The 72,089-nt window shown below is 36.6% G+C and overlaps 3 protein-coding genes and 1 pseudogene across 4 annotated transcripts; 1 reads left to right on the forward strand and 3 right to left on the reverse strand.

The window, feature by feature from the left end:
- Positions 1–1,086: 1,086 nt before the first annotated feature.
- On the forward strand, positions 1,087–1,602 carry LOC127799717 (uncharacterized). The gene has a single exon (XM_052333940.1). The coding sequence runs from the start codon at positions 1,087–1,089 to the stop codon at positions 1,600–1,602; it is 516 nt and encodes a 171-aa protein (XP_052189900.1).
- Positions 1,603–18,113: 16,511 nt separating this feature from the next.
- Positions 18,114–20,081, reverse strand: LOC127799941 (psbP domain-containing protein 4, chloroplastic). 2 transcript variants are annotated; one of them, XM_052334243.1, is made up of 5 exons: positions 19,597–20,081; positions 19,061–19,164; positions 18,813–18,924; positions 18,454–18,681; positions 18,114–18,368 (listed from the first exon to the last, which is right to left on the reverse strand). In XM_052334243.1, exons 1-5 carry the CDS (start codon positions 19,907–19,909, stop codon positions 18,304–18,306), a joined length of 822 nt encoding a protein of 273 aa, XP_052190203.1. In that variant the 5' UTR covers positions 19,910–20,081; the 3' UTR covers positions 18,114–18,303. The 2 variants fall into 2 exon arrangements, with proteins under 2 accessions (XP_052190203.1, XP_052190204.1); XM_052334244.1 differs by having other exon boundaries at positions 19,061–19,168.
- A 211-nt stretch (positions 20,082–20,292) lies between these two features.
- Positions 20,293–34,063, reverse strand: LOC127799940 (probable beta-1,4-xylosyltransferase IRX10). Its single transcript, XM_052334241.1, has 8 exons — positions 33,666–34,063; positions 33,281–33,427; positions 32,544–32,608; positions 32,162–32,231; positions 22,213–22,431; positions 21,213–21,356; positions 20,985–21,120; positions 20,293–20,908 (listed from the first exon to the last, which is right to left on the reverse strand). Exons 1-8 carry the CDS (start codon positions 34,029–34,031, stop codon positions 20,679–20,681), a joined length of 1,377 nt encoding a protein of 458 aa, XP_052190201.1. The 5' UTR covers positions 34,032–34,063; the 3' UTR covers positions 20,293–20,678.
- On the reverse strand, positions 22,352–29,512 carry LOC127799082 (uncharacterized; annotated as a pseudogene).
- Positions 34,064–72,089: the final 38,026 nt, after the last annotated feature.

Here is a 72,089-nt window from a genome sequence, read left to right on the forward strand (position 1 = left end):
CCGCCCGCTAGCCGGTTAGCGGGACTGCCGTGCCTGCGGCGGGCTTCGCCCGCCCCAACCCCATAGTTAGCAGCTAGGTGTTTTATTTGAAAACCATTCTTGGAGGTTAAATTATTTGCAATTAGATTATCTTTGTGATATGTTGCATGAAAATAATTAGTAAAAGGATGGAACCACCTTAGGATTAAACAAGACCACATTTAATATTTATTTGATGTGATGTTTAATCAATTATATGGTCACTTAGGAATAATGAATAGAAAAGCATGTAACTCATTTATTGTGCTTTTTCAACTGTGATCATATGTGGAGTTAATTCATGAAAACGTTTTATTAAACCAAATGATGAAATTAGTTTACAGGTTTACCTTCTCAAAGGATTTATCCCTTGGTATAGAAAGTAAACGTAGACTTAGATATTTCATCATGAGGTTTAAATTTGGGTTAATTAATCAAAAGAAAAATTAACTTATGGTTTACTCTCTCAAAGTTTTTTTTTATCCTTGGATTAGAGAGTCTTTCAAGTTTAGATATTTTTCTAAATATTAATGGAATCCAAAAGAAAAAACGTTTTTAGTCAAAACCCTTATTTTAAAAGATTAAGTGGGAGAGGGGTTCCAACGACCCCATGGCTTCCTCCACACCTTTAATTAGAGATCGTGGATACCCTCGTGTCATTTTGAGCATGACCCCCTATAGGATGGGTATTCCATAAGGATTTAGATTTAATGGTAAAGGTATAACTAAAACCTAGGATATGTGTTGTTATCGGTCGGCCTATCGTTGGAGGTAATAATGCAAGATTATCCGTAGGGAATGTGAGATAGTGGCCGCCCTATCGACGGAATTATTCTCTAGATCATTTCCTATTCAGGAAGTTTAGTTTGTGGTGGTTATACACTTAACTTAGAGAATTATCAACCTCCCTATCGGAGCTCTGTTAGTTCTTCTAAGAGCCAAATGACATATTATTGATAATAGTTTAAGGGAAATCTATTTTCAAGACATAATATGAGCTTATGTGCAAAATATTTGTTTTATATGTGCCTTGTCTAAACGTCTTATTTTTCCATAAATTGTACAGGAATGTCAGGTGGAGGTTCTTTCAGTCCCCTTACTATGATCCTCGAGGATTCTAAGCTAGATGGGGGTAATTATGTTGACTGGAAGAGGAAGTTGAACATAGTACTCACAGCTGAAAGGTACAAGTATGTTCTGACTGACCCCTGTCCTGTAATTGGGAGAGACTCCACTGACGAGGAGCGCCAGGCAGAGGCAGAATGGAAGAATGCTGACGAGATGGCACGATGCTACATGTTGGCTTCCATGTCCGATGTGCTTCAATCGAAGCATGAGCATATGCCCACTGCTTATGATATTGATCTGTCGTTGCGCACCATGTTCGCTGATAAGAGCCGGCCCGCGAGGCAGGAAGCTCTTAAGGTGATTATGACTACCAGGATGGCTGAGGGGGCATCAGTTCGAGAGCACATGCTCAAGATGATTGCTTACTTCGAGGAAGCTGAGGTTCTGGGAGCGACGATAGATGCTGAGAGTCAGGTAGACATGGTCTTAGAGACTTTGCCAGATTCATACTCGTAGTTCAAATTGAACTATAACATGAATAAGTTAGAGATGAATCTAGTGGAGCTCATGAAAGAGGTCCAGGCGGCAGAGAAGATCATGAAGCCTACCTCGAAGGCTCTAGCTATTCATTCTGCATCTTCTCCTAGAGTTGGCCCTAAAGCCAAGAACTTCAAGAAGAAGAAGGGTCAGAACAAAGCAGGGGGTAAGCCCAGAACGCCCGGAGCTAGTCAGGCCGATGCCAAGCCCAAAGGCAAGTGCTTCAAATGTGGGCAAAAAAGACACTGGAAAAAGGATTGTCCTGCCCTCAAGATGAAAGCAACCGGTATTGTTCTTTACTTAGAATCCATCAGTTTGGTAGGATCTTCATCCTCTTGGATAGTTGATTCAGGAGCCACTGATCATGTCTGTAACTCTTTGCAGGGGTTCAGAAAGACAAGGACTCTACTTGAAGGACAGCATGGAATGCTGGTAGCTAGTGGAGCTCGAGTATGGGCTGAAGCAGTGGGAGTTTTGCATTTGTTTTTTGATTCTAATAGGATTTTAATTCTGAAAGATGTTTTATACGTTCCTGCTTTGAGACAGAATTTAATTTCAATTTCTAAATTGATTTCTTATGGTTATTCTGTTTCGTTCCATTCTGGTGTCACCATCAGTAGAAATGGACAGGTTATTTGTTCAGGCAACATATTTGGGAATCTTTATTATATTAATCCTATTAAAAGTCAAATAAACAACTCTGAGACTGAACCAGTTAATAAGAAGAGAACATTATCATCTAATGACTCTTATCTATGGCACTTAAGATTAGGGCACATTAATCCTAATCGGATTCAGAGGCTAATCCATGATGGGCCCTTGGGCTCATTGAGATTGGAAGAATGGCCTCAGTGTGAATCATGCCTAATAGGCAAAATGACCAAAAGGCCATTTACTCAGAAGGTAGGTAGAGCCAAAAACATATTAGAGTTAGTTCATAGTGATGTTTGTGGTCCAATGACTACACCTGCTAGAGGAGGTTACGAGTACTTCATCACATTTACGGATGACCACACTCGTTTTGGTTATATTCATCTGATGAGGCGCAAGTCTGATTCTTTTGATAAATTCAAAGAGTTTAAGGCTGAAGTGGAGCGTCAAACAGGTAAATTGATCAAACTTTTGAGGTCAGACCGTGGTGGAGAGTACCTTCTTGGAGAGTTTAAGGACTACTTAGTACATCACGATATAGTTTCTCAATTGACTGCGCCTAGGACCCCCCAGCAGAATGGAGTCAGTGAGAGAAGGAACAGGACTCTAATGGAGATGGTAAGAAGCATGATGAGCCATGCATCTCTTCCTATTTCCTTTTGGGGATATGCCTTAGAAACGGCGGCATACATTCTGAACTTGGTACCCTCCAAGTCTGTACCTAGGACACCCTATGAGATGTGGACGGGACGAAAGCCTAGCCTAAATCATCTCAAGATATGGGGTTGTCCAGCTTATGTATTGACTAAGAGGAGTAAGTTGGAACCAAGGTCAGAATTATGCTACTTCATAGGATATCCAAAAGGCACTCGTGGTGGATATTTCTATTATCCTAAGGAGCAGAAAGTACTAATCAGTACTCATGCTAGATACTTGGAGGATGATCAGAGTATGTCCACTAAGGGTTCAAGCAGAGTAGAACTAGATGAGAAGTTGTCTTCTGAACAAACTTCAGGTACATCTAGTGTCCCAATTGAGGAACCAAAAGAGACACAACCGAGTGTTTCTATACGCACGGAGCCTGGTCGTAGTGGGAGGGAAACTAAAGTTCCTGATGGATGGACAGGAGAAGCTTTCTAGCTAGTCTCTGACAATCAGGAACAAGATCCTACTAGATACGAGGAGGCTGTCCTTGATGTCGATGTAGACAAGTGGCGCCTTGCAATGGATGCTGAGATTGAGTCTATGCATCTCAATCAGGTTTGGGATCTTGTAGCTACACCTGAAGGGGTAAAACCCATAGGGTGTAAGTGGGTATACAAGAGGAAAATGGGAGCGGATGGAAAGGTGCAAACCTTTAAAGCAAGGTTGGTTGCAAAAGGATTTACTCAGAAAGAAGGGATCGATTATGAGGAAACCTTTTCACCAGTAGCCATGCTTAAATCCATTCGCATACTCCTTGCCATAGCATGTCATTATGACTATGAGATATGGCAAATGGATGTTAAGACGGCCTTTCTTAATGGCCATCTTAGTGAAGACATCTATATGTCCCAACCAGAAGGCTATGTTGTGAAAGGCCAAGATCACATGGTCTGCAAGCTTAAGAAATCCATTTATGGACTTAAGCAGGCATCAAGGGCATGGAACAAACGTTTTGATGAGTCTATAAAATCTTATAGATTTATTCCAAACGTAGATGAACCATGCGTGTATAAGAAAACAAATGGTGAAAAGGTGTCTTTTCTGGTGTTATATGTTGATGACATTCTCATCATAGGAAATGATGTAGGGATGTTATCATCAGTAAAGATTTGGCTATCAAGTCAATTTAGCATGAAAGATATGGGAGAAGCTAGTTACATTCTCAGTATAAAGCTTCTTAGAGATAGGAAGCAGAGAATGTTAGGTTTATCCCAATCTTCTTATATTGACAAGATATTGGTCAGGTTCAGTATGGATCAGTGTAAAGGGGCATTAATTCCTTTTAGACACGGATTGGGCTTATCTTCCAGGGACTGTCCCAAGACAGAGGAAGAAAAGGCGCGCATGAGTAGGATTCCTTATGCTTCAGCTGTAGGAAGTCTCATGTATGCCATGCTGTGTACCAGGCCAGATATCTGCTTTGCTGTAGGCATGATAAGAAGATTTCAGTCAAATCCAGGGGAAGCACATTGGCAAGCTGTAAAGCATATACTCAAGTACCTTAAGGCTACTAAGGATTATATGCTAGTCTACAGAGCTGATGACTTAGTTCCAGTAGGCTACACAGACTCAGATTTCCAGGCTGATAAGGATGAAAGAAAATCCACTAGTGGATATGTTTTCACCTTGTCTGGAGGAGCTATTTCATGGCGAAGTATCAAGTAATCTTGTATTGCTGATTCCACCATGGAAGCTGAGTATGTAGCAGCATCAGAGGCGTCCAAGGAAGCAGTATGGCTCCGAAAGTTCCTTATAGAACTAGGAGTTGTACCGCATGTGGAAAAGCCTATTATACTTTATTGTGACAACACCGGAGCAGTGTCACAATGCAAAGAACCAAGGAACCACAGAAAGGGCAAGCATATTGAGAGGAAGTACCACCTCATTCGGGAGTTCATCCAGAAGAATGAGATAGTGGTGGACCAGATATCTACATCAAACAATCTAGCGGATCCTTTCACCAAGCCTTTGGCAGAGAAGGTCTTTCGAAGACACTTAGATGTCATAGGGGTGGGAACTTATGGATTTTCATAGTCTTTGAGTGCAAGTGGGAGATTGTTGGAAATGTATGCCCTAAAGACACGTTTTGTTTAATTTATGGTAATGATGTTTCTTTTAGTCAGTTTGTGGCACATATATTATTTGCATTTAATTGTTGGAAAAGTGTCTATGCTATTAAGTAAGTGATTCATGTGATGGGTCGTTCTTCACAGTTAGGCATGAATCATGGGTACTTAATAAGCAAGAAAATATTACTCTTGATCTTTTGATAGAACTGGGCATTCTATCATGATAAGATCATTGTACAATAGATCCTAATGGAGGATGGCTTGCCTTAGCCAGTAAACAGTCCGTTTACTTTAATTGTACAAGCGCATTTGGAATGCGTAGAGTGGACCTGTGGTAGAAGCTAATGACAAAGTACTAATTATCATGGAGCTAGTCTATCACTGCTACTACGTGGACGAGTACTCTAATACTTGAGTATTAGTTGGTGGTCTAGTGAACCTAGAGTTATATTCTTAGATTCACTGTAGGTGAGATCTATCAAAGATCAATAACCTTTTGAGTTGAGAGTATGGTTTCTAATTAGCTAAGACAGACTAATACAAGATAGTTTCTGTGATTCACCCCCTTGTGATTGTCCAAGAATAATCAAATAATCCAGGGCCCTAGGAACGTGACTTAAGAGTGTGTGCTTCTAGGTAGCTCCCAGTGATAAGCAAGTACATTCGAGTAGTCACGGATTATTGGACTAGTGATCTAAGGATGGTAGAAATCATTTAGAGAGGTGTTAGTACATTATTCCTTTCTAAATGATGGGTGTTACCCAGAGGGATATTTTCGTCATTACACTAGTAGGTCAAAGACATTGCATATGCAAAATTATTCGTGGGGTCAGTGTTACCATATGGTGATAGTTGGAACACTTAGAATGACAAAATATAGCTACTAGGTAGCAGGGATATTTTGGTCATTTTAGTAGCCGTGAATAATTTGTCTTTTGGTCCCCGGGGTAGCTCGATATGACTCATGTATTATTTAATACATTTGGCTTGTTGGGTGAATTACATTGAGAGAGAATTATTTTATTCAGAATGGTCCATAATTAATTGGGCTAGAATAAAATAATAGTTCATTAGTTTTTAATTAATTAATTGGGCTAACCCAATTAGAAAATTAATTAAATGGACTTGGCCCATTAGGGTTTGGCCCACTAGGGTTTTAACCCTAGGGTTCTCCCTATATATTCTCTCCTTGGTTGTTTTTCATCCAAGTCGATTTTGACTCTTCTTCACCGAAAGAGAGGCCACGAGTTCGAGTCATACTCCGGAAGATCGAAAGAGAGCCTTCAAGTTCTGATGCGAAGGAGCCGAAAGATTGTAGGACAGCCGTCGTCTCCACCATGAGAAGAAGCTCCCGCCCATCCTCCGCCTGTCGCTTCGTTCCGTCCGGTAATCTGTAGGAAGGGTAAGTTTCCTAGATTCAAATCAATACGAGGAAAGTTTTTTATTTAAAAACGCTTCCGTTGCATGCTATGTATCCTCGACATGATCCTTCAATATCAACCTGTGATGTGACACTTGAGTGATAACACTAGGAAAATGTGCCAAGGATTAATGCCTTTGTGGCGGGGGCTGAGAGTGGACACCACCCCAGGTTCCTTTGAGCGATAACATTATTTTTGAGGTGGACGTGAATTCCCAAGATTAGTGTTGATTCTCTTGTGGCCAGAGTTGGGTTGTGTTGAGCTTATGTCTAATATCCTGAGAGCCCATAGAAGTTAGTATATATCAAGGATAGTGTAAGAAAGGAAACAACACTAGCTGGATACCTTTTGGGCTGAATGTTGGCAAAGAACTCCCAAGTTAAGCGTGCTTGACCTGGGATAATCCAGGGATGGGTGACCCCTCTGGGAAGTTCGCGTAAGCCCATCAGGATAAGTTGTTCCAGTCCTTCCTATCGCTCGAACGGGATGTTACATTATGCCAATGTGTCGATGTGGTTGTATAACCTTTAGAGAGATTTCTCTTTTCCCGTGGTATGGGTTAAACGCTGTTTGAGATTCTCTTAAGCTGGGACATGTCGGGATATGTCAGTTTGTTCATGGTCTTGCATATGCTTATGAAAATGTTTTTGGAACCTTCACTTTGATGATTCAACATCTAATTTGGACTTTGTCCCTGGGATATTTAATGTCCCAGGCGAGACACTGGAATATTCAAATGTTCCAAGTGAAAGCAACGGCGCCAAGGGAAAAGAGGTTATCGAGATGTAGTCGTTGTTTGTATAGGTGATCCTTAGCATATCATTTGACTACGTTTGAGGTGTTCAGATGTTACTTTTGAGAGATGAGTCTCTATATATTATGTTTTGAAGATATGATGTTATACAATGGTATGGTTTCCATGTTATAAATGAAGCGTTTACAGTTGTGTTACTTTTTGAGGTTTCAATCTTGCTACCACATATGTGATGATATTATCTATCTTAGCTTATTGATTATTAAGTTTGATATGCTCAGAAAGTAGAATGGAATCATTGGGGAATGATTCATGTCAAGTATATGTTCGAAAAAAAAATATTCCCAAAATTCCAGGTTAACGCGCACTTGGGAAAAGCGGGGTGTTATACATTGTATCACAAGGCTAGAAGATTAGAGAACACCCCTGTTGAAGTACTTGCTTAACCAAGAGCTTCTAGAAGTCCCCATGAAAGCTAAGAATTGAAAACTAGTGCAGCTCATTTCACAGTAATCGGGTTGTACAAGAGACGATACTCCATGCCGCTGCTAAAGTGCTTGGGGCCTGAGGAAGCGCAACAGGCCTTAAAGGAAGTTTGTGAAGGAGACTGTGGTGAACACCTTGGAGGGAAGGCGTTAGTCAAAAAAATCCTACGGGTTGGTTTCTTTTGGCAAACCTTGAGACAGGATGCAACTTGAAAAGTACAGACGTGTGACAGATGCCAGAAGCACGCCCCCTTGATAGTATGGCCTCCCTCATCCATCCAACCAATATTCCAGCCATTGCCATTCACACAATGGGGACTAGGCATACTGGGTCTGTTTCCTATAGCATCAGCTTAAAGGAAATTTCTATTAGTAGCCATGGATTACTTCATGAAGTGGATTAAAGTAGAGCCTCTAGCAACCATAACTAAGAAGGTTGAGGGGATGGTGTGGAAAGACATAATTTTCTGCTTCGGTATTCCCTGTATAGTCAACACGGACCACGACATGCAATTCAACTCTAATACCTTCAGAGCCTTTTGTCAAAGGTGGGGGATCAGTTTAAGAATGGCGTCCATAGCATACCCCCAAGCTAATAGGTAGGCTGAAGACCCATCTTGAAAAGGTAAAAGGCCAATGGGCCTACCGAACAACCAACTGAGTGCCTACTGGTGAGACACCATTCAGCTTGGTTTATGAAATAAAAGCATTAATACCTATAGAAGTGGATCTCCACTCACCTCAAGTTATGGCCTTCCAAGAGGATAAAAATTTGAATCACCTAAGAGAGAATTTGGACCTGTTAGATGAGTTAAGAAAGAAAGCAACTGTGCAATTGGCAACTTATTAGAGAAAGGTCTCCATTTATTACAACAAAAGGGTTCACCTACGTAAACTTAAAGAAGGAGATTTGATGCTCAGAAAAACAACCATCACAAATGCTCTCAGGGAGGAAGGGAAACTTAAGCCAAATTGGGAAGGGCCCTATAGAATCCAGAAGGTGTTGGGGCCAAATACATGCATACTACAGACACTACAAGGAGAGATAATGGAAAAAACTTGGAACACCATGCACCTTAAGAGGTGTTTCTTAGCCTTACCATTCATGGATTCCAGTGGAAGGGACGGAGCACGAAATGCAAGGCCAAGCCTATCACTAAAAGCATTACCCGATCTGGCCGGGGGCCGGGATTCGTTTTAAATTTTCCATTGTAATGATATCCCCCAATGAATAAAAGAATGCATCCCCTGTATTCCTGTGGAGTAGGTGAAACTATAAGCCAAATCACATAAAATCTCCACATGCCTTGACTATTTGTATGCGCTATAGAATGTGCTGCAAGTACAATGGTTTGAGGACAACCAATTCTCGAAGGTTAAGTCACCTAAAGGAAATCTGGTGCCGATGACCATGAGCTAGCCTGAGATCACCAAAAGATCTTACGCTTATGTCTGCAGGCTCACCCAGATCCCTCGTTTGAGTCCGATCTTATGCCCTTTGGCTAGACTTGACTCTTTGGTTGATCTGGCGCTTAGGCCTCCTGACAAACTCGAATGTCTGGTAGGAATCCCATGCAGAACTACTGGCCAAACCCAAATTCCCCAAGGTAGACCAGCCTTAGGAAGGCGTGGAAATAGGTGGAGCGATCATATGACAATTCTGACATGATTCAACTCATTAAGGTTGAGTCGTCCGGTCGTAATTTGGCCCCGATGACCTCGAATCGGCCCGAGATCGCCAAATGATCCAATGCCTATGCCCGCAGGCTCACTCAGATCCCTTGTTTGAGTCCAGTGCTATGCATTTTTGTTAGACCCGACTCCTTGATTAATCTGGCACCCAGGCCTCTCGCCAAACTCAAACGCCCAATAGGGATCCCGGACCAAGCTGTGGGCCAAACCCAGATTCCCTAAAGTAGACCAAGCTCGAAAGACGGACATGAAGGACCCAACAATCAGCGCGCCATGACCCATCCCGGGATTACCAAATGCCCCGATGCCTATGCTCAGGCTCACCTAGATCCCTTTATTGAGTCTGGTGCTATGCCCTCAGGCTAGACCCAACTCCTTGGTTGATCTGGCACCTAGGCCTCTCGAAAAACTCAAACTCTTGGTAAGAATCCCACGTCAAACCCTTAGCCAAATCCATTGATTGAGTCCGGTGCTATACTCCCAAGCTAGACCCGACTCCTTGGTTGATCCAGAGCCTAGGCCTCTCGACAAACTCTGATGCTCGACAAGAATCCCATGTTGGACCTTGGGACAAACCTAGATTACCTATGGTAGATGAGTTCATAAGGGGAAGGCGGGCGCCTCCAAAAAGTACACCACTTAGAAATTACATGTTTTCCCTCAAGACATCTTGCGGAGGTTTGACAATGAGGCGTCCCCCCTGATCGAAGCACCTAGAGAATGCAATGCCATAGGATAGGTTTCACGATCAAATCGGGGACGCAACGCTCATCCTAAATTCCTCATGATGAATGGTTCTTGAATATGGGTCATGAGGGAGAGCGAAAGATGTCAGATCGCAAAAGTAGTTAAAGAAAAGCCTAAATTTAAAGCATCCTAACTCTAAAACGCGTAAGTCAAATGTTCGTGCTTAAATGATTGACCTATAAAGAAGGATAATAGGTACATTCAACTCAACAAACAAACAAGTACGTAACATATTGAAAAAAGGGGGTGATCACAACATAAGCGTAAGCATAATTTACAAGAAAATCTAAACTTTATACACATAGAGATAATGGTTCAAGAGTCCAACATCCATACCAACATCAAAAAAGTTGTCATCCTATATAACCAAGATTGGATAAATCATTTACAAAGAAACTCATCAACATCAATTATCGACAGGCAAATGATCATGCGCCCTTAAATCTCTTGGAAGTGAAGCCTAAGAGGCCCTAGCACAAAGGTCTTCCTCCAAGCCTTGCTCTATTAATTGGAGTGAACCAGTCATGTTCAGCACACCCTCACCCTCTTCCCTATCAGGGATATAAGGATCCCAAGGACCTAGCAAATTGCTAAGGTCATCTTGCAAAGCTTGCTTGATGCACTCGTTAGGCCTGATATCATTTTGTTCGTATTTACACCAGTCCGAAGGAATGATGGAGGAGGTAGCATCTGCAAAGATCAGCTCCAGAAAGGATTCATTGGGCCATCAGGATTCGAAGAAGTTTCTGGCAAGATAGAAGCCATACTTAAGAGTAGTAGGAAACGTAATCATCCTTGCGATGAAAGAAATCCTCTGAGAGGCAATATTCTTTGAATGCTTTCATCACTCCCTCATTGATCTCTCTCTCTGCTTGCTCTTTTCAGCCTAGTCAGCTACTACCTTAGCCTGTGCCACCTCATGAAGTGCATTCATTACTTGCTTTTTGGTTATGGCTAGCTTTGTTTGAAGGCGCGACACTTCATTTTCCTTATCTCGAAAAGAAATCACCAACTCTTGGTGAGTTTTACTTCTACTTTCCAGCTCCGCCTTCCACTTCTCAATGTCAACCTTGGCCACCTTATAGTTAGTAAGTAAGGTCTTGTTGGTGGAATGAAGCTAATCATTCTTTGAACGAAGGGTTGAATTTTTAGAATCCAAATGGCGGATCTATCAGTAAAGGAGCTATTTTCCTTTGCCCCAATGGTTAAAATTGTGCCTCCAGTCGACGACCTCCCTAGAGAGAAATTTACGCCCCAATGGTTGAATTTGCGTCTCCAGTCGCTTAATTCTTAGCATATTCAAAGAACTTGAGCACAACAACTATTGACATCTATATGTTCAACTTCAACGATTGAAAGTGCTACAGAATTTTGTTTCTTTGAAAACCACGAAATTAATTTACTTCCCAAAAGTTGGCAAGTTTTGGAAGTACTCTTCTGGTCTACCTTACACTCGGAAAAATCTGCATCGAAATATCCTATTAAATCAAAATCATCCCTATTTCGATATCACAAACCTATATCTTTTTTTCCAATTAAATATTTAAAAATTATTTTAACAACCATTACATGAGATTCTTTGGGATTTGATTAGAAGCTTGCACATAGGCATACGCTAAACATGATATCGAGTATACTTTTTGTTAAGTAGAGTAGAAACCCTATCATACTCCTATAGAGTTTTTGGTCCACACTTATGCCTTGATCATCTTTATCACGCTTTGTGGATGTACTCATAGGTGTGCCTATTGCTTTTGCGTTTTCCATCCCAAATTTCTTTAACATTTCTTTTAAATATTTTGTTTGATTCACAAATATTCCTTAGTTTGTTTTGCTTGAAGTCCTAGAAAATATGTAAGTTCTCCCATGAGACTCACTTCAAATTCACTTTTCATTAGACATACACATACGATGCAATGTTAGTGCTCCTAGCGATCCTACGATGTCCGTGCTCACACACACATATCATATGAACCACCCGAAGTGCAAACCCGAAGCCCAATGCCAGAATGCAATCCTAAATAACAAATATTGGCAAGGGCGATCAATAGTCTCCTGCCAACGGTTGATAGCTTGTGACAGTGGGGAAAACAGTCGATAGCTTCCTCAAGCCAGTCGACAATTCCCTTCTACTGGCACCCAAATGGTCAACAACCACTGCAACCACAACCAGAAATCTACATGCAAACACACCTGAATTGCATACACAACAACCCATCACCTCTAAGAACCTATCACAACATAGTTAGGCATCATTCCATGAAGAAATATAAGGAGAGTCAAAACCTATTCAAGCTCTTGGAAGAAACACCTCAAACTTGACCCTTTAAGGAGCTTACAACTCTAAGGACCCAAAGATAGTTGAGAAATAGAAAAATCAAACCATGGAGAAGGTAAAAAGGAAGAGAAGCTTGCCTGAGATAGCCTGAGAATGAAAGAAAGGGGCTAGAAGTGCCTGATTGCAACCTCCTTCTTTCTCTTCATTTCCTTCTTCTTTCTTCTCTTCTTTCTTTCCACCGCCCTAGTAAACAACCTTTTCCTTCAATCTAATGCTTCCTCAACCCTTTTAAGGAGTTAATGGAAGCCTCCTCACATGCCAAAGCCTTCTAGAAGAGTTCCCACCGCCTTACCCACTTCACATCACCTCAACAGGGTGGCTTGGGAAGTTACACCTGTATAGTAACGGTCAACAGCCTTAGAGGGACCTGTTGTAACACCCCACTTTCCAAGCGTGTTATAACTTAGAACAATTCTGGAATAATAATTTTTTTTTTCAAATCTAATGCTAAATCATATCATTCCTCATATCCATCCCAAAATTTTCATACATTTATCTCGAAAGAGAATCATCATAACATCAAATGCGGAAGCTAGAATCGAACCTAACATCTTAACACTAATCATAAATCAGTTCTTACATCATCATTTCTCAAAATGTTCAGAATTCAAAATAGCAGAACTTAAATACATATGCTATATAACATACATTCAATTCATCATACACTTTGCTAAGTGTCATTTCAGGCCTCAATCATCCTCGTATTTGCTATAATCTCCATCTGGAACGTTTGAATATTCCAAAGGGTAAACCCCAAGTTAGATGATGAATCATCTAAGTAAGGAAACAAAACATTTAATGCACGTGTAAGAATGTAATGCACATATCATCTTTACTCTCATATTTGGGTCGACCGCACCCAACTGTTACCTGTCATTTTTACAGTCTCCCTGCCAGACCGAGGTGTATGGGTGAACCCTTGGCAAAGCAACGGCGCCAGTCCCTAATCCCAAACCCATGCAACTTATGACCGTGAATCTCATCGTGCTCATATGTATATTTCATCATCAATATATGTAAATACAAGCTACATGACATGTTCACATCAAGACATGACAACATGATAAAACTATTTACATAAAGTCAGGTTTTTGAGGTGAAACCACTTACCTCGATCGTATCTCATAATATCTTGATTCACGTGTCAGGCTTCTAATGCACAAAGTTCTGAACCTCAACATACCCTGGCCATCATATTTATTCAAGAATATTAATATTCTATTTTTTTTAATTTTCACATAATTTCTTCTATTTCCACCTATTTTTCCTCAATAAATACAAACTAAACATTTCTCAAATATTTCTCTATGACAATTCATAAAATAACTTTCCTGATTTTTTAAAATTTTTTAGAAAATTTTACTCACCTTAACTTAGCCTCTCAGGCTTCCTCGATATGTGTGTCTTACCTCAAAATACGTGTTGACTTCAAAAAATGTGCAACTCTCCAAATCCTGTAGCTAAATATTCTCCTGATTAATAAATATTCCATCAAATCAACATTTCGAATTTTTTCTATGTTTATTCCTATTTTCTAATGTTCTTTATTTTTCTCCAAAATAATTAAATACTTTCATAACGCGTTTCTCCAATTTTCCTCTGCGAAAATTCATCAAATCATGTTCCTACTTATCTGAAATTTTTCTAGAATTTTTCTAAAATTCCTATTGTTTTTCCTATTTTCCCTCAACCTCATTTCTCTTAAAATAAAAACTCCTCAATGTTTTTTTTTCCAATTTTTCTTCACAATATCTCATAAAAACCTTATTCCTATTTTATTGAATTTTTTCTGGAATTTGTTTCAATTTTATCCTATTTCTTTTCTTTTTTTCTTTTTTTTTTCTAGAAACCCTTACCTCCGCGCATAGCGCGCATGCAACCCACACGTCTTCTCCGACGAGCCTGCTCGTCGTCGGCAACTGCCCGACCTCTTTTTTCTTCTAATTTCTTCTTGCCTCTTGATTTATTTAACCTCTCGAACACGATGATATGCCTATTTCCTTGAAACGACCGACCGAGCACCCTCAAAAAGCCGATTACAGCCTCGATTCCGGTGACTTGGCTGATTTTTCGATGACCCTCGAATACCCCTCAAAACACTATGAAACTTTCCCAAAATCTCCAAAAACAACCCTCACACCCTCGAGATCAAAAGCCCCTTACCCAAGACTCTTAATTCACATCCAAACAAGAGAATTTTGAAGCTAATTTTTTTATGAAATTGGCCACTACCAAAACCCTTATTTATACCCGATTTTGAAGCTTAAATCATGCAAAAACTAGTCAAATCTAAGCTATTAGTGTTCGGTGAGGCCCTACCATGTCTCAAATCATGATAAATTTTCACGAAACCCCTACCTCGAAACCCAAATCCTTTCGACTATAACCACCGTTATTTGTCAAATCACTGTCGTGCGAGGTCATTCACGACCCCATTCTCTGCCCAATCAATTCCTCATGCCATGGGGCCCACGATAAAGTCCTTAGATGGCTGAAACAGCGCCGGCCAGCCGCTGGCCGGTGATGGCAGTGATGGTCGTAGGCCATGGCTGCTTCATCTTCTCCAACTTTCTATTTTTTTGCACTTTCACCCCCCTAATTTTCTAAGTCTCTTTTAGGTCTTTTCATGAAGCTTGTTGAGTTGCCAAAAAATTCCTCGACAATCCTTAGGACTTCCTATTTCACGCTACTCTCCGAATTTCATTTCGCCAATTTTCGGCCAAAATTCAAAAATTATACTTCGGCCCAAAACTTACGCGAAATTGTATTTGACCGCGAATTCCTTTGTGTTACCCCAAACCTTCTCCCATGTCATTTTTTATGCAAAGCCTAACTGTTTTCGGGGCCCTGCTGACTTTTCCAAGACCTCTTCACGATGATTCAGTATTCTAAGCTGCTCCGAAGCTGTACCAAAAACAGTTCTTGATTTGATTTCTCTCAGGACTAAAAATCTTATTTTAACATGCTTGCTATGGATATCTCTTTTCTTTAAAATGTGCACGTCTCGGGGTATTCCCTCCTATCGATTCGGCTATTCAACCTGAATTGAAGCTAAATTTTAGCTGTAACGAAAATTGTCTTGATTGTGATTTCTTTTAATACCATAAATCCTATCTCGGAATGCTCATCGAGACCATATCATTTTACTTAGACATCTACACTCCGGAACATTCCTTGCAGTCGGTTCGGTACTTATAATTGTAAGAATTTATACTTAAACCCCTAATTTTTTGAAAATTTCACTTATGCCCCATGCTGGCCTGGACCTACAGTGTGGCCAAAGAGACGATCGTCTCAAGGCCCAAAAATTCTGTCAATTTAGAGGGTCCATAAATCTGGGGATAAATTGACCATTTTACCCCTATTTTAAAATGATAATTTTGCCCATGTATAAAGTCTCTCATTCCCCAAAATTTGCAGAATGCCTAACATTTCTCTCTTTCTCTCTCTCTTTTCACTCTCTCAAAAACACCTATGTAAATCACTACTTTTCCTTATTATAGTTAAGGCTTGATAATTATTTTTTATTTTAACACTTTTATAATGCCACAACCAATTGGGTTTGGTTCTTGCTCAACCCTAACTCATTATATATATATATGTATGTGTGTGTATATGTATATATATATATATATTTGCTGATGTTGTTGATTTAGTGTTTGTCTAAACGCTAGGGTTAATTACAATACATAACACGTGTGCAATAGCTGACCCTTTGAGATATATTATGTGATAAGACAGACTAAATAGATAGACTATGTTGTCTATTAAAAAAAATGCTCGAACAATTTAATTATGTTAATTTGATTGATATTTTTACTTTTAAAATTGTAAAAAGAGTAGTTTTTAATAGATCATTTTGAAAAAAAATATTTTATTCTTTGATATGGTATGAATATTTTTTTTTTTTTTATGTTTTATTATAAAAAAAATAAAATTTGAATGTACGATTCGGGGACCCATTTTTATATTTCTAACTCAGGGCCCCAAAATCTCAGGTACGGTATTGGCTCCACGTTAAAATTACTTTTGAGCCATTTAAAAAATTTGGGATATTTCGCCTTCCGACAGTTTCCCGCTTCCCAACTAAACAATTGACAGTTTAAAGAAATCGATCGATAGTTCAGGCCTTCAGCAAAAATGGTCAACAGCCTTGGAAGAACCAATCGACTACTGCCTCCTGCCACCTAGCTCTTGAGCATCCTTCATGCATCACAACACCAATGCCACTATAAAACTTAGATGACACGAAAACCTAACCTTGTTAATCGGTGGTTACTTTTTTAAAATATAAGAATATATTAATCATTTTCAATACTTAACTGGTTAACTAATATAGGCAAAAATTATAATGTTACGTTAAAATGTCTCAAATATCAATAATACTATTTACATTTACTATAAAACTCAATGGTATAGTACACATTTTTCTTTTTTTGTCTCAAATTTAGCAATATGTTCCACGAATCTCGTTACTCCCTTTAAACATTCAAATTCTCCAAGTAGTTTGAATAATTCGACAGTAAATTCACTAATCTCAGGAGTCTCCTCAAAATACTCTTAAACGAGTGACGTTTTACCTTTTTGATATAAAACAAGAGACGTTTTTAATACAGAAATTAAGAGCCACATTAAGTTATAGAAAGTTTTTTTATTTTTTCAATTTTAATATTTTATTAAATAATTAAAAACTCAATTTTTGAATATTTTAACTTTATACTAAAAATTCAGAAACATCAGAAGGTATGTTTTTTTTTTTGCAATGAATGGTATTGCTTTTTTTAAAATGTAAAATGTTAAGATACATTTAATTGTAAAATTAGAGAAAAAATTACTACATATTTTCTACGACTAAATAGGCCCTAAACTCCTCATTTATATTTTTTGAACATTTTATAATTTTTTGGATTAAGAAAATAGTTTTTTATACTTCTAACATCTGAACACATTTTTTTTTTTTCAAATTCCCTATGAAAATTGAAAATTAGATAAGTCATATAAAATTGGGATAAAATATCTAAAACATATTCTTCGGGACCAAACATCAAGCTGTTTCACTAAAGAAGTCTTAGTTCGCATTAATTGGACTAGCCCATAATGATCTATTAGCATGAGAGTATAGAGAGGGCCTAACCATATGTTTATAATAATATATATCACTGTCCTCCCGTCACGTGTCTAATGGACTTCGATTCACACCAACCCTTTTATTAAATCTTATATGCGCAGTGTGATTGGGCTATAAAAATTTACAACAATATCATATAATTATCTATGTTGCAGTCAAATTTTATCATATCATAACTCTCTCAAGCTCAGCCAAGTCATGATACCCCCACCAGCCCAATTAGGAAAGAAACAAAATTTTTAGCACACATTATGTACTGCTGTCAAATCTTTATGGAGCTTCTGTTAACTGGAACAAAGCTGAGAAGAAAAGAGGATAGTGATGCTTGGATAAAGGGTTTTGAAGGGCATCTGTGCTATATGTTTGCTTTAGCTTATATCACTCCAGAAGAGATGGTAGAGGTTTCTTTAACAGTCACACTTCATTTTCCATTCAAAGGAAACAAGTTATATATGGATCCATCAGAACCATTGTTTCTTCAGTTGCTTGGACGCAGATGATAATTCTCAAGAGGAATCAATTGCAGAGGAAATTAGCCGAGAAATGTTTTGCGATTCTTGTGACAGAAAACAAGATCACATTCTTCTAAAATGAACCCCAATTGGGGCATTCATATAACATTTTGTTTTTGCAGTGTATTAATTACGCTATAGGAAGTTTGCTACCTCAATTTGGAGATCATTTGCAAAATCAAACAACCCGGAAAGAATCGGCTATCTTCTTCAAATCGTTATAGTGCCTCTTCCATTGAAGACCTGCATAAAACCCAAATGAGTCTGAATTACTCTCATTCTTGCTTGTTGATATGAAGCTCATGAGAGTGTGGAAAGAAAAGCACACCATTTGCAGTTATATTGAACAAATAAAGGCGATTCCCTGCCGCTGTTGCAGTGATAAGAGCATGAGGGGGTTCCAGCTCGAACTGGTAATATTTTCTTCCCGAGTGTTCGGTTACCTCCATACTTATCACCTTCCCTTCCACATTCTCTCCAATAACTTCTGGCCCGAATGCACTGATGACTTTCTCCGGTGGTCCAATTCGTTCTATTTTAGCATCGTCTCCAAGATCTGCTTATCGCATGAAACATATCAAACAAAAATGGAAGTGCTAATGCCAAAGTCTATAAGCTACACAAGCATCTGAGCACATTTTTTTGGTCATAAGATGGTTTAGTAGAGAGTGCAGGAAGCTAGCTCACTGTCTGCGAATCTGAGGACGGGAGCGACAATGACAAAAAGGCGGCCTTCCTTGGGACTAGCAAATCTCAAGTCAATCTCTGTTCCACCTAAATCTGCAATGGAGACAGGAACCTGTAAATGCAGAGGTTAAGAAGCAGATTAAGTTAAACTTTGCATAATCAAATTGGTGAGGGAAATCCTTTCTAGCCCCTTGAATCTGAACGTAAATTCAGTTAAGCTTGATGAACTGGGTACTTCGTTTATTTACCTCTCCCCAATCTTCAGGCACCGAGAACAAGTAAGGGATAATAGGACTCCATCCAACGCCATGCCCTCCAGACTTCTCATCTGGTCTGCGGTACGTCCTCCAACCTGTCTGAGCAATTTCCTCTTTAATAAAAAATGAACCTCTACAACAAACAAACAACGTATGGAGTCTTTATCTTATTATTATATACAGTCTGCTATGAACCTAATCGCGCCAATTATTTATATCTATTGCCTTGTTTTCTGTAAGGACTTTAAACTCATATCATACCTAAATGTCTCTCACAAAAGGGAACCTCTACTTGTATAAAACTATCAATGAAAAAGGAGAACCTGAACAGAAGAATCAGTATCTTAGCCCGTACATATCTCCGGCAGTTGTCAAGTTGGAGTACCAGAGATTTTTCTTTCTGTGTGGGATGATTGATTGAACTCATAAACTAACTTTTCTAGCTACCAGGAGGGTTACAATAAGAAAATTCTATCAGTAGGAAATATAGAGTGAAAATTAAACAAGCAAAGACTTTGCAAACTAACCTTGTTCATCTGGTTCAGAGAGACCAGGAATCCTTCCTGCCAGAGGGCCTTGTTTGATAGCTGCAGCTCCTTCCCTTGGAAAACCCAGAACAGCTGAAGAAATCAAACAAATCCCAGAAACTAGAGCTTGCCTTCTCTTCAGAAACCCAGAAGAACTCTCACTCTGCTCATCTACAAACCCGTTTTCTCTCGGAACTGCTGAAACCTTGGATTTATCAGATGAAGAATGAACCACCATATGACGATGACGAGGATTAAGTTGCTGGTGAGTTCTCCATAAGGAGCAACAGCTTGTGATCGAGGCTGTTACCATCTTCTCTTCAGAGAAGTATGGTGATTAAGTTTACAGAAGAGATTGTCTGCAACTTTCAGAGATTCCAGCTCAATAATGAACTCACACAAGTAGAGGAGAGTGAGAGCTTGCGACAAATTGGGCAAGATTTCTCTATGATGTGGACCAGCTCTTTGTAGCTGTAAGGTCCTGATGAGGATTAGTTCTATTTCTATTATATTTTTGTGGACTAGGTGCTACGACTCTCTATGACCGTGATTGGCCCATTTTCTGAGTTAAACCCGTTCTGGCTGGGGAGAGTGCCACGTGTCTGTTGAATCAATCAGGTGGGTGAGATAGTTTTGTGGAAGGGAACTCAAAAAGTAAACTTCATATCTCCTATGAGGAAAAGACCATACTAGATGAACCCCTCTCAATTTAACCTGTCTGATTAACAATATAGCTTGCAGCATCAACATATCTAAATCAGAATTCCATTACAGCCTAATCTTCGTAAACTAGATAAAACATTCAACTATCAAAAAAATAACAGCAAGCTGTACCATTTGACTGTCACAGACATTGATGAAGGGTACAATAACCATCTGGGTGTCTTTACATATCATTCAAGCAATGAGAAGAAAGAAGAATCATCTACTTAACCCTGTATTTTTAAACCTTCCTCGGCGCTTTTTTGAAATAGGAGAAGACAAGAATAGAAAGAAGATAAAATGGAAATGTTATGTGGCTCAAAAGTAATATTTGTAGTAACATCTCTGGCGAACAGAAGAGACCATCTTCCTCAGCACAATCAAGGCAAAGGCAAGGGAGGCTTCCAGTGGCTGAACTCTACCAAGTTTCTGTTCACTATAGATCCATTGTGCAGCCAGAATGTTTCGGCTGATTGGTGGAAATGCCTGACTTTCCTCTGAAGTTCCCATAGGATTCCATTAAACGCTGAGCAGGCATCTGATTCGGGCGCATAAACCCATAAGCATCTAACCCGTCTGCCATGGGCGATCATCCTCTCTATATCTTTATCTGAGAAAAAAGCAAAGCCATTAGAAATGATGCTGCAGGTTAGAAAAGAGAAATTTTATGGACCAGTAAATTTCACCTGGTATTGAGGCTAGGTACTCAAGAAGTTCAGGACCTATACGATTCCAGGGCCATTTGATAGATATCTGGGTGTAGTCCATAACATTTTGAAAAGGCAATTCCACATAATCCGATATGATCACTGGGACACACTCCTGTTCAGCAATTGTCTTATCGCAGTTAGATAATATTACTAGACTATTAATATTAATTCATGAGAGAGAGAGAGAGAGAGAGAGAGAGAGACCACAAAGAAAGACTCGAAAAAGCGAAGAGTCCATGATGACTCGCCACGTGGAGCAAGGCAAAACTTGGCATTTCGGAGATGTTCAAAATATTCTTTCTTTCCAAATTTGTCAGGGCCACTGAACTTCAACTCTGGAGATTCCAACTGTTTACAAAATCAACATCCGCATATTTGGGAGGAAATATCTTTTGAAAAAGACAGAGCGACAAAGAGAGGACAGAAAAAATATGAGAAAGGTCCTGCTCATGGAGATAGTAAGCAATGCCAAGAGTTCAATGCCCAAGAGTGGAACGCATAAAAACTTCACATACTTGCAACTCTAAGAAATAAGCCATTGAATTCATTATTTAAGAAATAAAAAAATGCTACTCAAGACAATTTTGATCATATACCATAGTTAGCATCAATAATCAAGGAGGAAAAAAGGTCCTCAAAGAAATCAACATCAATATGGACAAGAAAAGAAATTTATCAATGAACGAGCAGCTCCTGTTCTACATGTGTATAACTGATGCTCAAATAAGAGTGTCAACAATTCCATGGCCTCTTTTTGACAACACAACATCAATCCATCAAAGATAGATGGGAGCCAACATGTCACAGCTGCAGCAAATACATAACTAATGGGCAAGGATCAAACAATTCCAGCAGGTAATGTATAGTGAGTGAATTTTCCCCCTTTTCTAGCAATCTTTTTTTTTTTTGGATTTTTTTTCTTCTTTTGACAGCAACATCATGGGAATCAAACTTGATCCTTCCTTGCTGAATGCAGTCTAAGCCACAAAGATGTCGCCAAGGAAACATAATAAATTGAACATCCAGCTAATCTATTAGATGCTCAAACTACTGATAGTATTTCTGAAGCAATTAGCAGAGCTGCTATATACCATTACAAATATGAATGACAGCATGTAACTTTCGAGTTAATGCCTAAAAATCAGGAAAAATGAAAATGGATAAATCCTATGAGACAACAATGAAGTTATAGAGGAAGGCATACTCTGTCAGGGTATTGCTTTGCAAGCTCCACCAATCGAAGCCGACCAACTTTCCCTTGTGCCCGGCCTAAAAAATTTGCCAAATATTTCCTTTTAGATAGAGGCAAGGGCTGGACTAATCCATGCCCACGAATAGTCATCCCGTCATCAACATTTCCGGGAATGATAATATCTTTCCATGTATTAAATGCACTTGTGTCTCGCTTATCTGTGCGGTCACCCTGCAATAAATCAGAAGAGATACAACATCATTGAACTCAACTAAAGGTACTCAAGCTATCATCATTTTGACTGACATATATGAAACAAGGGAATTGTACACTTCAAGAAGGTAACGATGATATCATCAAATTTGAACCAATGTACAGAATGCCATCAATAGGAATCTGAAACTAGAGTAGATAGACAGTGTTATTAAAGGCATGCCTCCCACGTGGGCACAGACCAGCCAGGCACACCTAGGCCCACCAGGCCCTCACGCGCAGCCTTAGGATTAGGCACACCTGGCTTTTTTTAACTGTTTTTAGGGTTTATATTTACCGTTTGTTATTTATTTAATTTTTTACTGTTTAGGGGTTTATATTTATTGCTGTAACTTTTTTAGAAATTAACTATATCTAATAGAATTCTAGTGGGAAAAAGAAACTTTTGAGATTCAAATTCCAATTATTACTAAATACTAAATAAACAACAAATCAAAAGAAAACAAAAAACAACATAAGAGCTGACAGCCAAAAAAAAAAAAAAGAAATAAAGAAAGAAAACTGAAGAGACTTTCAAACCAAGCAACACAAGAACTAAAGAGACTCTCTTCTTCAAACAGCACAATTTCCTTCTTCAAACTTACATCATCTCCTTTCTCCAAACGGCACCAATATTTCCAGGTATGTTTGTTGTCTCCTCTTTTTATTTATTTTCTAGTTTCATTTTTCTGCTTTTCCTTTTCCATGCTTTGCTGGTATTGTGAATTTTCAGTTTACAAAAACTGTTTTTTTTTTTTTTATTTTGATTAATGAAGAATTAATGCAGAATTTCTAGTAACTCCTCTGTGTAGGTGGTGCAGAATTTTTATGCATAATTTTCCGTCTTTTGTTATGCAGAATTTTGATTCTTTTTTACGCAGAATTTTCAGTCTTTTTTTATGCAAAATTCTTGGTGACTCCTTTATGTTGATTATAAATAATTTTTATGCAGAATTTTCATTCTTTTTTATGCAAAATTTTGAGCCTTTTTATGCAAAATATTTAGGAACTCTTCTATGTTGGTTAGGTGAATTTTTTTGCAGAATTTTCAGTCTTTTTTAAGCAGAATTTTTAGTTTTATAGCTATGAATTATGATGGTCATTGATTTAATTTTATAGCTATGATGATTATGGCAGAATTTTTTCTCTATAAACTACAATGATTGTTATTCTAATTCTATTCCATTTTATATGAATTTTGCTGGAATTATAATGTCATCCAATGCTCCTAATAGTAGCTCTTGTGGTCGAATAAAAGATCCAGGATGGAAATATCACTTTAATAAATCCGAAATATATAAACTCTTTCAAATGTAATTTTTGTGGGAAAATAACTAGAGGAGCTTTTCAAGCTGAACAGCACCTTGTTAGGTTATAAGAATGTTGAAATTTATCAAAAATATCCTCCACATGTCAGAAAAGAAATTAAAGAGTACATATCAAAAAAGAAAGCGAAGAATGACATCGATGTTATACTAGATTTTTATGATATTGATACACTTGGAGATGATGATGTTGATGAAGTGGCCTTCCAAAGCCATGGTAAAATTAAAAAGCCTATGCAAGGTTCATTTGTGCTACAAAAAAGGCAAAGGAAAGCAAAAGGGCCTCTTGATTTGTTTTGTCTGCTAAACCTAAAGTGAATAATCAAAAGAATGGAAAAGGGAAGCAAACAGCAATAGAAAGTCATGTCAACAAAGAATAAGAACGCTTGTGTTTGGTTTTCTAGATGAATGTATGAAGCTGGTATACCCTTTAATGCAATCAATTATCCTAATTTTAAGCCAATGATTGAGGCTATTAGGCAAGCTGGTCTAGGCATAAAACCCCCAAGTTATCAAGAGGTCAGAATACCTTATCTTAAGAAGGAGTTGGCACACACAAATGAAATTATGAAGAGTCATAAGTAGGATTGGGCAAGATATGGATGTAGAATTATGTGTGATGGTTGGAAGGATAAGAGAGATAGGGTTTTGCTCAACTTTTTGGTAAATAGTCCAAAGGGGAGCATGTTTATTGAATCTATTGATACTTCTTTGTATGCTAAAGATGGGTTGAAACTTTTCCAATTACTTGACCGATTTGTTAAGGAAATAGGAGAAACAAATGTGGTTCATGCTATTATTGATAATGCTTTGGCTAATGTTTTAGCTAGTAAGTTTTATTAATTTACTATTTTTTTTTCTTTTAACTTTTAGTGAAGTTAATGGCTGACTTTTCCCTTTAATTCATGTCTTGTAGGAGAGTTATAAATGGCTAAGCACAAGAATTTGTATTGGACACCATGTTCTGTCCATTATTTGGACTTGATGTTAGAGGACATTTTCAAAATTCTTAGACTCAAGAACACATTTCAAAAGGCATGTTTAGTAAATGGCTACTTATATAGCTCTGCACAAGTGTTGAATATGATGAGAACCATTTACAAAGAAAAGGGAGATGCTAAGATCTAGGAAAACAAGATTTGTCACAGTTTTCCTCAGCCTTTCAAGATTTCATAAATAAAAAGCTAATTTGCGAAAGATGTTCACTTGAGAAGAATGGACTAAATCTAGATTTGAAAAGGAAACATGAGGTAAGCAAGCATCTCAAATAGTGCTACATAATTTATTTTGGAAAAATGTTCTTTATGCTTTCAAGGGTGACTGGGCCTCTTGTCAAGGCGCTTAGAGTGGTGGATAATAAGGATAAACCTGCTATGCCTTGTATTTATGAGGCTATGGATAGGGCAAAAGAGGCTATTGAAAAATCTTTTAATGAAGAAAGCAAATACAAGAAAATAGCTATTGAAAAATCTTTTGATGATGAAAGCAAATACAAGAAAATATTTGAAATCATTGATGAGGGTTGATGATGGAATAAATCCACCACTCTAAGCACCTTGAAGAGGCCCAGTTACCTTGAGAGCATAAAGAACATTTTTCCAAAATGAATCTTGTAACACTATTTGAGATGCTTGCTTACCTCGTGTTTCCTTTGCAAATCTAGATTTAGTCCACTCTTCTAAAGGGAACATTTTTCACAAATTAGATTTTTGTTTATAAAATCTTGAAGGGGTGAGGAAAGTCGTGGTAAATCTTGTTTTCCCAGGTTTTAGCATCTTTCTTTTCTTTATAAATATTCTCATCATATTCAATACCTGTGCAGAGCCATATAAGTAGCCATGACTGAACATGCCTTTTGAAATGTGTTCTTGAGTCCGGTAATTTTGAAAATGTCCTCCAACATCAAGTCCAAACAATGGACAACACATGCTTCCAATATAGATTCTTGCACTTAGCCATTAAGAACTATCTTACAAGGCATGAATTAAAGGGAAAGTCAGCCATTAAGTTCATTATAAGTTAAAAAGAAAAAATAAATAAATTAGTAAAACTTACCAACTAAAACATTAGTCGAAGTATTATTAGTAATAACTTGAACCGATTTGTTTCTCCTATTTCATCCACAAATCAATCAAGTAATTAGAAAAGTTTCAACCCATCTTTAGCATAAGAAGTATCAATAGATTCAATAAACATGCTCCCCTTTGGATTTATTTACCAAAAAGTTCAGCAAAGACCTCTCTTCCTTATCCTTCCAACCATCACACATAATTGTACATCCATATCTTGCATAATCCTCCTTATGACTCTTTATAATTTCATTTGTGTGTGCCAACAACTCCTTAAGATAAAGTACTCTGACCTCCTGAAAACTTGAGGGTTTCATGCCTATACCAGCTCGCCTAATAGCTTCAATCATTGACTTAAAACTAGGATAATTGATTGCATTAAAGGGTATACCAGCTTTATACATCCATGTAGAAAACCAAACACAAGCATTCTCTCTCAACTCTTTGTTGACATGACTTTCTATTGTTGTTTGCTTCCCTTTTGCATCCTTTTGATTATTCACTTTAGGTTTAGCATACAAAACAAATCAAGGGGCACTTTTTGCTTTTGCCTATGCCTTTTTTGTTGCACAAATGAACCTTGAATGGGCTTTTTAATTTTACCATGGCTTTGGAAGGCCACTTCATCAACATCATCATCTCCAAGTGTATCAATATCACCAAAATCTACTATAACATCAATGTCATTCTTCTATTTCTTTTTTGACATGTACTTTTTAATTTCTTCTCTGACATGTGTCACGACCCTAGGGTTTGGCTAGGGTTTAGGAAGGAAATTGGAAGAATGCAAGAGAGAAATAGAGAAGAATGGGAGGGAGAGACAGAGCAAAAATCGAGAGAAATGAGGGAAAACAAGGGAGAACAAGAGAGAGAATGAGAGGAGAGAATTATGAATTCAACATACATTTGTCTACATGCTATAGCCTATTTATAGGTTGTTCAACTGAAAGTAAAATTTAGACACAACACCCATGTGCACTTCAACGGAATCAATAGCATCTCCTAACAAACAATTGTAACTAATTACAATATTACCCCTCTAATCCCCTTGGGCCGTGACAATTCCCCTTCCTTGAAAGGTTTCTTGTACCCAAGAAACTTATTACAACCGAACCGTTGTCTCTTTATCCAGTGCCCATCTTCACCAAATGGTTTCTTCTTCGCCTTTTCTTGTTCTCATCTCATATTTCCCTTTTCTTTTGCTTTCTCTTTTCTTTTTCCTCCACAATAACAGTACTTCGGCTTGCTGCAACACCAAGTCCAGCCATCCACCTCTTCCCTATTACCATTGAAAATGGTTCCAATTGAGTTGTCATTCCTGTAACCATATCATTTCCAATCATAGAGAGAAATTCAAACTTCTCTGCAAGCAAAACATTGTCCATTACTTCCAACTCTTCTAGCTACAATGTCACATCAACTCTATCTGCTTTCTGACCTTTAAGCAAATCAACCCTTTTGGCATCTCTTGTCTTGTCTTGTGTGCCCGTGCCAATGACATACATATGAGATGTTCCAAGTAAGGTGCCCGGTGCAATCCTTTCTTCCTTCTCCTCAAGTAATTGGTAAAGAGGCTTTTCAGGCTCCTTCCTTTGATGCTTCCAGAGATCAATAACATCAAGAATCTCAAAACCAGATGGAGTGCTTGAGAGGTTGTCAACTGATTGAATGCCATCCTTCAACTCCTCTTCCTCAATCTCTTCTTCCACCTCCTCTTCTTCCTCCAAATCACCCCAATGTTTGGTCTAATCACCTGGTTCTTCCTCATAATTGGGCTAATCTTGTTGCAGAACCCCAAAAATATCACCATAGAGCGAACGACCATATTCATATTCATCACCAGGAGGTTTGCCCCAACCTCCAAGATGATAACCAAAACTACCTCCAGGGGAAATAGGAGTATTCAACTTAGGAAATTTCAAATGCGGATAAGATAGGGGTGGACCATATCTCTACAAGCTGATGAGCCATGGGGGAAGAGCACCTTTAGGCATCCCAAGAGCTTCTTTTAGTTCATGTGACAACATCCTAGGCTTCCTCTCCCCTAGCTTTACCTCAAGCTCTTTTCCTTCAAAATACCGATCACTGTGTGTTGTCAACTTAGGCCTAGTTTGATATTTGAAAAATGCATCATGAAAAACCTAATAATCAACATCCATCTTTCCCATCTTTGATTGCATCCTCTCCCGTTGTTTCTGTTTGAGTTTCTTACTATCCTCTTTTTAATATAAGCCTATCTGATTTTCTCAATCCTTGTAGCTGCAACGAAATCGGGAAGTTGAAAAGGTTGTTTCTCAATGCCTTGTTTCCCCTGATATTCCTACACCATTCCCTTCTGTTTTAGCTTATTGAATTCCTTAATGACATCCATCCTCGTCTTCTCCCCGAACCGGTTGCAGAAACCATTTACAAACTCCGGTCAACTCCATTCCACCCTTCCTCGACTCCAATTCTGAAACTAAGTGTCTACAATGTCATCCAAAAAAGCTGCAGCCATGTTCACTTTCTCCCTTTCAGCTACTCGATATCGGTAGAACACCTGTTCACATTGCCAAATCCACCACTGAGGTCTATCTCTTTCAAACGGGGGAATGTTCGTTTGTGGCCCTGGGATGGTGGAGTGATTACCGCCAACACCTTGATTCAAATTATCCCCCTCTGTCTCCGTCATCTCCTCTGCTTCCATAGGATCGTTAGGCCTTTGCCTAGATCTTGGCATCATTAGAATTGGCGCTGATGAAGCCCTAGAAGGGAAATCCGTCGGAAGGCTAGCATTAGGTTGCCAAGCAAACATGCTCAAGGCAACACTCACTTACTAAGTTAATTGTTGTCTTAATCCAGCGAACTCCTCTCTGATCCCACTAATAGTGCAATCCAAATTGATCGCATACTCAAATCAGCTCCAATTGATCCCTTTTTGAGCTTGTCGGATCCCCATCTCCAAGGTCTCCAAGCAATCATCCACTTGTTCTTAATTCTAGCGTATCCCAATTTCAATAGCATCCAATCGGAATTCCATCTGGTTCACCCCGCATTGCCTTCAATTTCGAACCTCGATTATCAACTAAGATTCGTTGGAATTCCATCAAAAATCGCCTCACAATAGTCGCCTAGGTCAAATAGCTAAGAATTCCTCCTCATTCGCCTTCGCAATTCAAATCTGAGCCAAAATTCACAGCCGTAAGACTACTACTCGTCTAAATCAAGTCAAAGATCGCCTGGTCGCCATTTGTCGAGATTGCGCCCGACTGTCCGGTCAGAATTGTTAGATTCGCCTCAAGCTCCTCTTCCTGAATTGCGCCTTCCTGACCTTGGTTCCTTCGGAATTGGATCGGAAATGTTGGTCGATATGACCTTTTGTAACTCCTCGTGCGTCAGAATCAAATTCCGAGATTCATCCGAGAGTCGGAATTGTCTGGCCAAGCCACCTTCACATTCCAAGCTGAAATTACAACCTATACTTTGATCAGAATTCCCAGCAAAGTCGCCACCCAATCACTGTCCACTTCAAGCCTACGTCCACTTCTTACCCAATCACCAACCACTGGTTGGAGGACCACCGCACTCCTTGAGCTCGCCTTGATCGAGAAGTCCTCGGAATCCAATCGCAATCGCTGTAGGCTCCGATCGCTCCAATCTGCTTCTCTTCGATGCCTTAACCTCCATCTAAAGTGTTACTCAATCAACTGCCAGCAGTTGCTGAGAATTGATCAACCAATAATCAGCTTCCTGTGATTCAATTAGCTCTATTACAGTCCTTCAAGTCGCCTCTGAAGTGAGTCCCATCCTCGCCTTCAACAACCTGACTCACCTCCAACACTACTACTTGGATTTGCCGGAAACGATGCGCAAACGACAAGCAAAGAGCTTCCGAGAACCGATAGTTCTAATACCAAATGTCACAATCCTAGGGTTTGGCTAGGGTTTAGGAAGGAAATTAGAAGAATGCGGGAGAGAAATAGAGAAGAATGGGAAGGAGAGACAAAGCATAAATCGAGAGAAATGAGGGAAAACAAGGGAGAATGAGAGAAAATGAGAAGAGAGAATTATGAATTCAACATACATTTCTCTACATGTTATAGCTTATTTATAGATTGTTCAACTGAAAGTAAAATCTAGACACAGCACCCATGTGCACTTCAACAGAATCAACAGCGTCTCCTAATAAACAATTGTAACTAATTACAATATTGCCCCTCTAATTCCCCTTGGGTTGTGACAATGTGGAAGACATTTCGGACAAATTTCAGCATTTCTATAACCTCCAACAAGGTGTTGTTTGGCTAGAAAAACACCTTCTTTAGTTATTTTCCCACACACATTACATTTGAAAGAGTTTATATATTTTGGATTTATCAAAGTGTGATATTTCCATCCTGGATCTTTTCATTGACCACAAGAGCTACTATTAGGAGCATTGGATGACATTATAATTCCTGCAAGATTCATATAAAATGGAATAGAATTAGAATAACAATCATTTTAGTTTATAGAGAAAAAAATCTGCCATAATCATCATAGCAATAAAATTAAATTAATAACCATCATAATTCATAAAAGGGTTATAAAACTAAAAATTCAGCTTAAAAAAGACTGAAAATTCTGCATAAAAATTTGCATAATCAACATAGAAGAGTTACTAAAAATTTTGCATAAAAAGGCTCAAAATTTTGCATAAAAAATAATGAAAATTCTGCATAAAAATTCTTCATAATCAACATAGAGGAGTCACTAATAATTTTGCATAAAAAAGACTGAAAATTCTGCGTAAAAAAATCTCAAAATTCTGAATAACAAAAGACTGAAAATTATGCATAAAAATTCTGCATGATCAACACAGAGTTACAAAAAATTCTGCATAAATCCTTCATTAATCAACATAAAGAAAAAAAAAAACAGTTTTTGTAAACTGAAAATTCACAACAATACTAGTAAAGCATGAAAAAGAAAAAAGGAAAAACGAAACTAGAAAATAAAATAAAAAAAGGAGACAACAAACATACCTGGAAATATTGGTGTCATTCGCCCTTTGGGCCATTTGCCGTTTGCCTCAAGAGAGTTCCATTTGAAAAAGGGAGATGATGTAAGTTTGAAGAAGGAGATTGTGCTGTTTGAAGAAGGGAGAGTCTCCTTAGTTCTTGCCTTGCTTGGTTTGAAAGTCTCTTCAGTTTTCTTTCTGTTTTTTTTTTTTTACAGCTGTCAGCTCTGACATTTTTTTTTCTTTTGATTTATTGTTTATTTAGTATTTAGTAATAATTGGAATTGGAATCTCAAAAGTTTCCTTTTCCCATTAGAATTCTATTAGATGTAGTTAATTTTTAAAATAGTTACAGCAATAAATATAAATCCTAAACAGTAAAAAATTAAATAAAGTAATAAACAATAAATATAAAGCCTAAAAACAGTTAAAAAAAGGCACACCTAAGCCTTAGGCTGCACCTGAGCGCCTGGCGGGCCTAGGCGCACCTAGCTGGTTTGTGTCTGCCTGGGAGCATTCCAGGCTCCAAAGGTGCACCTGGGTGTGACTTGCGTCTAGGCACACCTTTAATAACACTGAACTGAATCATCACATAAGAAGTCTTGTTCCAATAATCAAATGTTGTATGACTTGTGGAACATTATTAGAATATATGTTGTAGAAATAGTGATTGTCAGGTCGCTGCTCCAATCATCCAAGATAATGCCCCATTATCATATATTTTACACTAATATTCTGCCTGTCAAGCTAACTGTCTCATATTGAGATCTACTGCAATGACAACAACAACAATAATCACAAGCCTTACTCACACTAGATGGGGTTGGATATTGAGATCTATGCTTCCCAGGGGAGGTAGCTTGGAGATAATGCTTTTTGCACAACCCTTTTGCTTTTCCTTCTGGAAAATTAAGAAGCAACTAAAGATGGAACAAAGTCCTATCATCACGAAAGAACACCCCTTTTTTCCACACTTTCATATTTCAAGTAACCCATTAATGGAGAGTAACAAGGTCTAAAGCCACTCTTGGACATCATGATGCACCTTTTACTTTTCCCATGTTACTTATGAGTTAATGACTAATCAATTACCATAACAAATGGACCTTGTCTCCTTGACAATCACACCTTATGCCTCACCCAAACAAAGATGGAGCACTTCTCTATTTAAAGGCGTGTTCAAATTGAACAGATGGAATCTAATTCCATAACCCTAGAGGTCTATCCCAAGCCAGAAATCATCAGGAGCTAAGTTTCAGTAGTCAGTATCAAATTCAGACATGTTTTCAGAAACACATCAATGTCATATAAAATGTGTGGAAAAGTCAGACTGGTACCTCGGGACTAAGAATTATTGAACGATTCAAATATGTAGCCCAAGATCTAAACAGGGATGCTCCAGCACCACTGCAACAAGCGAAAGCAAGCATGCATGAGTCATAACAAGAATTGTTCAAGATAACTAAATGGAATAGGTGGTAATTAGGAGCCACTACAAACAACTACATGCAAATTTAAGATCATATCCATGGAAGATCAAACAAATTTAGTTGAATGCCTTGAAAATAAAAAGAAATGAACATGCAACCATCAAACCAAAGCTAAAATCCATTTTTATCTGTTTGGAGATGTCTTTCCAATATTATCTTCCAAAATCCATTTTAATTCATCATGACGAATCACAGAGTACAATGGAAGATAATGAATATCCCACAATACCTTGGAAACACAAAGATGTGGTTGCGACCGCCAGATAGCCTAAAATATGGCATTTGACTTAAAACCTGAAAGCAAATGATGAAATGTAACCATAGAGAAGATATACAACCCTATTCCGTCAAACACATTTCAGAAACAATTCAGATAAAAATATAGTGAATTATATTTTCACAATCTACTGACAATATATAGCGAATTATATAATTCTTTGACAAAGAATCAAAATATAGTGAATTATATCAGCTATTATATTTTCACAATGTACTGAAAAATATAGCGAAATGTATAATTCTTCGACAAAGAATCAAAATATAGCGAATTATATAGCCCCTATTCCATCAAACACGTTTCAGAAAAGATTCAGATAAAAATATAGTGAATTATATTTTCACAATCTACTGAAAAATATGGCGAATTATATAATTCTTTGACAAAGAATCAAAATATAGTGAATTATATCAGCTACCAATCCTTCTTCCCAAATACTTGGCAAGCTACATACTCCTCTTCGTTCATTACTAAGGCCACAGTTTCTATTAAACTGCAAAAATGTTAATATTTTTTATTATCTCTGTCAAATTAAAATCCAACAACCTAGTTGGTAATTATATAACAATGCCTTTACATGGATATAAGAGTCAAATTGACTTGTGCTGTAAAGCAAAGGACACAGGATCTATAGCAGACTTCGACTCACTGCAAGTTGATGGTTTTCAAGTATTATGCTGCAGCATCACCTTCACATATGTCTGGTTAATCTCTTTATCATTCAGACCGCCCATCATCCGAACGCACTTCACGTAACTTGGCACAAAGAAAAGATCCGCTTCCTCTTTCTTCCTCGTCCGAAATCTTGACTGTAAAAGCATCCTGTGAATTTTCACCTACAAAATTCACATCACAAACGTACAAAATATTAATAAGCAAACAAAAACACACATATTAGCCAATGAAAAAAAATCATATACGAGCAACAGAACAGCAGAAACGAAAACGTAAGAAACTGCAGGTTTTCTATTTCCTTGAAGACAATAAAACGGGAATTTTAAAGTTTCCTGAAAACAATTCCCGGAACTTGTCGCTTTTTAAAATTCGGGAACAGGTTACTGGAATTACGCTCACCTGAGTGCCCCACTGGCCTTTAACACAGGCATCGGAGGAAATCTTGCCGTCGCGGCCGTATAACAAGGGCTTGAGGCCGTCGATCTCGCGCTCATCATAGACGTAGATCTTGAGGGAGAGGTGGCTCCCGTATCCGCGGCGGGGCCAGGAGATGGAGCCGCCGCCGGCGAATAGGAGGATGTCTTGAGACCCGTAAAACCGATCATCAACGGCCGAGGAAGCGAACGAAGATGGCTGGTCTATGAGTCGGGTGACGAAGAACGTGGAGGCGACGAGGACCAGGGCTCCGATCTGGTGCGCTCGGGTACAGTGGGCTCCGAATAGTGTTCTGCTACTGGATTTGTTGCTTAAGCTTCCCATTTTCATCTCCGACTGTGCTCGGATCCTGATGACGGGCGAACCTTATGGGGAACAAGACGACAGAAGGCAGCTCGAAGCAAAACGACGTCGTTCATGGAAGCCCATGGTGAAAATATTGTGCTACGACGCTATCGTAGGTAAATTAGTCGTACCCTTTTTAACTTTAATTATTTGACTTAATATTTCGTGAATTTTACAATTCACCCATCATCAATTTTTGAACTTTCCAAATTAGTAGGAGATCCATGAATTAGCCATAACACAGTGAAGGTTGGTCCTTTAAAGGAGTATTGTGACTAATTTTATATCGTTTAAGTATTAATTGAATAAACTTTAAAAGTTCAAGAATATAATTAAATGGTCAAAATTTAAATAGTGTAGAATCAATTTATCCTATTTAATAAAAATTTACCATTTTAGGCATTAAATAGCTCGTGAAGATTTATGGTATAAACTCTAGTTTAAATTCAAAAACTATCAAATTTCATGAATTTAATATCTATCTATAGATATGGAAAATTTTTATTAAATTGGGATATGATATTAATACAATAACAAATGATATTATTACATTAAATATTTTCTCAATAGAGTTTAATGGGCCTAAAAGCCCATAAACATCATACTGTAGCCCAAATTAATAAAATAGCAAATCCATTTATTAATGGCATTTGTGTTCAGGGTGTGAGACCCATTTATTATGCCTCATGGTGATGAGTGGAGACTATAATAGACTTATATTCCAACTTAGGGGAGTTTGTTAAAATAAGGAAGATAAGATAGTATTAAAATAAGATTGGGATACTTTTCGGACTAATATATAGAATAGTCAAGATAAGGCCGGTAAGCATTTCAAAATTTCTATCAAACTATTTGTTAATTTTTTTAGAATTCACTGGTAACTGTATTTTTTTTTCCATATATTTGTTAATACATACATATGATAAATACCAAGATAAGGATTTTTTACTAAAATATCCTTATTACCAAATTTATGATTAAAATAGTATTTTATGATTAATATGAATTGTCAAAAAAATTAAGATTAAAATTAAAAATAATATTTTATTTTCTAAATTCATATTCAAAAATAAATTTAAAAAGGGTTGAAAAGTATAAATAATAATTGTTAGAATTACAATAATTCCACCTAGATAATTAAAAATGGCCAAAACATATTTTCATAATAGATAATAAAATATAAAATTAAATAAAATAATTTAAAAATTGATGAAAGGAATTATATTAGTTAATAAAATATATATAGAAAGAGAGAAATTTAAATTTTAAAAATCAATGAAATGAATAATGTCATTTAAATTTTAAAAATTGTCAAAACATATAATAATTTAAAAATATATTAAATAATATTAATTATAACAGTTAAATAAATAAGTTTTTTTAATATATTTAAATCTTTAAAATGTATTAAATGGCATTAACTATCTTATAAGAGATAGATAAGTAATTGAACCTTATCTTGAAAGAGCTAGATAAAGTTATCCGAAGGGGGAGGTCGAATAAATTTATCTTGAAAGGAAAAGATAAGAGGTCACGTGAAGCTCTTTCCGAAAATGATCAGATAAGCTTAACAAATATATTGGAAAGACCAAACATCTGAAATGTTTCCCATATCTGATATTTTCTCCCTCTTATCTTGATTACAAACACCCCCTTAGTAAATTAGGTTGTATTCTTTTTACTGTTTTCAAGTCATTTTTAGTTTTTGATTTTCTAAAATAATAAAAATGCGTTCTGTTTGTTGTTTTTAAAAATGTATTTTTGAAAATAAAAAAAAACTCAAAACAATAAAAAGTTATTTTGAGTGTTTTCATCCAAAACAAACTCTAAACTTAAAACACATTTATTTATTCGTATTTTATTATTATAATAAAAAAATTACAAAATTCATTAACTTGAAAATGTATATATTTTTTTAATAATATATTAACATTAAATATTTCTAATTTATTGATAATCACAATTATTGAATAAAATATCATTAAAAAATTATTTTCAAAATTTTAAAGACAACGCGTTTTCTAATTTTCTGTTTTGAGAAATAATTTTTCAAAATGACAAAAAGAATACAATTTTCTAAAAACAGACAACCAAAACAGAAAATTGAAAATAAATTCAAAATTTAAAATTCAAAATTAAAAAACAAAAAGAACACAATCATAGTAAATAAGCTTTAATAATGTGGTGAAATACACTAATCATCTATTATGTAGGCCTTAATTCAATGGATCAAGGCTTTATTTTTAAAAATTACACTTGATATCCTTAAAATTTAAAAGTTATTAACATTTGGCTCCCTTATGTTATTAAACAATTGTTAAGGGCCCGTTCTCTTTGGTGTTTTTGGGCTGTTTTCTGTTTTCAATTTTTCAAAACACTGAAAATGTGTTTTCTTTGTTATTTTCAAAAATACATTTTCAAAAACAACTAAAATTTTTATAAAGGAAACCCAAAACAACAAATTGTTGTTTTGAGTGTTTTTAGTGAGTTAAAACAATCCTAAAACACGGAAACCCCCCATTCTAACCCCCAAACCCATTATCGCACTCGCAAAGCAACGCTCTCTCTCTCTCATCTCTTCTCCTTCATCATCTACCATTGTCGCCGACTTCTCCTCACACGCCACCACTATCATCGACTCCTCCTCACACGCCACCACTATCATCGACTCCTCCTCACCCGCCACCACTATCGCTGACTCCTCCTCGCCTGCCACTACTGTCGTCGACTTCTCCTCGCCCGCGACTAACTGCCATGGCCGACTGGTTGAGGAAAGAGATGGGGCTATCAACGATGATGAGAAAGTTGACCACCGCGATGATGGGTGAGGAAGGAGATGGAGCGATTGACGATGATGAGAAGGAGAAATAGAGGCAGCCGGTGGTGAAATGAAGAGGCGGAGGCGGCAGAAAAAGATGGAAGATGGGTTGCACATAACCCTAGATGGAAGAAGAAAAAAGATGGGTTGCGCACCTCTTATTTGGTTTTTTTTTTTTTTTCTATTTTTTTTGTTTTATTTTATTTAAATATTAAATTGAATATGTGATATGTTTTGATTGTATTAATTTTTTTAATGATATTTTTAAGATTGTTAATTTATTTTATTTGATAATTTAAAATATTTGAATTAAATTTATAATTTACTAATAAATGTTTATAATTTATTTTAAATTAAATTTATTAAAAAAATAACATAATAACAAAAAAGAAATCATTTTTAAAATTTCAAAGGAAACGCGTTTTATAGTTTTCTGTTTTGAGAAATAGTTTTTCAGAATAACAAAAAAAACGCGTTTTCAAAAATCTCTCAAAATAGACACACAAAATACAAAACTTAAAATAAATTCAAAACTCAAAATGCAAAACTGAAACACAAAGAAAGCACCACCTAAATTTTCAAAATACCCTTTATTTTCTCACTACTCCCTTTCTCTTTCTCTTTTCGTCGCTACATCTCAATACTAGAAAACTTCTCAATCCTATTCTACACAATAATGGTGTCAATACTTTTATTTTTTTTTTCTTACCCCTTATCCCTTTGCCTCATTCTCTCCAATAATAGGCATTAACCTTTATAGAAAATTTAAAAAATATATATATTTGAACAAAAATTCATAGAGAAAACAACTCTCAAAGAAGCATGAGCAGACAAACCCTCAAAAAATATAAAAGAAAGCTCACGAGGGATTTAATGATGTAGACAGAGAATTAAAAGATAGAAATATGGAATCTCTCTTTTCTTTCTAGTGATGAAGTACGCGAAGGAAAATGAACTCAGAAATCAATGGCCTTCATCTCTACTCTTTCTTTTTGCTCATTTTCTTTCTCAATCTACTCGAGAATTTTTCATTATTAGGTAGTCTCAACTTCATGCATGTCATGGGTATTATATAGTTTATGTTTCTTTATTGCACTTGTTGATTTGTACAAAGGATAAAAGTGTTAAAAAATTTGTATATTGATTTATGGAGAAAATAATCTTGATTTATTGATGATTTCCAAAACATTTATGATTTTTAGAATTATTTTATAAATTTTTTTAAACTGAAAAACCTCATATTCATATAGTTATGTATTTCTTTTAAATACCAATTTTGATTGATTAATGAGTATGAAATTTATAAATATATTTTTCTTTAAATTAGAGAACTTTACGTTCATATATTCTTATATTCTTTAAAATAGAAAAATCTAGTTTTATAACAATCGAGCTTAATGTAAAATGTTTGAGAAAATATTTTGAAAGTTCGACTAAGTATAAAAGCCCTTTTGATAAACGTATGTTGGTTTTGTGTTTCCTAATAAGACCCAAGGCTATGACGATTTTTCTGGTGGGTTTTATCCTCATAGGCTTCGGCCCGAGATTGAAGAACCCAAGTTTGTCACCATTTTTAGGTAGCCTATTTTAGAAGTCGGGCCACAAGCTCACTCCCCACTTTGGAGGAGAAATGGGCCTCGACCCATTTGCTCAAGTGGGGGGAAGCCCACTTATCTTAGCCTTTTTAACCCTCGTATAAAATGGCACTCTTTGGCCCTCCTTTTAGCATCTCATTTTCTCGTGGCCAAACCTTAGCCTCTCTCTCTCTCTCTTTCTTTCTCTCTCTCTCTCTCTCTCTCTCTCTCACGTTTCCTTTCTTGGCCAATAGCTCCATCTCTCTTTCCTTGTTCATTCGATCATGATGGGGGTCTTTTTGCCTTATATGGTTGATCCATCCTTCCATGTGTGCGGCCGCCTTTCCTTATGTGCGAAAGGCGATCCATTGATGTCGCTTGAAACCTTTACATATCCAAGATTGAGGTCTCCTTTTCAGGTAAGCTTTCTCTCTTTGCTTTGTGTTTTCTACCATCCTTCTTTGTGACCGATCTACCTTCTGTGATAACCTATTGTGTGTGGCTTTGATAATTTAGGTGAGAAAGAGGGTTTCGTTTGAGTTCGTCCGAGAATTGTTGGGGCTATTCGGGCTTACAGTTTGAGGGCTTTGTTTGTGGCTTGTGGTTCCTATTTGTTAGCATTACCAAAGTGGTGAATGGTTCTTTCATATTTGAGCCTTGGAGCAGTCTTTGTGACTCCCATTGTTGTCGAAATAGGGAGTTTTTCTTTCTATTCTTCGTGTTCTTAGTTTTCGTTAAATCTGGTTCGGTTTGATTACACTAACCTGTTTGTTTTGTAGTTGATTTTTCACAAGAATTGGTATCAGAGCCTTGTTTAACTCCTGGGTAGTGCCTTGTTCGAATCAGATTTGAAAAACCCTATCGTTTTTTAAATTCGATTTCACGATAAGTGGTTTCCATATCGAATCTGATCTTGGTTCGATTTCTCTTTGTAGGTTGTGAGTTAGGTCGAAAAGACCCCAGATCCAGATCCAGTAAGTCATGGGTCATGTTCCTTAGCAGCACGTGGCTGGTCACTCACCTACCGGCCAACGGTGCATGGCCTTGCAGGCAATAGTGTGTGAGGTAGCGTGTGGAGATCAGGGTGCCCTTATCTATTCCAAATCTGATCCTGCATCACTCACAGATCTCAACCCTGAGATCTGTACTGGTAATCTCTGTGGTTTTAAATTCTGTGATTTTCATTTCCAGCAACTAATAGGTCATCGTGTGGGGGTAGCCATTAGATTTGGGGGTTATCCTGTGGTGGTAACCATTGCTTGTTGCTAGAATTGTGATTACCTGTATTAATCTCCGTGATTAGTGAAATTGCTAAGTGCTTGAAAAATTTGTTTCTAATTGGTCTTTGATTCTTTGTGAATCTGTTGCCTAAGTTTTTTTTAAAATAAAACTTTATATTTTTCTTTAAAGTCTCCTTAGGTTGCATATCTAATTTCCTATACTCTTATGGTTGTTTTAACTGCTTAATGCTTTAAAAATTGTGCCTAGTAAATTAGTATTATCCCTGTTAAAAATCTGTCCCTTGAGTGAATCTGTTTTGTGTATACCCATTGTTTATGATACAGTGTGAAAAACTTAGTGTTTTTGTAGGTTGCATTACTTATTTGTGTAAAACATATACTTAGTGAATATGACCACACATTTTTGAATTGGGGGTTTTCAATGGAAAGGGAGATTTTTCTATATGGCAACAAAAAATGAAGGAAATTTTAGTTCAACAAAGAGTCTCTAAGGCTATAGATGAAAAATATCCTGAAGGTACTAAAAAGGAATTAAAACTTGAAGTTGATGAACTTTCCTATACTTTTATAATCTTGCATCTCTTTGATTCAGTGTTAAGGAAAGTAGGAAAACTTAACACAACTAAAGAACTTTGGGAAAAATTGGAGAAATTATATATTAAGAAATTCACCTCTAATAAGCTTTATTTGCTTGAAAGTTTCATTAGTTTTAAGATTGACCCCTTTAGGGATCTAAATGACAACTTAGATGCCTTTAACAAGTTGGTTCAAGATATCATAAATTGTGGTGAAACAATGTCAGAGGAATACAAGGCAATTATTTTTTAAATGCCATTCCTGATACTTATAAAGAAGTTAAAAATGCCATTAAGTATGGTAGAGACACATTAACACCTTAAATTGTCATAGATTCTCTTAGGAGTAAGGAATTGGAATTAAGGAGTGAGAGAAAATATGGTGAGGTCCACATGATGAGAGGTAGAACTAAGAATCAAGAGCAAGGTAGCAAGAAAGGGAAAAGTAGGTCAAAATCCAAAAACCAAGGGAAGGGTAAGAAGTGTTATGGTTGTGGGAAAACTAGACATTTTATTAAGGATTGTTATGCTGAGAAAGGCAAACAAAAAGAAAAAGAAAAAGAAAAAGATCATGAAGAGACAAATGTGGTTGCCTCTTATGATCCAAGTAAGGTATATTAAAGGAAGGATGTGGTAGATCCTAACCTAAGTGGCAGGATGAGTGAAATCCTAGCCTAAGTGGTAGGATGAGTGGGAGTTCCTTAGCTTAAATGGGAGGATGAGTCAATGGATAAGGATTGTGTGTCCGTTATTCTATTTTAGAGAAGGGTGATGGAATTGAAATGCTATGGCATGCACTAAGATGGGGGGTGAATTGGTATATAAAAAAAAAATTCTTTTGAGAAAAATGAGTGTGAAATCTGATGGATGGAAAAACAAATTAAGTAGGGATAAAAATGCAAACAGGAACAAATAAAATTAAAAGCACAGGAGACAAGGATTTATAGTGGTTGGGCTTCCCAAACCTAGTCCACTCCTTTAGCTACCCACTAAGAATTTTAAAGTAACTTCACTATCAACCCCCTACTCAACAAGAGTATGTCCTCTAGTCCATGACTAGGAAATGTACAAACCTCCCACACGAATGGGCCCTCTAGCTTACGCTAGGTAAAATGTGATGAATATAATGAAGCTAAATCTAAGAGTTAAAGACTCTTAGTATAAATTCTCTCTACAATAAATACGAGGCTGTTAATGAATAAAACAGTAGATTACAAAGCCTCTAAATGAAACACGAGAGAGAAAGTACAAATTGAAAGCACAAATGAAAAGTGTATGCTCGATAGTTGATTGTAATAAATGTTCTTTAGTAGCCTTTAACTCCTTCAACCGCCTATTTATGGATGATGGTGTAAAAATCCAAAAATCGAGCCGTTGGGGTAGATGGGCTTGGCAAAAAACTAGTTGTTATGATTTCTGCGTAAGACTTAGTCGACAGAAGAAAAATGGTTAGTCGACAGAATTTGGAAAAGTAATAATGTAATACCCGAGAATGATTTGAGGTCATAAATAATATTTGATGAAGGGCATAAATGGACTTTGTGGAAAATAAGACTATAGGGTACACTAACGCAACTTTGGGCGATCGAATTAGTCAGAGGAAGTACCCTGGACCCTAGATAGCCAAGGAAAATGGTATAGTATCTACAAGTAATACGAGTTATGATTTTAGGCATCAAAAGAAGTTGGATCAGGAAGGTTTTCGGTACAGCTAAAAAAAGGCAATTGTGATTTAGGCTGAAATACCGAATTATCGTACAGGGCATCCGGGAAGTCAATGGAACCCCGAGGAAGTTCATATTTGGCATATAGAGTAACTCTTCAGTAGTTTTTGGAAGAAACAAAAGGGTTTGTAGCTAAAATGAAGATTCGGGCCTAAGTGCAATTTTTTTCGAAATTGATAGAGGGAGATCGAAACAATATTTTTTCGGGAATTTAAAGAGAATGTTTTAGGATATTTCAAAGGGTTATAAAGGTCTTTAAAGAGAAGTTCAGTTTTTGAGCTAGGGGCAAAATCGTAATTTTTGAGGTTGGGGTAAAAGTGTAATTTACCTAAAAATTAGGGGCATTAGCGCAATTAGTCCATTTTTTAGGGACTAAAATGCAATTAAAAATTAGCCCGGGGACCATGTTGAAAAGGGTCTAAGTGCAATTATCCAAAAGTTCGGGCCAATGTGTAATTCTTGAAATCTTTTTACTAGGGGTATTTGGGAGATTCAGGAAAAAACTTCATAAATGACTTTAGAGATAAGGATGAAGTATCATGATGACGTTAGAGATAAGATGAAAGCTCATGATGACTTTAAGGATAAGATTTGTATAAGATTTGATTGGATAAGAAAAGATTTGATTTGGATAATAATGATTGCAGAAGATCTTACAAGATTTTGGAATGATTATAGAAAATTTACAATGATTGCAGAGAATCTTAGAAGATTTTGGAATGATTACAAAAGATATTAGAAGATTTGGAATGATTATAGAAGATTTACAATGATTGCAGAGAATCTTAGAAGATTTTGAAATGATTACAAAAGATATTAGAAGATTTAAAATGATTATAGAAGATTTACAATGATTGCAGAGAATCTTAGAAGATTTTGGAATGATTGCAAAAGATATCAAAAGATTTGAAATGATTATAGAAAATCTTAGAAGATTTGGAATGATTGGAAAAGATTTTGAAAGATTTGAAATGATTGCAGAATATATATTTCTTGGTGGCTAAGTTTCCTAAACATATAAATAGGGGCTCAAGGCTAAGGATTCTCTCATTCGAAGTTGTGATACATTTGTGCTAGACGAGAGTGCTTTGGGTTTAGTGGATAGAGGGTTTTTAAAGCATACGCGAGGCATTACACGCGTAGAGCACTTAGGCAGCGCATGAGGACCTGTAAGGAGGTGGTTTGGTTAAAAGACTTGAGGAGTTGCACGAAAATTGAGGTTGGGCACAAGATTCGAGGTGTTCTGAGTTTCGTTCAAGGTGAGTGTTCTACCGAAAAACTTGGTTTTAAGTTGTGAGTGGTTCTCCTCCAAAACTTGATTTATTGTGAGTGTTCTACCGAAAAACTTGGTTTTAAGTTGTGAGTGGTTCTCCTCCAAAACTTGATTTATTGTGAGTGTTCTACCTGAAAACTTGGTTTTAAGTTGTGAGTGTTTGCCCCCAAAACTTGATTTATTGTGCTTGTTCTATCTGAACATATGGTGATTTTATGCAAAATGGTTTTGTGCATTAAAATGGTAACCGGTGACGGTTGGATTTATGAGGGAGGTTTGTCCCTAAACGTTTTGAACTGTGCATTGCATTTTATAAATGTTGTTTATACGATGCATTGAATTGTGAATTGTGGCATTGTCTTGAGTTTTATGTGTACGTATGGAATGTCAGCCTCGGATGTTGTCTGGATAGTATAGCCATAATTGTCCAAGGGCATGACGGAATAATAGGGGTATCTGATGCTGGTGTGCATGTTAGGATAGCCGCCTTGGTTTTTGTGCCAGACCGTTTGGTAAGGGAAGTTGCACTAGGACGACTAGGTGGTCCATACTGTGTTGTTCATGTGGGATGTCAGCCTAGGATGTTGTCTGGATAGTGTAGTTGTAATTCTCCAAGGGCATGACGGAATAATAGGGGTATCTGATGCTATGTGTGCATGTCAGGATAGCCGCCTTGATTTTTGTGCCAGACCGTTTGGCCAGGGAAGTTGCACTAGGATGATTAGGTGGTCCTTGTGAAATTTTGGAGTTGGGATTGTATGGTGGTTCCTGGATGCTTAAGGTGAGAACGTATTCTGGTGAGATGCGTTGGCAGCCCCATTTAAGCTAGAATCGCGTCGCGTCGTCGTGTCGTCGAGTCGGTGTGGTGGCATAGCTTTTAGAGAGATTGCTCTTTTCCCGTGGTAGGGTTAAGCGCGTGGGAATTCTCTTGAGCTAGGGCTTACCGGGTATATTGGTTTATTTCATGTCTTGCATTATTCATGAAAAATGTGTTTTGAACTCTCACTTAGATGATTCATCATCTAATTTGGACTTTGTCCCTGGAATATTCAAACGTTCCAAGTGAAGGCAGCGGTGCAAAAGGGAAAGGAATCGTCGAGGAGTGACGACGATTAGCGGATAGTTTACATTATGTCTTTTCAGTTATGTTATTTACTTTTGAAAACGTCATGTAAACGTTGGTGCAACTTTATATATAAATAAAGTGGTTTCGGTTATGACCTATTGAGGTTTCGATCTAGCTTCCGCATTTGTGTTGGTGAACCTGTCTTGGTTTATTAATGGTTCATAGTTGATATACTGAAAAGGTGTAACGGGATCTTCGGGGAATGGTTTTTGTGATGGGTTTTTGTTTAAAAAAAAATTTATCCCCGGAATCTTACGTTACGTTAACGCTCCCAGGAATTGGGGTGTTACAAATAAGCTTGGTCGACAGATAAAGAAGGTTAGTCAACCAAGTCACAAAAACAAATAGCACTTAGTCGACCAAGACATAAACAGGCATGACACTTAGTCAACCAAGGCTAACATTCTTGTTGACCAACTTAAAGAGTTAGTCGACCAAGATATAACAAAAATACTGTTAGTTGACCAAGACCTAAGGTTGGTCGACCAAGACTAAAACAAGTACACTGTTGGTCGACCAAGAGTCTTGGTCGACCAAGGGTTAAGGCTAGTCGACCAAGCCAACCTTTTAAAGAAAAAATAGACATTATGTTAGTCGACCAATCCTATATAAAAGACTTGGAATCTTGACTACTTGCTTTTCTTTAAGATGGAAACAATAACATAGCCTAACTTCATTTCTTTTTGCAAAACAATAACATGAAATTGATTTTTGAATACATAGAGTGCATTTAATACATTAATTCCAAGCATAATGAAACTTATATTATTTGTCATTGTCAAAATCATATGATCACAAGAGTAAGATATCAAAGGGTTGTGTATTCTTATTCCCACCACCTTGAGCGAGGTGGAGTCATATCCTAACCTAAGTGGAAGGACGAGGTAAATCCTAGCCTAAGTGGGAAGATTAGTGAGATCCAAACCTAAGTAGGATGGAGAGAGAGCTAGCTCATGTTTATGCATTTGTTGCATGTTTATGCTTTTGTTGCATGTTTATGAATCTATTTCCTGTGTGGATGATTAGGCTTTTTTGTTGCATGATTAGGCATTTGTTGTTAATTTATGCATGTGTAGCTTAAATTGTGTTTTTTTGTATGTGCATGTGTTGCATGTTGCCTGTGTGTGTTGGCCTCATTAGGAATCAAGGTGGAGATTGTTGGTTTTGTGTTTCCTAATGAGGCCCAAGGCTATGATAATTTTTGGGTGGGTTTTATCTTCATAGGTTTCAGCCCTGGATTGAAGAACCCAAGTCCGTCACCACTTTTAGGCAGCCCATTTTAGAAGTCGGGCCACAAGCCCACTCCCCACTTTAAAGGAGAAATGGGCCTCGGCCCATTTGCTCAAGTGGGGGGAAGCCAACTTATCTTAGCCCTTTTAGCCCTCGTATAAAAAAGAACTCTTTGGCCCTCCTTTTGGCGTCTACTTTTCTCGTGGCCGAACCCTAGCCTCTCTCTCTCATGTTTCCTTTCTTGGTCGATAGCTCCGTCTCTCTTTCCTTGTTCATCCGATCGTTATAGGGGTCTTCTTGCCTTATATGGTTAATGCATCCTTCCATGTGTGTGACCGCCTTTCTTTGTGTGCGAAAGGCGGTCCATTGATGTCGCTTGAAACCTCTACATATCCGAGATTGAGGTCTCCTTTTCGGGTAAGCTTTCTTTCTTTGCTTTATGCTTTCTACCCTCCGTCTTTGTGACTGATCTACCTTATGTGATAACCTACTGTGTGTGGCTTTGATCATTTGGGTGAGAGAGGGTTTCGTTTGAGTTCGGCCAAGAGTTGTTAGGGCTTTCTGGGCTTACAATTTGAGGGTTTCATTTGTGGCTTGTGGTTCCTATTCGTTGGCGTTACCAAAGTGGTGAACAATTCTTTTAGATTTAAGCCTTGGAGTAGTCTTCGTGACTACTATTATTGCCGAAATAGGGAGTTTTTTTCTCTGTTCTTCGTGTTCTTAGTTTTCATTAAATCTGGTTTGGTTTGATTACACTAACCCGTTTGTTTTATAGTTGATTTTTCACAACAACTTAGTATATTTATTTTTGAAACTTTTGAAGGCAAAGTATTCAAACATTCTTTTAAAACTTACTCACCTGCCTTCGATCAAAACATAGATTTGTCAATTAAATATTACTCAGCTTATTTTTTCAATTTGATCAAGTATTGATCGGGTATTATAAAAACCTACTCAAGTATGTGTTATACAAAATCTATATCTTCAGAGCTATAATTGAGTATGGTATTTCTATAATCAAGTATTTTTGTAGTTAGTGAAATCTATGCATATTTTTAGTCAAGTATTTCTTTATGTGTGTTTCAAATTAGTCGATTATGTGTTTTACTAAAACCATATTTCAATTAACTGTTAAAGTTTCTTACTCGAGTATTTTACGCAAACTCTCTGTATTTCAAAAATCAATCGAATAAGGACTATTTTCAATTAAGTATATTTCTACTGTTAAAAAGTTCAAGTATCTCCTTAGTCGAGTATATCTTTCTCTCAATCAACTAATATATTTTTATAATCGATTATCTATATGTTTTAATTGAGTAAAAATTGGATGAAATATGGTTAAGTCTCTGTACTTAATTTTAATGGAATATCTGTTATTTATACTCGAGTATATCATTATGTTAGTCGACTAAGATTCGCTTGGTAGTCGAGTGCTTAATGTAAAGTCTCTATGACTTATGAGTCAATCAAGTAATGACTTGGTCATACTTGAGTGAGGCTTTTATATAATCGATTACATGAATTGTTTAATCTAGTATGCTCTATATTAGTCGAGTATCTCTAGGACTTAGTCGAGTGACTGATATCTAATTTCAAATTTTATAGTCGTTACTTAGAAAATAAAAGGGACCAGTTTTAACCGTTAGAGCTTTATTTGTTTATTTTAATGCATTTAATTGTGTTCTTTTATAAAAGAATGTTATAGTATATTTAATGCTTCCCATATATATTATGCATATATTTCTAACAAATTTGACCATTAATGGTCAAATCAAAGAAGTTGTGAGTGTGTGCAAGTTTCCACGCCAAATCTTCAAAGTCTCAAGCTTCTATAAAAGACCATGAGCAGCAAGAGATGAAGTTGCCACTAAGGAATCAATCTAAGTTGTTGATGTTGCTCTAAACTCAGCTAGTTATACATATATATATATACATATTTTTGTCGATAGCAAATGCTTAAAGTAAGCAATCTTTATATTTATTCTTCTTCACTTCAAAACTATTATCTGATGAGATTACATGTATATCTTTCTAAACCAGATAGGATTAAGAGAGTTGAGTGGTTTATTTATTCATTCTTTCGAACTCTCTTTTGTTTAAAAGAATAGTGGTATCTTTCTATCATTTTATATTTTTCTCTTGAGAGATCCTTACACTTGTTTTGTATAAACTTGTAAGAGGTTATGCTTGCGCCTTTGAAAAGCAGTGTCTTGGTTATGGCTTAGCTAAGTGTGAAAAGGCTCATGTAAAGCTTACTTCTTAGACTGTGAAAAGTAGAGATTCCTACTTAGCTTGTGAAAAATAGAGGTTCCAGTAATTATTTAGCTTATAAAATTAGGAGTTTCTACTTAGCCCATAAAAGTGGAGGTTATAGTTGAAGCAATAAAAACTATCATCCCTAGTGAATGCTTTCTAAATCCTTAGTGAGGAGCTAAGGTAGTGGATTAGACAGTTAGCTGAACCACTCTAAATTGTTGTGTTCATGGTGCTTACTTTTATAGTTTATGTTTTAACTGCATTGTTCTTATCCCCCATAAAAATGTTTTTCATGTATCAACTCATCTCATTGCATTTCTTTTGAACTGTTATTCCAATGTTGTCTCAGTTGGAATCATCTTAAAAATGCATTCTCTTACATCTTCATAACTGTTTATCATCTCACTCATTTAACAAATTGTTTCTTATTTTCGCACAGGCATTCTTTGTCTAAAGTATCTTCAAGCATTTCATTTTCAGTTTTAAGTCTTGCATAGAAGTTTTATAAGCATTAGTTTTCATTGCATACATAAAAAGCATTTTCAAACCTATCTATGCAATCTTATTTCTCATATAAACATTTAATTTGATATGTTTCAAACTGTCTCTTCTACATATAAAAAGGTTTCTTAAATGCATATTCTTAAAATTACATGTTTCATTCTACTTCTTGTTAGTGCATAAAAGTTTTCTAAATTGCTTTCTTAAATGCATATAATCTAAAACTCTTATATATGTTTATCAAAAGTTCAAAATATTTCAAAAGAATTTTTATGAAAAATCTTTTATGATGCATACATGCTTGCTTGCATTTTTCACTGTTGCACTTGTTTGTAGTTTAAGAAAAAAAATTTCTTCAAATAACTTTACTGCATAATAGAATTTCATGATATTTTTAGTATTTAAAAAAATAGTTAAAAAACCCAATTCACCCCCTTCTTGGGTAACTTTTCAAAAGGCATGTATACCTGCAAACTTGCAAGATATTTCTATTTCTATACATTTCAATGGTTAAATTAGGCTCTTTAGGTTCAAACATTGTTAATATCCATGAAAGATAGTTCAAAGAACATTTTATAATGGTCTGATTGTTTGAAACTCAAAACTATGCGCATTTAATACTATCTATAACTGCTAATTTTTTGAATTTCAACACAGCATTAGTCGAGTAAACATAATGTTACTTGAGTGAGACACACAATTAGTTTACTAAGCTTAAGAGTTAGTCATTTAAGTTTAGACATTATCCAACTGTTGGATAATCTTACTTGACTAAGATTATTAGTTGAATTAGTCATTACTCGACTAATATATTTGTTACTTGACTAAATATTGATATTACTTGATTAAAATCATATCTTAGTTGATTGACATTTCAATCATTTGTAACTTCAAATCTATTACTAGATTAAACACTTTGGTTACTCGAATAAAATATGACTTTACTTGACTACAATTTTTACTTAATTAGTCAATTAATAATTCAGGTACAGAGACTAACACTCGGTCTAACAATTTTTACTCGACTAAGACACTTAGTTACTCGACTAAGTATAAAGTTACTCGATTAATAATAACATCTTAGTCTACTAAATATTCAAGTACAAAGACTAGACATTTTGCTCTTGAATTATTACTCAATTATAAAAATCTGGTTACTTGACTAAGGTATGAAGTTATTTTATTAAGTACTTTCTTAGTTAACTAATGATACAAGTACAGAGACTTTTCATTTTGTCCCGGATTTATTACTCAATTAAAGAGTATAGTTACTTGAATAATATATCACTTAGTCAATTAACATTTTGATTACTCGATTACTGTTATTTCATCACATACTCAAGTAATACAAGTGTATAATAGATTACTCTCTTGAGTTTTCAAGTTTTGCTCGATTAAAATGATAAGTTAGTTGAGTACATCACTTGTTACTCAACTAAAATTTATCTTTACTTGATTAAACTTCAAACTTTAGAGAAATATATTAAAGTTTTGCATTTATATTTTTATCATCAAAGAATTAAAGTTTTGCATTTGTATTCATCATCAAAACATTCTCAAAATCAAACTCAACCTCATGGACGGTGGCTATTGATGCTTTTCCTAAAACACAAGTTTTGACCAAAAAATTAATTTTTAAATCTATTAAAATCTAGTCGTTGAATCATTCTCATTTTTTGATATGTGGATCATCATGGTTGGAGGAATTTAGTGACTAGTCCCAATTATCAAGATCTCTAGCAATATTGTCATTTTTTCTATGGATTTTATGTTTTTCTCTTTAGCAAATCAACATGCGCACAATTTATCCTTTTTTTTGGAATGAGAGTCTATTTATTTATAGAAGGGTATGGAACAATCCTATGTCCTCCAAGATGTTTATCCCTTACAGATGATGCTTATCCTCTTGAAGGGATTTTGGATGTCAGAGTTATCCTAGTTTGCTCATTGGGTGGGACCCCCTGTCTTCAGCGAAAACGTTCTGATGGCGAGCTTGCCTTCAGAGAGTGTGATTGCCCTCCCACCAGGATGTACTCCAAGGCTACAACTGGCTTGTGGTGACCATTGGTGGTGAGAGACAACCCCTTGCAGGAGCCGTCTCTCACAATGGTCTTCCGTAACTAGCTCACGGGGGTCGTCTTCCATGGGAGCCCCTCGCGGCTGCCTTGGCCAGCCTGTGGGGGGTCGACTTCTGTAAAAGACCCGTGCAACTTCCATCCACCACGGGAGACCTGATCTCCCACGACTTTTTAATGGTGGGTCAACCCGGTTAATCCATTTATTATTATTTTTTAAATTAATTATTTTTGGCCTTTTTATCATGACACATCAATTGCTCCCCACTCTTTCATTTGAGTTTCTTGGAGGAAAAGGTAGACTATGTTATGAATTACCTTTATTTATTTTTCCTAACCTGTCATCGCCATCATCAGTTTTCTAAAAGTTTGTTCATGGCATTTCCTAGAGTCTGATGGCCTCCATAGCTTTTTCTTGGAGTTAATTCTAATTTCCTTTGATGTTTTAGTCTTCCAAAAGGTATTTCTTCAAGTCTTTCTTCAAGTAATTTTGGAGAATCTATCGGGCCCTTGGGAGTCATATAAAGGTTGGCCAAGAGCTCTTGAGTAGATTGGTGCCTTTTCGGGTTTAGATAATGATATAATTGGTGGCCTAGCTCATTCTTTCATAGCTTTAGCTCTTTCTTTGCTCTGGGTTATATATCTTTTCGACGACATGATTGACCCCAGAGCCATCATTATTCCTTTTTGATTTTGTATTATGTTGTAAAAGCACTTTTTCCCTTTGGTGCAAAGATTTCATCTTTATAGACTTTCTTTTTGTACCAATTTTGTTGTTTGATGACATTGCTATCTTTTCGCTTTGCTTGCTTCGCTTTACTTTGTGATGTTGATGTTGTATACATATTTATGTAGACTGCTCCCCAGTTCTTTGGGAGAATTGGTTTTGTTAAAGGACTTTATTGATATTGTTCATGCATTTAGGAAGATTCCTTCATCACTCCCCAATCCTATTGGTTTCGTGATGAAACTTTATTAATGTTATTCATGTATTTAGGAAGATTCCTTCATCGCTCCCCAATCCTTCGAGTAGACTAGTTTTGTCATGAGATTTTATTGATGTTGTTCACGTATTTAGTATTATTCCTTCATCACTCCCCAGTCCTTAGGTCTTGATGAGGCGATCTTTCTACATATAAATGCTGCCTAATTTTTTAATCATTCATGCGTGTTTGGGGTGAGCCCTTTGTCTACTAAGGCAAGTGACCCCCAAAAATCTTAACGGTCTTCTTATTATTCGTGTGTATTCGAGCTAGGTAAGTGTTAGTGTAGGTGCTTTAGACCCAATCAGATTGGGCATGTTGTACACTGACAATTGTAATCATGTTATTATTTGAATAAGGAGTTATTCAAATTCACAAAAAGTTTTTCTATTAGTTTCTTATTATTATTGTAATAAACGAATGAAACTAGATAGAAGTCCATATGATGTATACTGTGAATAATCTATAAAGATGTGAGATAATGCATCAAAGTTTCTAGACATCATTAAACGTCCCAAGTCGTAGCAATATCAAGAATGGACATTGACAATTGCGGTAAGACTTGTATGTACTATGTTTTTGCTATGTGATAGCAATGGGGGTCTCACACCCATAGGCATGGGGATGCCTAGACAAGTACATAGGTGACCAATGTTGGAGAACGTGTCACTGGACATGACTCGCCTTGAGAATCCATTTTGGTTATATGTTGATGGTATTCTTATACGAGATGGGTGTAACTAATCCTTGGACCTGAGGTTGTCACGGTCATCTCATAAAAAGACCGATATGCTTTGACATCGTTTCGATGGGCCTAGATAAAGCTGCATGTGGGCGATCGTTGGGCATATCATGAGGCTTATGGAGATGTGTGCGTAACCAAGATGAGACTCGTCTATCCCTTGATAGAGGATGATGTATCTAAGGCGCCTTCGGTGGATATTCACTTTAAATCCATGGCCATGCTGAAAGATATCAATAAGGAGTTATTGATTCACTTTCTATTAAGTGAAGATATCCAGATAACCGAAGAAAGACTTATGTGATCATAATCAAGAAACACATTGCCAACTTGAGATCACATAGGATACATTGACGAGAGGATCGAATTACACGGTAACCATGCTCGTGAAAGGTTATTTGCGGATTATGAATCCTTTTGAATAATTGGGTAGGCATGATGCCTTGCCTTGCTAGAGGCCAATCTTGTCTTATGTGTTTGTACCGACACATTACCAACATATTCGGAAGCCTAATGAGTCATACGCAATAGGCACGGTCCATGACTTAAACCAGGAGAGTGGACGTATGGTTAAGTGGGACACTTGGGCAAGAAGTTTTGCCGTCGTAGGTTCTCACGGAAAAAGAACAAATAGACGTAATGACGTCGATATGACGAGGAGTCATCATAATGGAAAGAGTTTCCTAAAAATGATAATTAATTAAATTAGGAAGGAGTTTCTAATTTAATAATTTTCTATTTGTTGGAGTGACAAATAGGAAATAAAATATATTTGGGCTTAAGTTAATATTTGGACTAAATTAGATTTGGGCCAAATATTAAATTAAATATTATATTTGGACTAAATTGGATTTGGGCCAAATATTAAAATAAATATTATATTTGGACTAAATTAGATTTAGACCAAATATTAAATATTATATTTGGACCAAATTAAATTTGAGCCAAATATTAAATAAAATATATTTGGGCTTGAATTAGATTTAGGCCATAATATTTTATTTAACCTGTAAAAGGATTGAGCCATTTAATTATATTTCTAGTTGGACTATGTAATACCCAGGAATGATGCAAGGCCATAAATAATATTTGATGAAGGGTATAAATGGAATTTACAGAAACATAAGACTATAGGGTACACTAACGCAGTTTTGGACGACCGAATTAGTCGGAGGGAGTACCCCGGACCATAGATAGCCAGGAAAAATGGTATAGTATCGATAAGTGATTCGAATTATGATTTTAGGCATCAAAAGAAGTTGGATCGAGAACGGTTCCCGATACAGCTAAAAAAACAATTGTGATTTAGGCTGAAATACCGAATTATCGTACGGGGCATCCGGGAAGTCAATGAAACCCCGAGAAAATTCATATTTGGCATGTAGAGTAACCCTTCAGTAGTTTTTGGAAGAAGCAAAAGGGTTTGTAGCCAAAACGAAGATTCGGGCATAAGTGTAGTTTTTCGAAATTGATAGAGGGAGGTCGAAACGATATTTTTTCAGAATTTTAAAGAGAATGTTTTAGGATATTTCAAAGAGGTATAAAGGTCTTTAAAGAGAAGTTCAGTTTTTGAGCCAGGGGCAAAATCGTAATTTTTGAGGTTGGGGTAAAAGTATAATTTATCTAAAAATTAGGGGCATAAGCGTAATTAGTCCATTTTTAGGGACTAAAATGCAATTAAAAATTAGTCCGGGGACCATGTTGAAAAAGGTTAAAGTGTAATTACCCAAAAGTTCGGGTCAAAGTGTAATTATTGAAACCTTTTTACTATGGGCATTTGGAAAATTCAGGAAAAAGCCTCATAAATGACTTTAGTGATAAAGATGAAGTTTCATGATGATATTAGAGATAAGATGAAGCCTTATGATGACGTTAGAGATAAGATGAAGGCTCATGATGACTTTAAGGATAAGATTTGATTGGATAAGATAAGATTTGGATAAGATTTAATTGGATAAGATTTTGTTGGATATGATTTGAATAAGATTTGATTTGGATAACAATGATTATATAAAATCTTAGAAGATTTAGAATGATTGCAGAATATCTTAGAAGATTTGGTAATGATTATATAATATCTTTGAAGATTTACAATGATTGCAAAAGATATTAGAAGATTTAGAATTTTGCAGAATATCTTAGAAGATTTGGTAATGATTATATAATATCTTTGAAGATTTACAATGATTGTAGAAGATCTTTAGAAGATTTGAAATGATTGTAAAAGATTTTGGAAGATTTGAAATGATTGTAGAATATATGTTTCTTGGTGGCTAAGTTTCCAAAAACTATAAATAGGGGTTCATGGCTAAGGATTCTCTCATTCGAAATTATGAGAAGTTCGTGTTAGACAAGTGTGCTTCGGGTTTAGTGGATAGAGGGCTTTTTAAGCATACGCGAAGCATCACACGCGTAGAGCACCTGGGCAGTGCGTGAGGACGTGTAAGGAGGTGGTTTGGTTAAAAGACTTGAGGAGTTGCACGAAAATTGAGGTTGGGCACAAGATTCAAGGTGGTCTGAATACGTTCGAGGTGAGTGGTCTGATTCTATCTTTACCTTATCTTGAAAATATGTTGGAAGGTGTGTAGTGAGTTCTAGTGGGCGGTGTTACCCTCCCGAACTTAGGTTACACGCAATTAGGACCAGTTCTAGTGAGCGGTTTTACCCTCTGGAACTTGGATTATTCTGCAAAAACATTTTACTTATGTATATGTGGCATCATTTGCATATTGAACATGTGGTATATTGCATCAACTATTTTTACTTATAAAAGAGTCGGTGCATGGCTTGTGATTTTCATATCATTGGGGTATTGACATTTCGTGTCGTTGCTGTGTCCGTGTGGGTCGGGATGAGGTCTACTTGAGGGTGGGACAATGATAATCCAAGTGAACGGGTGTCACACTGGGGCACTCGAGGGAACAATGTTAAACCAGGTGAACGGGTGTCATGACGGTGCACTCGAGGGATTAACGTTAGACTAGGTGAACGGGTGTCACAGTGGGGCATTCGAGGGATTAAATATGTCAGGGAAACTTCTCAAGTTAGACGTGTCTTGCATGTTGTCACTTGTCTGAGTATGCCATGCTCGTGTGTCTCTCATGCATTGCATAAATTGTTTCATATCGTCACTTAGATGTTTTATCATCTAACCTGGGCTATGCCCCTGGAACGTTTAATGTTCCAGCCAGGGACTGCTGCGAGGGCAAGGACGTGGCCAGTTGAGGGCCAATGGTGCTTAGTTTGATAGTCATTGTAACATTTGGAGGCTTTAATACGTATCTCAGGTTGTAAATGAACAGTTGTATATTAGCAATGTTATCATTTGATCTGTATGGCGTATTTTGCTAAGGAAATGCAATGTAAGAACTACGGTGTTTTGATATTAATGTATCCGCTGCGTCGTATTATGTCCCGTTTAGTTTAAGATTATTGATCTTGGTAGTTAAACGGGCAAGGCTGGGGTTCTCGGGGTTTGTATCTGCATGAAAAGATTGTTCTGACACACCGCGCGTGTTGAGCTTGAAAAAAAAAAAAAAAGAAATCCCAGGGATACCCTTATAGTGACACGCTTGGCAAGACGGGGTGTTACAGACTAGAATAAGCCCACTTAAGATTCTAATTAAATTAGAATTAATGGGCTAGCCCAATCCATTAGGGTTTTAGAAACCCTATGATATTTCACTATAAATATCCCTTTATGGGTTGCCCAAAATAGTAGGATTTTTGGTGTCGTTTTTCAAGAGTTGAAAAACGTATTGCCATTCACTCTTCCCGTTTCTTTTTGGCATCGATTTGAAACATGGGCGTTCTTTTACCATCCATACACAAGCCGCGCAAAGGAGAAGGAGCTAGCATTCCTATTCCGCTCTTCTTGCCAACGGACGCATGCCGCGTATCACGAGTTAGAGGCCGGACGCTTGGACGGCTCGAATCTGCTAACGACTCGATAATCTAAAGGTTAGATTTATTTATTTGTTTGTGAATGATTTAATTTCGACGTTGATCCAATCGCCGGGATCGGGGCAAGTTCAAAATTTTGAACTACGCTGTTTACCCAGTAGCAATCTTGCTTTACTTTCAGTAAGTTCTTCGTCCATTGACACAAGTGATCCCTGAACATCTTAACAGTTTTTTAATCATCTACATATGTTTAGGGTGAGTCATTTGTTGATGTAAGTGACCCCGAACATCTTAACGATCTTCATATTATCCGCATGTGTTTGGGGCGAGTCTTTTGTCCATCAACGCAAGTGACCCCTAAACATCTTAATGGTCTTCCTATTATCAGGATATGTTTGGCATGAGTCCTTCATCCGTCAATGCAAATAACCCTTGAACATCTTAATGATCTTTTGCAAGTGACCCCCAAACATCTTAACAATTTTTGTATTATCTATGTGTGTTTGGGGCGAGTCCTTCATCAGTCAATGCAAGTGACCCATGAACATCTTAATAGTTCTTCAATCATCCATGTGTGCTTGGAGCGAGTTCTTCTTCTATTAACTCAAGTGACCCCTAAACATCTTAACGAGTCTTTTCACCATGATGATCCTTTTGCCATGGTAAACTTGATCAGGGTCTAGCCATAGCAAATAGGTTTTTCACGTCCGGCTTATGTTGTGATTGCTTGTAGTGAGTCTGTTTTGTTAATCGCATAATTTTGAGTTACTACGATGAATATTTCAACTCATTTTTTTCTTAATGAGGCTAATTAGTATCCTTTTTCCTCCTTATAGAGTTTGTATGTGTTTGGTTTGATCATCTTGAATAAAAGCCTTCCTATCGTTTGAGAATAATGTCATCGACTCCTAAGCTTGAGCGTAGGGGAATGCCGAGCTTTTATATGCCAAAAGGGGATGAGGATTTTGACGATTTTGTTGATTAAGATTGAGCTTGAGAGCCCATGTTGCATCCTATGCAATTCATTATTCTGGAACCATTAAGGAGAAATGAAGTTCAGGTGGAATGTCACTCAACTCTTAACCTTGCAAAAGATGAGTGACACACCGGATTACTTCAAGGTGGTGACATAGGTGAGCCTGGGTCAATTATAGGTATGTTATGCAACGTGGCTCCTTATGTACATGCTGGCAAAACTATGGGTGATGGCTCTTGACTTTTTTAATGCATTTATCGCCTTGCATCATATAATTCAAGCATCTCTTTTGAGGGCTTAAAGTGTTCAAATGGCAAAACGTGCTTCTTGGATCTCTTTTTCATTGGATTAGTAAGAACATTTGTTCTTTTCTTGCTAGGGGTGCTCAAAAAAGTTGGCAAACCACAGAAATTGACCGCACTACACCGCCTGAATTTTTTAGGGGACAGTTTGGCACTATTTGAGAAATCCTCAAACCATGAAGTTTGCGGTTTGAGGATTTCTCAGTTCGGTTAAAATTGAACTACCCAAGTAGTATAATAATAAAAAAAATTAAAAAATATAAAAAAATAGTGAACCCTAATCTTCTCTTTCATTCTTCATTTCGTCCTCTCTACCCAACCTTCACCACACCCTTCCCCAATTCTTTTCTTCCTCCCAGATCGATGACGATCTCCTCCCCTAACCCTTTTCTTTCAATCACTAGTCTCTCCGAGTTTTCGACATCATCTCGAAGGGTCCAAGCAATCCCTGGAGATAGTTGGTGAGGCCTTGAAGCATGCCGACCAGATCATCTCTCATCGATCTCTCCCTTTTGTTTTCGTCATTTCTCCCCACCAAAATGTCGAAAGAGGGGAATGGAGAAGACGCGATGAAAGAAGGGAACCGAAGTTACAGACATGTTGAATAGTGAAAGAAGGGAATGAAAGTAACAGAAGCGAAAGAAATGAACAATAGAGAAGATGTTGAAAGGCGATGTTGCGCATAATGGTTTGATGAGCAGACCAGCTTGCAGTGGATTTGTTATTTTTTACTTCTATTTTATTATTTTATTATTTTGTGATTTTTTCCTTCTTGTGATTTGGGATAATTTTTTATTTATTTTTGTATTTGATGATTGATATTGTGTATTTGGTTATTGATTTGTGTATTTGATTATTTTGTGTATTTAATTATTAATTTGGTTTTCTCTACTTTTTTATTTCTGTTTTAATTCTATATTTTCTTTTTCTTTGGTTTTCTCTACTTTTTTTTGTTTCCGTTTTAATTCTAAAATATTATTAATGGTAAGTTACTAAGCTTTCACAACACTAGAATGCAATATTGGTGTTGGGATGTATAACTCTTAAATGCTGATTTCCCTTTCCATGATATTACTGTAGTTTGAGCATCACAATATTGTAAAACTTGATTAGTGATAAAGTTGAAGTTGGAGCATGCTAGCTTGACCATGAATTATGTTGTGGACTTTTGTATTATTTTTATGTTATGGACAAGTGATTGTGTTGTAGACTTTGAACTTTTAAGTTTGTATTTCAATTAGATTGTAACTTATTTTACTTTGAACTCCATGACTTTAAATAATAGGTTATGATTGGTTGTTAAATAGTTATGGCATGTTTTGGACTTTAAATAATTGGTTATGATTGGTGGTTGGATAGTTATTGTTGGACAATTTTGTTAGAACGGGAGATGCTATGGCACACACCAAGAGGGGGGGTGAATTGGTATAATTAAAAACTTGGTAGAAACTTTAAAACTTTTTGATACAGGTTGAAGTTTTAATGATTAAAAACGTGAAGCATATAAAATGACAAATGTGAATCAAGTGAGGAATTAAGGAATGCTTGGAAAGATAAAGATGATTTAAAGAACACAAGCACACAAGAACACCAAGATTTATAGTGGTTCGGCTTAACCCAAGCCTAATCCACTACCTTAGCTCCTCACTAAGGATTTTTCAAACCATCCACTAAAACCCCCTACTTAAACCAAGTAGGTCCTCTAGTCCGAGACTAGGAATTACAAAACCTCCCACTCAAATGGGCCCTCTAGCTATACAAGCTAGGAAAACAAGAAATATATAGTTGGAGAGAATCTAAGAGATGAATCTCTTAGTTACAATGTCTCTCAAAAATGATACAAGGCTTAAATGAATGTAAACAAATTAAGATCACAGCCTTGAAGAGAGAAAATTGAAGCACAGTGAATGTAAATAGAAACGAGTGTAAAATGTAAGCTCAATTCAATTCGTTCCCGTCCATTAGCCTTCTCTTGATCATCTATGACATGTATATATAAGTGTCCCACGAAGTTGAAGAGAAATATAGCCGTTTGGAGCCGTTGGGATTTGAAAAAATAGCCGTTGGAGCTTTCTGCAAAAAGAAATAGTCGACAGAAGAAATATATAGTTGACTATTTTTACAACTAAAGCAAGAAATAGTCGACAGATAAAACGAATAGTCGACTATTTTATAACACAAAATTTCAATAGTCGACAGACACATTTCAATAGTCGACAGATGCTGAGATATGAAGAAATTTTTGAAACTTATGAACAAAAATAGTCGACAGATCAAAAGGCATAGTCGACTATTTTTACTCGATAGTCGACAGATGCTAAAATAGTCGACAGATGCTTAAATAGTCGACAGAACATCAAAAATAGTCGACTATTTTGAAGCATAGTCGACAGAATGATCCTGATAGTCGACTATTCTATAGAAAATCTTGAATTTTCAATACATCCTTATTCGATTCTTTTAAAACCTCATTTTGATTATCTTGAAAGCAAGTTGAGATTATCAAAAGTATATTTTGAAACAAATCACTCTCAACAAGCAAGTTTTTCAAATCACTCTCAACCATACTCAATATTTCTTCTATAAGTTTTCATATCTTGCTTCAAAGCTTATATACTAAAAATTCATTTTCTCATTCATATAATCCACATGATAGAAATTGATTTTTATATAGACATTCATCAAAACCATTTCATTACTAAGAGATATTAGATATCAAAATACTAGGAGATGGTTTTCTAAAATGAACACTTTCTAAAATGAACACACTTTCAAAAACATGTTCTAGTTGGTCTTTTGCCTTAGAATTGTTTTGACCAACGATTTCAAGGAGATTCTTTTTAGATCTTAAAACTTGTTTATGCTAATCTCCAAATAATATAAAAGATCATAGATCATTTTAACAAAGCACTTTGAAATTGATTTTTTGGTTTCCAAACCATATGCTTTGATTTGTTGAAAATAAAAAGACATTTGAAATTTTTCATCATCAAAACTAAACACAAGAGTAAAATATCAAATTTATTTCCAAAGAAGCTAGAACTAGTAGAACTTTTAGTTCGCAATGTGCCATGGTCAATGCTAGATATCCCATGTTGATTCATGATTTATATTTGTTGTGTGCTAAGGTGGCTTTCTCCGATTCATGTATTCTTATGAATAAATTGAAAGTGTGTGAAGTTAGGTAACGTCATGTTCATGGGCTAAATGGTTGATGAAACAATTTATAAAATCATGGAAACCTCACCTCGAAAATGGGTGGGTTAATATTTTGGATGTTTTGGGTGAACTGCAAAAATCGCATCGCAAAATGTGGTGGGGTTTGGTGTGGTTTCCACACACCAAACCAGACTGGGTGGTCTAGTTCGACAAAAAAATTGCATATGTCGTTTGGCGTACTAAAAATGCCAAAAATTGACCAAATTGCACCATGCACACCCTTACTTCTTGCACTTCTTGCCTTGTTTTGTGTTCTTTGCCTACAGGGTAGTATATTTGTTTATCCCTATGTTTTTTTTTTTTTTTAATCAAGTGCTTAGACTTTTACATGTGGTCCTTTCCTAGAGTGTTTTTTGTTCTCTAAGAAGCTATTTTCATTATCTAGCTAACTTAAGTGTTTCACCCACGAACGGTCTCCTGTTATTGTTGCTCACATCATTCGTCATCTTTGCTGTCAATCACCATCTGCAGCAACTATCATCCCCTATGACTGTCCTCGTCATTCACAATTTGTCATAGCTATTGCTGTCACCGTTGTCTATTGGAGGCATCACTACTATGGTTATAGCTCGTGGCAAGCTTGTCTTCGCTGCAATAGTCACTCACCTTAGCAGTTTCTTTCGTGCCCACTTCTACTATAGACATTGCCTATTACAATCGTTTCAGTCGCAATTGTCTGTCGTAGGTCATCTCTGTCTCAGCCGTGGCTTATTATGGCCATTGTTTTCGTCTATCATGGCAGTCGTCTCTTGTAGTTGTGCTTGTTGTTGTCATTATCTATCGTGGTTGTCATCTCCCATAGCTATGCGGGTCCTCACCTTAGCGATGGTCTCTCATGGGTCTTGAGAGTGAGTCTCTCTTTGGACCTGAGGCCGGGAGTCTCGAGTCATATAAGGAGAGTTGTCTTGTAGAGGTCTCATGGAACGAGTGAGGGTATCTTGTGACCTTGATGGGTGCCCTAGGGACTGTGCCTCTGTTTTTTCTTGACTAGGTTGGCTAGTAATGCTTTTTGTTCAGGCTATTGTAGATTGATCTTTCTATTTTTCGTACATTTTTAATAGATAACACCAATTGTTGTTGCTGAGATATAACAATAAATTTATTTAACTGAAAACGTTATCCTCAAACCACCTGAATCTACAAGGAAGAAAATAATTAGAGGGAACAGGGAAATCCTCATGTAAGCACTCTGATACTTAAGTCAGGCAATAAAGATGATGAAGGCCACATTAAAACCAAAATTAGATACGTACATTTTCTGAGATAAGGGCATGCTTATTTAAAGAAGGATATGGAGCAATCTTAAGTTATCTAGAATTAGGATTCTTATAGATAATGTTTATCCTTTACATATGATGCTTATCTTCTCAGAGCACGCTTATTTCGTAGGTCAGAGTTATTCTAGTTTGCACATTACGTGGGACCCTTCCCGTACTTGGGGAAAACGTTTTGGCGGTGAACCGCCTCTAGGGGGGCAACATTGCCCCTTTACCAGGATCGACTCCTAGGTTGTTATCGGCTTGTGATCGCCATTGATGGCTAAAGATTGCCCCTCATGAGAGTTGTCTGCCACGATGGTCTCTCTTGGCCAGTTTGTGAGGGCCATTTTCTATGAAAGACCCTTATGACTAGCCCAGGAAGGTTGACTTTAAATTGAAATTTCGTATTAGAGGTGAACAAAGATATGAAATATTTTCATCTTCAATATGAAAAAAATAATATTTTATTCTTTTAATGTTGTTTTTTGGTATCGATGTATAAAATTGTAATTTTAAACATAGTGAGCCCTAGAGACAAAATTTGTCCATATCTATTTTGGAGGCGGAGTTAAAGATAGATTTTTTCCATCTTTGAGATAAAATAATTATTTTTTATTCTTTTAATTTTATTTTTGTATATAGACGGATATTCTTTTCATCAAAGACAAATTCAGACAGAGAATTAGAGATGAAATATAAGGCAAATTTTATTTTATATTCTTTTAATATTATTTTTGAATAGAGGTGTATATTTCTGTTTCATAGTAATTTTTTGATGGAGATTATCTTAGAGATGGTCCTCTTACATTTACATGAACGGTTGTTTAGTTGAGTTACATTGAGTTTTGTTCTTTATATTAATATTAAAATTGAATATTTAATAGTATTTTAAAAATTTTAATTTAACTCATTTAGGTTTAGTTGTGATGTTGAGCTCAACCTCACCAAAATAATGAGGCTTTGGTGAGTGAGATAATTTGTCTTCAATATATTCATTTTACGCTTTTAAGAGAACTAATAAAATTTTTAATACTTCTGTATCCTAATAAAAACTCTAACTAAGTCTCTTTTTTTCTTTATTTCTTTCTTTTATTAAAATAAGTATATTTTCATACTATTATCATATTCTACAATTAGAAGTTATACACAAATTTATTAAAATATATTTTTCAAAAAATAATCTTTTTTTAAATATCAAACTCAATTTGATCATAATTTATTAAAAATATTTTTTTGTCTTTTGTTTTCCATAATTTACTAAAAATTATTTTTACAATATTTTTTAAATAAATAATCATTTTATTTATTTAATATTTGTATACAACTTAACTTGATCAAATTACACAAAGATTTGTTAAAATATACTTTGTATGTAATAACAAAATTTATATATAACTTAGTTTGTATATATTTATATATAATTACAATTTTTACATTAATTTTAGTCATTAAAATTCTAAATCAACTTAACTTTAGTCTTTTACTGAACATTTTAATTAAACTGACCTCACCTCACCTTACATCAAGTCTAAACACGGTCAAAGTAAGTGTGAGGTGAGGTTGATTATATAAAATATAAATTTCACATATCCTTCTTGAGCTTTAATTTAATTGTACTGATTACTCCGATTAAAATTAACTCTTCTGAGTTTTAATTATAATCGTTGATTATTTTCCTCCCTGTTGTTAACAAACAATTCTAAAATGTAATTACATCTCTAATATACTATTCCATCTCTAAAATTAACACTTTTGTGCTTCTAAAATAGTAGTTTTTGAACAGAGATGAAATAATTCCATCTTTAATATGCAATTCACTCTCAAAGATAGAATTAGAGATGGATAGTTATTCATCTCTATACAAAATAATAATATTTGGATAGAGGCTATGTTATTAGATACATATTATTTTCGTTTCTAACATGCAATTTCCTTTCAAAGATGGAAGTAGAGATCAAATGTAATACCCGATAATTTCATAAAATCATATATTTGACTAAATAGGATTTTCTTCAAATGATTGTGAAAGTTCTGAGATAAAAGTGTAAATTTTGAACTAGGATAGAAGTGCAGTTTCAAGAAAACTCCGGGTATAAGTGTAATTTATTAAAACCCGGGGGTATAGGCATAATAAATCATTTCCCTAGGGACATAAGAGAAATTTAAGGATGGCCTAGGGACCAAGTGACAAGGGGTCTAAGTGCAATTACTTGAAAAGCTCGGGCCAAGATATGATTTTTGAAATCCCGAAACTAGACCATCAGAGTAATGTACTAAACCAACTAACCATTGGAAGTAATCATAAGACACGCAAAATGGAGCATGAGGTGGTAGGGATAAGTGGCAAAGTAATAATTACGACGCTAGGTGGCGAGACACTTGGCAGAAGATGATTGGCCGGGAAAATCTATACACAGGCACATTGGGTTGTAGAATCAAGCATTCAAAGTGAGATTTGGCTTCATATTTTTCCAAATTGAGAGATCCAAATGAGGGGAAAGGATTCTTGAGAGATAGGGAGAAATTATGCAAAAAGAATGAGTGAAATTGGTGGAGAAATGAGGGAGAACGGGTTTCGCAGGAAAGTTTAAAGTTTCGTCAGAATCCAGGTTAAAACTATCAAAAACAGTGAGGTAAGTCCAATATAAACTTATATTTTGGTAAAGGAGAAAGAGAGAGAGAGATAGAGCCGTAGGAACAAACGGAGGTTAAATCGGAGTTAAAACGAAGGAGAAAAGACCAGAAAACCAAAGCTACAACAAATCCATGTTGGCTGGTGCTAGAGAAAACAATCGGCGTGTGCAGTGCACGCGCCAGTCTACGCATGTGGGCACATGAGCCCACTTTCAAAAGCGCATGAGGGCGTGTGGCATCATATTTTTCCCTGCAATTTTACACACAAGTAAGTTAAAACATTTAGAACAATCCTATGTAAAAATATTTGGTGTTTGATTTACAGAAACTCATATTTTCTACAGAAAACCTAGACCCTCTTCTTGTGAATAGTAACTTCCAAAGATAAATAGTCAATGTGAGTGGTTCTTGCATGTGTCTCGCTTCATTTTGATCATTTTTGGCTTCATTCATGTGTGGTTGTGGCTTACATCTCATGCTTCCTTTGTTCTAAGCATGTTCTTTCTATTTTGTGCACATATCATGACATCTTGTGGCTAGTTGGTGGGTCATAATGGAGATCGGGGAACAATCACATGCTCGTAGTGTGGGGTTGCTCGTAGAGAGGGGATGACGAGTTTGGACCTCGATCTTGTGCCCATAGTATAAGGCTAGAGCTTGACTTGATGACTGGCAAGGATGATTGCAACACATGGGAGATTTTTTGATGTTTTTACATGATTGCATATGCACGCACTATTTTCTTTCTTGAATCACTCATTGAGATGTTTCCTTTCTTGCATACACATGCATGTATCTTATTTCTTGAACCATCTCAGTTAGATGTAATTATCTAACTTGGGTGTTTCATACCTTTGGAATATTCAACATTTTAAGTATATCAAACATGCCAAGTACTCCAGATTCCAGTTCAAGCAAGGGCAAAGATATGGTGCTCTACTAGCTTTGAGTTTTTGATTTTATTGTGTACCTGTGTAATCCAAATAATGTATTGTAAATAATGGCTAGGATACTCAAAATTGTGAGAGGTGTGTGTGGGTGTCCTACAGTTGTACTACAAGTGATGCCTTTGTAACCTCATAGATTAGTGGGTGTGATGTATTGGGGTTAGTGGTCATAACACTTGTGTTAAAGATGTGCGAAGGGTTATGTGTCGGATTCACTATGTATATATCTTGAATAATGCACTACAGATGTTGTATGAAGAAGCTGCCACGATGATAGGGGTTTATTTGTTAAGGGATCTATGGTACAATTGTACTTATATTAAAGGTTTTATAGTGAAAATACTTATTATCTAACTTTAGCTAGTTATCAGGTTCAATCCTTCGCCTCCGTCAGTAAAAATTTCCACAACACCTGTGTGTGATAATGGCTTGTATTTAGCATTGTTGTATATTTGAAAAATGAGGCGTTACGTCAAATGTTTATGTCTTTGTATAAAAAAAGTTAATTTTTTTCTTTTAGTATTATTTTTTAGTAGAGATGATTTTTTTTGTCTCTATTCCCTTTGAGATGGCCATAGAGACGAAATACTTTGCATCTCTAAATAAGACTCAATTTTTGACCAAGAGTCTCAATTCTCCCTCTTCATTTTGGTAAAGTTTTTCAAGTTTAGGATTTTCCCTATCGTGTCACCACAATCGATTCTCCATCCTTGCGGTCACTTTTTTGTCATTTTCTTTTTGTCATTTCCTCATTTTCTTATTATTGTTCCATTGTTGTCCTTCCATCTTCTTGTTTGTCTGTTCATTCATACGTCTATCTTTTCGTTACCTTCGCTTTCATTGACTCCACCATCCTTTTCCATTGCCTTCATCAACTCCACCATCAGTCGTCGTTGCTACTTTGCCATTCATCGTCGTTAGCACTACAGTTGTTGTCCCATTCTCTTGCTATTATCCCCTTTTATCATTGCTATACCCTTTTCTTTTTAGTAAGTATATCTTTTTCCCAAATTTATCTATCTTTATGCTAAACTTTGGTTTGCCAATTCTATGATATATCTATGTTGATTTTGTTATTTTAAGTGTTATATATATATATATTCTTGGCATGTTTCTCATTTTTGTTTATTTTTAGCACTTAATTATTTGGACTAACAAATGATTTTTAGTTGTGAACTCTATCAGTTGAGAAAAGTCCTAAGATGGGAACTAACCACATGTTTCTTTTATTTGTTTTGTAACATCCCGCATCGAGCGATAGAAAAGACCAGAACAACTTACCCTGATGGGCCTACACAAACTTTCCAGGGGGGTCACCCATCCTTGGATTACCCCAGGTCAAGCACGCTTAACTTGGGAGTTCTTTGCCAACATTCAACCCAAAAGGTATCCAGCTGGTGTTGTTTCATTCCTTACATATCCTCGATATATACTATTCTCCTTTGGGCTCCCAGGGTATTACATTCTCCCCCCCTTGAGCACATGACGTCCTCGTCATGCAACCTTACAACTGGTCCCAGATCTCATGCTTACATGGCCGATGTGGGATTCGCCTAAGGTGCCTACACGCACCCCCCTGGGGACTCAGCATCCTTGCTGAGGTTTGCCCCATCACCGCGCTCAGAGGCTCGGGGGTCGACTCTGATACTACCTGTAACATCCCGCATCGAGTGATAGGAAGGACCGGAACAACTTACCCTGATGAGCCTACACAAACTTCCCAGGGGGTCACCCATCCTTGGATTACCCCAGGTCAAGCACGCTTAATTTGGGAGTTTTTTGCCAACATTCAGCCCAAAAGATATCCAGTTGATGTTGTTTCCTTCCTTACATATCCTCGATATATACTATTCTCCTTTGCGCTCCCGGGGTATTACATGTTTGCTAAGAAAGTTTAGAAAAGGAATAAGAAATTGAATTTTTAGATTTGTTTTCTCTCAACACGTTTGTTTTCCTTTGCATTTCAAGTCAACCAAACACTACAATTTTCTTCCATGCTCTTTTTTTTTTTTCTTAATGCTATATTATAATATGCATAAATAAATGTGGTGTATGCATAAAAATCTACCAATGGTTATTGGGTTGGCACACATTGAGATTCTGATATGTTGTTGAATACTTTGAGACAATAAAGGAAAAGGCTAAGTATAATTCTCAATGGTTAATGGTGAGTCTGTTAAGGACCTTAGTAAAAATCCTCTATATTTATGATGGCTGTCAAAATTGTACTGTTTAGGTCTTACAGGAAGATGCCAGAAACACTGAAGTTAGAATTCATCCATCACCGATATTAGGCATTTGTGCTTCAATTATACCATTTCCTAATCATAACTAAGTTCACTATTCTAATGATGATTTCTTGACCTTGAACTTATATATTGTATTCTTACCCATTTCCTCTTTTGTTGAACCAATCCACTTGAAATACATATCAAAGTCAAATAATGGGTAAGCAAGCTATAGAAATTTATGTCACTAACTACCAATTTTGAATGGTATGGAATATTTACCTTGTGTTGATAAAATATAACAATAAATTTGTAAGGTGAGAAAGGTGTTCTTAATGTTCCTATGCAAAGATGATCAGGAGACCTTAAGGCAAATGATCGGGAGACTAAATGATCAAGTGGTGTGGAGAAAGGATAGCTTACTAGTGAATGAGAGACTTTTGATGACCGAGAGTCCCTGAATAACCGAGAGGCCTGCTTAGACGAACAAACAGTTAGGGGCATAGGAGGTTGTTCCCGCACAAACCCTTCGATGCTTAAGTTAATCTTTGAATGCTTAAATGCAAAAATGGAGTCTAAGTATTAGAGTGAACGTACCTGAGAGAGGAGGTGGGCCTCCTATTTATAGAGGAGGGAGAAGGGGACATGTGTCAACCATCTCAAATTTTATGGGTGGTATATTCTCGGTATATTCTTAGCATATTTCATGGAATCTTGAAATATTCTTGGCATATTTAGTTTGAGTGTAGCGTCCCTCTCCTGGATAATCCCGCTAGCATAGGACATCTAAAAAGAGGTCGACACAAAAAATGATATAGAACAATATAACTCAACATCACAACTTTTAACTTAGATATCATCAGTAGAAGTCATAATATAAGTTTACATCATCCTGGCACTATGGCTTATACAAAATGAATACAAGGGCACTAATGGAATTAACAAAATAAAAATAAAAATCTCCTCACAACATGCCCTCAACTAAACTACTAACACGGACCTTTATGTTGGGAATGTCTTTATACACTACTAAACTTGGGCTCAAACCCTACTAGACTTGCCCCCAACGATCTCCTTGCCCTTACCTGGAATGACAAAGATTAAACAAGGTAAGCCACAAGGCTCAGAAAATATATATATAATAACAAAACCAAGAATGAAGGGATGAATAACAGAAATAGAGTACACCCAACTCCAAAAATACAATTTAAACCTATCATTCAGTTCCCATTATTAATACCATTCCATACCATCATCATTATGGATTTATGCAACATTTCATTTCCCACAATCACATAGATCTCCATACATCGCATTAGCTCACACGACTTTCCATCTACATGGATCACTTCAGCTATCATAGTCATCCATTCACATGCATGTATGCATACATACATACATACATACATACATATATATATATAAATCAATTTACCACTTATTGGCTTGAGCATCGCTTACTGGGCTATATGGCCACCTTACCTGCGTCAGACGCTCTATAGGATATCCTTTTCTTTTCTCATCCACGGAACATAGTCGTTGCGTCAAAATAATAATAGTAAGGGCATAAATAATAATGCCATGCAATGTTCATGTGCTCTTATGTGATGCCCCGGCCTCACTACTGAGTGCCACCGTAACCTACGATTACAACCCTAGCCTATCTAGAAAGACGGCTATGCCCTGACAACATAATTTATTAAAATAATATTGGGCGCCCTAGGTGGGGTCCAGGCTTTGCCGCCTTCGACTGTCGAGAACTCGGGTTTAAAATACTTAGGCAGCAAAAATTTACCCGATTCTCGAACCCGATTAGGCCCTTAAAATATAAATTCAATTTCAAATAAAATAAATAAACACCAATATACCCAATACAATACTCCAATGGTCAAGCATAACTAGTTCACACCCACTAAGTTACTCATAGTGGGACCCTTAACTTGGTCTAAACCAAATTTTATTTAATTCATTGTCGTCCCCCATAGTCAAAGACAAAACATATAAATTACATAAACAACAAAAGACACAACCTACATTCTCATTGCCCACAATCACTGTTGACCGATGACCCTTCCACCAGTACCGCTTTCCCTTTATTAGATCCCGAGCCATCTATTAGGTTAGTGGGAGTGAAGAGGGTGAGTCCGGGGACTAAGTAAAGGCAATATGCAATGCAGTAAATTAATAAGTATGACATCATAAATAAAAATGAAGTGTATTGTACATGCAAACCCGTCCACCACACCTATCTCAGGCTCTAAGTGACCCCTAGTGGTTTTATCCATGACCCTGTCCTAGGACCCTCATGGTCAACAATCCATTGCCGCATGCCTAGGCACTTCCTCAATGTCTTATGCAAGCCATTACAAAATTAATTTACACAATGAGCATATTAAACCCTTACCTTAAATTATTTGATGCTCGATGGTCTAACTCTATTTTATTGCACAAACCGATACTGCACCTGCGGCACCCTTATCACAATTATATATATATCCATAAGGCCAAATAATTTATCGGCTAATCACAGATTAAATTTACTAATTTAACTAATTTCAAATATTAGCTACTAATTTAATTTAGTTAACTAACTAACTAATTAAACTACATATTAAACTTAATTTAATTACCTCACTGTTGAATTCTTCTTCTTCAACTCACGAGACTTCTTCCTCACTTAATGCCTTAACCTCCTAGCCATGCTGGCCTATTTATAGGCTCGACCACCCCCTGAATTCCATCCTAAACCATGGATTTAGCCCTTGAATTAGGCTAATAAATGCTCTAATTTCACCCTGTTACATGGCTGAAATTTGGCAAGCAATGGAGATTAAATTGAGGCAAAATAGATAAGTGGTAGAGGAAGTACCAGCACACACCTTGCCTCCCCAAAACGATGCCCTTTTGTGGCACCTTGGTTGATTAAAATCAGCCTTTTTCTCCCCGCACGCCTCCCCTGCGAATCGAACCCGCACCCCTTGCCTAGAAGCCCTCGCGCGCGACCGCCCGCGCTACCACATGCCTTCAACCTATGTATGCATTTCATTCTATTTAAGCAATCTTCCAGACTTTTTCTTGAATTACACTAGTGCCCCAAAGCTTTTGTAATCACACGCACACCCCCATATCCCACTTCTTCCTTATTCCACTTATGCCCCAAACATTTCCAAAAATTCACCAAATCAATTCATTTTATTCTTTCATTATTTCCATAAATATTCTCACATAGAATAATTAATTATCCTAATTGCCCATTTTCTCAAAACCACACACACAACTAGATAAATCTTCTTAAAATCCATACATTAAATATTTCCAAAGTCAGGGATGTTACAGTTTCCCCTCCTTATAAAATTTCGTCCTCAAAATTTTTGAGCAATCATCTCTATCACATATACATTCCCAGAATCAATATGTCACTGAACAAATCTCATACATAAATTTCTAACAATCATTTGTATAAATTCTCAAAATCCCACACATATGCCCTAGGCATGCCTTCTGGAATTAACTATAATCCTCAAATAAATCAGGAAGTTCCTCTCGCATAGTCTTCCTAAAGATGGACACAAATCAATTTCCTTTATAAAATACAACATTCATCAAAATCTCACGTAATCATTTAATCTCTCGAATATAAAATGGAGCAAATTGTTCAACGTTTATGGCTCTTCTAGAAGATAAGATATGTGCTGATGTCATCAGTCAATCCACAATCGCCCACATAATCTCAATTTTCTTTAAAGTTCAGGGTAAACTCATGATAAAATCTATCGCCACATGTACTTATTCCCATTCAGGAATCTCTGAAAGTCATAATCTCCTCAATGATTGTTATATTTTCTCACAATTTTAACTTCACTTTTCCACTAATAAATCATAAATAGATGAACACCAACACACAAGTCCTCGATACCCATATTTTTCCTTCATTCCCAACCACCAATATAGGGTTCCAGGGTGCACTACACACGGGGTCCAATACACCTTACTTAGAATTTCCTATTGCAGCTCATCACAAGCACATACATCTTTTCGTAGCGCACTCAGATAGTCTATGCACCTTCACGGTGTTTAAATTCAAGTCACTTGCATTGCCCATTCTTCTCCACCCATTGCCTCCAACTACCCTCTTGAGCTAGCTCGCTTAATCTCTTCTCACAAGTCAACTTGTAAGTGCATCAGTACCACAGCTGTAGTGTCATGGCATAGCTCTACCTTAAGAGCTAACTTTTGCAAATTTTCCAATTAAGGTTCGCAAACGAGTGATCAAATAAACTCCTGGGTGTACTATATATAAAGTCTTGCGAGCCTCATTTAGAATCCGCTACCTCAATTGTCAAAGGTTAGGCACGTATATCCTACCCCGAAATTTGGGAGTGCCATCTAGCATCTCAAAAATTAAAATCCTTAGGCTGGCCACGTTCTTCTATCTGTATATGTATACCCTTGCCCAC

Source organism: Diospyros lotus, chromosome 4, assembly GCF_014633365.1.
Source record: "Diospyros lotus cultivar Yz01 chromosome 4, ASM1463336v1, whole genome shotgun sequence".
In the NCBI taxonomy this organism is placed as follows: Eukaryota; Viridiplantae; Streptophyta; class Magnoliopsida; order Ericales; family Ebenaceae; genus Diospyros; species Diospyros lotus.

Bases quoted from the DNA above. Each gene is read 5' to 3' on its own strand.
- LOC127799717 (XM_052333940.1), top strand. From the start codon at position 1,087: ATGTCAGGTGGAGGTTCTTTCAGTCCCCTTACTATGATCCTCGAGGAT.
- LOC127799941 (XM_052334243.1), bottom strand. From the start codon at position 19,909: ATGGTAACAGCCTCGATCACAAGCTGTTGCTCCTTATGGAGAACTCAC. The intron at 19,165-19,596 runs GTTAGTTTGCAA...TTGCTCAGACAG, and splicing joins CTCTGAACCAGATGAACAAG to GTTGGAGGACGTACCGCAGA. The intron at 18,925-19,060 runs GTAAATAAACGA...CTGCATTTACAG, and splicing joins TGCCTGAAGATTGGGGAGAG to GTTCCTGTCTCCATTGCAGA.
- LOC127799940 (XM_052334241.1), bottom strand. From the start codon at position 34,031: ATGAAAATGGGAAGCTTAAGCAACAAATCCAGTAGCAGAACACTATTC. The intron at 22,432-32,161 runs GTACCAGTCTGA...GATTTATTGCAG, and splicing joins CAATAATTCTTAGTCCCGAG to GGTGACCGCACAGATAAGCG. The intron at 21,357-22,212 runs GTATGCCTTCCT...TTTTGTAAACAG, and splicing joins CAAAGCAATACCCTGACAGA to TTGGAATCTCCAGAGTTGAA.